At 43.6% G+C, this 72,089-nt stretch overlaps 1 protein-coding gene across 1 annotated transcript; it reads left to right on the plus strand.

The window, feature by feature from the left end:
- Window positions 1–9,766: 9,766 nt before the first annotated feature.
- SIKE1 (suppressor of IKBKE 1) lies at window positions 9,767–51,035 on the plus strand. Its single transcript, XM_073615694.1, has 6 exons — window positions 9,767–9,851; window positions 13,100–13,260; window positions 23,811–23,916; window positions 26,252–26,394; window positions 28,877–28,990; window positions 50,584–51,035. The coding sequence occupies exons 2-6, from the start codon at window positions 13,102–13,104 to the stop codon at window positions 50,683–50,685; spliced, it is 624 nt and encodes a 207-aa protein (XP_073471795.1). The 5' UTR covers window positions 9,767–9,851; window positions 13,100–13,101; the 3' UTR covers window positions 50,686–51,035.
- The last annotated feature ends 21,054 nt before the right edge of the window (window positions 51,036–72,089 follow it).

Consider the following 72,089-nt stretch of genomic DNA (forward strand, 5'->3'; position numbering starts at 1 on the left):
ACTATGGCACCAGGACAGGGTCAGCAGAGCTTGGTTTTTTTCCCCGCGCCAGTGGGCAATGATCAGGGATGCATGCACTGTCCTGTCACCATTTGAGGCCACGAGGATGGTGAGCAGTGACAGTGCATGCATCAGTGACACTGTCCCCCTTGTCCACCTGTTGGAGCACACGCTGCGTGGAATAATGGACAGGGCACTTGAGGCAGAACAGAGGCAGTAAGAGGAGGACTTCCTTAGCTGTCAAGGCCCCCTTTATCCAGACAGTGTTCCTGCGTGCCTGCCGATCACACAGGAAGAGAACGAGGAGGAGGAGGATTGTGTCAGCATGGAGGTGGAGCCTGGCACTCAGCATCAGCAGCAGTCTTTAAGGGTTCATTTAGAGTCCCAAGAAACCCATGGACTTGTACGTGGCTGGGAGGAGTTGGCTGCGTATCATGTCATCCTTAGTGACCCAGAGGACTCTGGACCGAATGCTTCAGCAAACCTACGCTGCATGGCCTCCCTGATCCTGCAAAGCCTGCGGAAGGATCCTCGTATTCGTGGTATCAAGGAGAGAGATCAATACTGGCTGGCAACCCTCCTTGATCCACGTTACAAGGGTAAGGTTGCGGACCTTATCTTGCCGTCGCAGAGGGAGCAGAGGAAGAAAAATCTTCAGGAGGCCTTGCAGAAAGGTCTGTGCAACGCATTCCCAGAGACTGGGAGGTTACAAACTCCTGTTCCTGGACAACGTGTTGCTGAGGCTTCGGTCAGTCAAAGAAGGAGCGGTGGAGAAGGTGGCCGTCTGACCGATGCGTTCAGACAATTTTTTAGTCCGCAGCCACAAGGTATGATCGGTTCCAGCAACCATCGCCAGCGTCTGTTTTACATGGTGCAGGAATACCTAGGGGCAAGATCTGACTTGGACACCTTTCCCACCGAAAATTCTCTGGGTTACTGGGTCTTGAGGATGGATCACTGGCAGAGCTTGCACAGTATGCAATTGAGCTACTGGCCTGTCCTGCATCCAGCGTTCTTTCGGAACGCACATTCAGTGCTGCTGGAGGCTTTGTAACACATCACAGGGTGCGCCTGTCCACCGACTCGGTCAATCGACTGACCTTCATAAAAATGAATCAGTCTTGGATCACCACCAGCTACCAAGCATCTGATGCTGATGTAACCGAATAATTTTTTTTGAAATGTCAGATCCCTTCAAGACTGCCTATGCTGATGCTGAGTGACTATCCTGTTATGCTGAGTGACTATCCTCTTCCTCCTCAATGATCATGCTGATAGCTTGTAAGAATATTTTTGGTTCTGGGCGCCGCCACCAGTGGCTAAGGCCCAATTTTTCAGCCCCTGTTTAACAGGGGCGTGTAATTACAATTTTTGATGCAATATTTTGCAAGGAGGGTTCGTTGCTGCGCTCAACTAGAGTATTTGTGAGGGGTTGCAGTGTTGTGGCACCAGCACCAGTGCCTAAGGCCCAATTTTTCAGCCCCTGTTTAACAGGGGCATGTAATTACAATTTTTGATGCAATACTTTGCAGCAGGGCTCGTTCCTGCGCTCCAAATAGAGTATCTGTGAGGGGTTGCAGTATTGTGGCACCAGCACCAGTGCCTAAGGCCCAATTTTTCAGCTCCTGTTTAACAGGGGCATGTAATTACAATTTTTGATGCAATACTTTACAGCAGGGCTCGTTCCTGCACTCCAACTAGAGTATCTGTGAGGGGTTGCAGTGTTGTGGCACCAGTACCTAAGGCCCAATTTTTCTGCCCCTGTTCAACAGGGACATGTAATTACAATTCTTGATCTAATATTTCATATTTTTTAAATAATAGCTGAGCAACTTTTTCATTACCAAATGACTTTTCATTGTGAAAAACAAATGATTGATAAGACATATTTACAGAGTACTGGCTGTACACTCCTGTGGCCATAATGGCCTTCTAGCTGAATTGTTGGCATGCTGACTTATCAGCATATGTAAACACAGACAATTCTACATAAAATGGAAGACGTACAAAAGACAAATATGACTTCAACATGGCTGAACTACTTTTCAAATATATATATATATATATCCCTTACAATTAAAGTAATTGAATCAAAAAGTACCCTAGACTGTGATCACAAGAGGGAAACAAATCAAACACAGAGATTTCATTAATTTAATCATTTTTGCAGTGTCTGGTGTGGATCCAGGTGACTTTTCCTTCAAGTTTTGCAAAAACTATACATTAAATAGATGCTGTATTGAGTCTCCAAACATTTCCTTATATATAAATGTCTCTTAACAATCCACAAGTCACCTGGCTTTAGTTTTAGATCCTTCCAAACTTTTAGGATCTGGAATTGGGGAGAAAACACATAAATGAGTTTGTCAAAAAACCTTAAAAGATCAGCAACATTCTCTGTGAGATCCGAATGGAGGACTTCAGCTGCTGAGACAAAATATAAGCAAGTGAGTAACACACTCCCAAACCAAATCCCATAGGGAGAGAGTCCAACATCCCCCTTAGGGGCTTCATAAAATATAAGAAAACATTCAGGCAAAAGTTTTCTAGTTTCTTACTCTACTTTGTCCACTACATTGTAGACAGTAGGGGGTGTAAAAATAAAACCTCAAAACTTCTAGTAAGGACTCTCCTATAAAAAATGATTTCCTCTGTTACTCTCTGTACTTTCTGGCACTCTGTACTTACAAACTACTTCTGATAACACTTTTTACTGTGGCCCTTGCAGTAGCATTTGCCACTGGACATCCACAAAACATGTCCATACAGACAAAATGCATACTCGTAAGAACCTGACTTGGGCATCTGGATATATCTTTTTGTAATCTCTGGGAGGGATGTTCAGCTTTTGGTAACACCTTTGGTAACAGGTAAAACAAGAAGTGGTATGTTATAAAAACAACTGTGGGGAACCCTGGCTCTATCCCACGCTCATTTACTAAGGCAGCCATAACTGCTTGTGACTGATGACACGGTCCAAGTGTCAAGCTGGAGGGAAAAGAGTAGCTGGCAGACATAAATGATCACCTTTTCCAAAGTCCTGTTTCATAAGAAGTTGCTCCCTGTGGACCACTTGTTCTTCTCGTTCTGGGGTCCTTAAAGTTGAATTATTAATCCCAGCTATACTGGGCCAGAACTAGGGTGGAATCTGTGAGTTGCACAGACCCATCAAGTGTCCGGGGCTGTAAATGCAGCATCCTTAGTCACCTGGTCTGCTTCCATGTGTGAGTTTTAAAGTTAATATGACTACCTCAGCAAGAACCTGGAAGGCTGAAAACAGCCGATCAAATTAACTTGGCATGCTTTATTGGTTTACCTGCCGAAGTAAAAACAAACTTCTGGCCCTTTAAATGGAACCAAAAGCTCTCTATATCTTGACTATCTATATAAATATACACTCTTTTTATAGCTCACAGGCTTTGCTAAAACATGGAGCTCTGTTTCTTGAGCTGGGGAAAAAGGATCCAATGACTTTGAATACAGAGTATCCTTCTGGGTGATAAACTGCATACTCAAATCTACAAAAAATTTAATATCTGGGTCTTCAGGGAGTGTGTCCTGCACTGGGCTCACAGCAGCTGATTCCCACATCAATTTAACACACATGTCTTCCTTTGTCCCCAGCCTCCTCCAATAGAGGCAATAAGGTGGCTGGATTCAAATGTACACATTTTTCATTGTTAGATTTGTACATAAATAAACTCATATTTTAAACCTTTCATTAGACAAACATTTAGTTAGCTGTATATTTGCTGCACAGAATGTCAGACCATTAAAAATTAAATGTTTGACCAAAACAATATCTAACTTTGTCTAATAGCACCTTTGCATAAAAGCTACAGCTCTGATATATCGGGGTGAACCATTTATTACTGGGTCCAGCTTGCATAAATATATAACAATGGTTTGTTTTCTATCACGCTGTTTGTGTAAGAACTCCAGTTTCATGTTTCAAAAGACAACTTTTTCCTGGCAATATTATAATAAATGATAATACCCTGCGGTCATGCAGAGATGCCCATAAATCCAAAATATTCTTCTGCTTATACCACTGTACTTACAAGGAAAAGGGGCACATCATTTCACAATCCACACATTCTGCTTTGGATTTCAAAAATAAAAATAAATAAAAACAAAAGGACCAAGAATTTGTATGATGGACCAGAAAGCATCAAAAACTATAAAACAACTGGCTGCAGGCGGCATCTATCCTAACAGGGTGTGTGGACTTGATGTGATGGGTCTGTTATATTTAAATTTATTTATTATTACTCTCACATCATGGACTGCACATCAAGTTATTATCAAGAACCTTGAAATTTCATTTTTGTAGAAAAACTTCTTATGTACCCCATTCATCTTGGCTTTGTTAAATATTATGGCAGCTTTATTCTAAATAACAACCTCATCTTAATCGTTTTCTCTCAAAAAGGGGTTATTGAATAAATGTAAAATTACAAAATTGTTATCTTATTCTAAACTAATCTCATTCATTACAAATTTCCCCAATAACCTGGATTTCATTTCCAACCAAAGGTTGTCTAAACCAGTTTCAATATATCTATATTATTAATAAAATTGTTAAACTCATATTAGAAATTATTACTCATTATTACTTAATTTTACTTAATTTCCCTTTTTTAAATGCAGTGTTTCCACTATCAAAGGATATTCAATTTGTGTAATACATGGTTAAATGTAACCTTCACTTTACCATGTTTGGAAAACAGATTCAAAATAATTGTGATCACATTGTTTACCATTAGATTCGTTAACCCGGCACATGTTTTGTCTAAAAAACTGAAATTGGCATGGTGTCCTTCCAGCTTATCACTGACCTCTCAGGGACATTCTTTCAGGAGAGCACAAAGGAGGGGGTCACATCTGCGTACATGACACACACAAGCAATAGAACTAAAGGTCCCAGCATTCGCACACACATACACCAATATCTCTCTAAAATCGCTTACATTTTCCCATTTGTACACAACACATGCATATCATTCTCTCACTTTCTTTTAACTCTTTAATATTTCCCTGCATAAATTCTGCATTCCTTATTTTGTTCAGATATCTTTTATATCTAGCTTCTATGATCAGATGGGCAGCCAGAGTGCTCATCCCATCTTCTCTCTCTGACAACATATAAAGTATTCTGTTTTAATTCTCATTTCTCTGTTTCTGACTTTTACTAGTTGTAGTGCCTGACCCCAAATTCATCCCACAACTTAACATGAAAATGTCCCTTTCTGTCTAGTGTTAATGTTACCCTTGATCCATCCTGCTCACATAGATAGCTGTTTCTCTAGTTGTTTACTCTGCATGATTCTTAGTCCCTATGGCCTTTGGTAACCCAGTTACCCATTGTGGATCCATGTCCACTCTAACCATTAATCTAGGGGCTCAGTATAGGCGAAACCGCACCTTAGGTTCATATATAGCGCTCTTCTTGCGCTGGGCATTTTTTGAGGGTCTCTTACCCTTCATTCCCTTACTTAATTCGATGCCCATAATGACTGGCCAGTCTTCTCGCTTTTCTACGTGTGCCTATACCCTCTTGCCTCTAAACTACTTTATCTAGCAGATTTACTACATATACCTGTGAACAGCACTATTCTTCCCTTTCTTATCTATAACACTCCAATGGACAATAGACAGGGACAACATAACATATAACCACCAATCAATACAGTTCGATTAAGGGGAGTAAAATAGGTACCCTTTGTCCCGAAAATGCCTTACCGATCAAGGAAGTCTGATAACTCAAATGTAAGCAAAAGGCTTACCTCAGCTGGCTGATTATCAGAAATTCCCGGATCGTCTCAAGCTCCTCGTTTCGGATACTCAGGGTCACCTGGAATCCCCTTCTAAGGCAAAACTCGCCATGCTGACTCGGTTAAATTGATGATAGGCAACTCCTATCCTCATATTGATTAGTGGTTCCAAATTAATAATAACTACTGCAGTAGGGAACAGACACAAAAAATACACTCAGCATCTTTCCAAATTACTGTTCTGCTTTATTATGACGCAATTGAAGGTTTTTATGAACATGATTACGTAGGTATCACATTAATATTACAATTGTAGGTTTATGGTAACAAGGGGCGTTACATAGGCAGGCTAATTCTAATCAGGACTCAAAAGAATGTAAACATGTACTGAAAACATTATTAGTGCTGTGTGCACAGTGAGGGCAGTGTGCGATACATACAAAATACAATACAATTATATACAGAACTTACAAATTTCCATTACACAGGTTCAGATTAAATACGCTATAATTGAGTAAACACTGCTTGCGTCATTAGGCGCTAACTGCAGGTAATGGCTCCCTGTTTGATTACTTCTTAATAAAATGGTAAACAGCAGTGAACTCTATTGTTATGTCATTGCTTTGTACAAGCTTCCCGAGTCCCGGTTATCCGCACAGACCTGGGCTCCCAGACGCAGTTTTCCGCTTGTTACTCCCGATGCAACAGCTGATTTAGTCATGTGAATGAGGCCTTATACTTCTCAGAACCATGTGTCCTGCATTTAATATACTACTGTTTCCACACATTTAGCCAGTGGCGGCTGGTGCTCAAAATTGGGGGACGCAAACAAACTGAAGAATACTGAACCCCCCCATCAATTGCAGCCATTGTGCCTATCAAATGCAGCCACTGTGTCCATCAAATGCAGCCACTGAGCCCATCAAATGCAGCCACTTGTGCCCATCAAATGCAACCACTTGTGCCCAGTATATGCAGCCACTTGTGCCCATCAAATGCAACCACTTGTGCCCAGTATATGCAGCCACTTGTGCCCATCAAATGCAGCCAGGCGCGTCCCCCGGCTCTGCTGTCACTTCACTAACCCCTCCCCCTCGCGGCCAGCCCGGCGGCACTTACCGAGTGACGGGGCTTCCTCCTCCTCTTCTGTAGTGGCAGGAAATGGCAGCTGCGGCTCCTGTGTCCGCTCGGCTCCTCAGGCTTCCTCTGCCATGTCTCCTCTTCTGCCGAAGCGTTAGGCATCCAATAGGATCGCCTAATGCTTTGGCCAATCGGGAGACAGGTCTCACTGACCTGCCTGCTGATTGGCAGGGAGGAACAATAGTGTGAAAATAGCAAAAATGAATTCGCTATGTCACACAACAGGGTGGGATCAGGACGCAGTGCTCTACGCCCCGAGCCCACCTTATTTTGAAGCCTATTAGAGCCTCTGGCTCTAATCACGTACTTCAAAATACACACCCCCCGCTTATCCTCTCCATAGTATTTCATGTGTCCGGCGTCCTGAAAGGGGCCAGGCACATGAATAGGGAGGGTGGCGGAGGTGTCACTGGGGGCGGCACCCATGCGCCCACAATCCATAAAACCCACTGGAATGGATGGAGTTAATCCTGAAGAATTAACGCTGACAGTCTCTGCAATGACTCCTACAAGGCTTGAGAAAGGGGTGTACCCACCCTGAAACGTGTTGCCATGCCCCTTCACTGTGTCTATAGCGTGTGACGTCATCTTGTCAGCCCTGCTTGCATGCTGTCCCTCTGTGAATAACGGTCTTTACATACCGGCTTACACTGCTCATCATTCATCCACTGCAACCGAAAGCTGGAGGAAGACCAAGGCTGACTATCATTCTGTTCACATCATATTTTACACAAGTAAAATATTTTCTGCTGTATTATCATTAAATTACTACACTGAATCATTGGCGCTCTCTCTCCCTTTTTTTTTATTTACATGTTTAGTCAATGTGCACATTGTGGCACTTATATTTGTATTTTAAAGCAGCGTTTAGGGGCATAAAAAGAATGCCCCAAACCAGCATTCAGAGAGAAATGCACTGGCATAATGCACACAAAAGCATACATAAACATGCACGTATGTGTGTCATATCCGCCTAGCGGCTGGAACAAATAAATATCTTAGCTAACAAAATGAAGTTACATGCATATGGCTTACACACATGAACACGCGTACATATGAGCATCAACATGCACCAGACTGACCATTTTTTACGATGGATTTTTCTGCTAGCTACTGGCTGAGGCCTCATGCACACTGGGCATAAAATGCTGCTTATAATGGTGATTGGCATTTTTTTGCAGCCTGTAGAAGCAACTAGACATGTGCAATTTATTTTGTTCCGAATTCATTTTTCGACAAATATTCCAATTAACAAAAACCCGTTTAAATCATTTTTCCGAAATTCAAAAATCCGAAAATTCGGAAATTTGAAAATCCGAAAATTGAAAATTCTAAAATTCAGAAATTCGAAGAAATTCGAAGATTCGGAAATTCCAAAAATCGGAAATTTGAAAATGCAGAAATCTGAAAATTCTGAAATTCGAAAATCCGAAATTAAGAACGAAAACCCGAAAATTCGAAAACTCGAAAATTCGAAAATATGAAATAATAACTAACTAACTAACTGATAATAACTATTACTAACTTTTAAATCATAGGTATTGGAATTTCCTTTTAAATTTGGCTGTTAGTGAACGTCATGAATACAAATTTATCCAAAGTTACGAATTATCCGAAATAATGAATGCCGCATCTATACAAATGTAATGTAATGAATTAATAATAATAAATAATATTCTTAATAATAATAATAATAATAACGTTTTATTATTATTATTATTATTATTATTATTATTAATTAATGAATTAATGAAGATAACAAATATGAATTTGACAGGGGGAAAGGGATGGATTTTGTGTCCCTGCAAAGGGAATACATTCCATCTCTTCCCCTAGTAAAAGCACCTCACTCAGTTTAGATAAACACTGGTTAGGCACACAGTTAACCCTTTGATCGCCCCTGATGGTAACCCCTTCCCAGCCAATGTCATTAGTACAGTGACAGTGCATATTTTTAGCACTGATCACTTTTTTAGTGTCACTGGTTCCCACAAAGTGTCAAAAGTGTCAGTGTCAGAATGTCTGCCACAGTCCCGCTATAAGTCGATGATCACCACCATTACTAGTAAAAAAAATACATAAATAAAAAAAATATATCCCCTGGTATGTACACACTATAACTTTTGCACATACCAATCAATATACGCTTATTGGGATTTTTTTTACAAAAAATATGTAGCAGACTACATATTGGACTAAATGTATGTTTGATTTTTTTTTTTAATTGGATATGTTTTATAGCAGTATGTAAAAAATATTGTTTTTTTTTTCAAAATTGTTGGTCTTTTTTTGTTCATAGCACAAAAAATAAAAAACGCAGAGGTGATCACATACCACCAAAAGGAAGCTCTATTTGTGGGGGAAAAGGGCCATCAATTTTATTTGGGTACAGCATCGCACGGCCACGCAATTGTCAGTTAAATTAACGCAGTGCCGAATCGCAAAAAATAGCCTGGTCAGGAAGGGGGGTAAATCTTTCAGAGGTCAAGTGGTTAATATGCCCGTGTGTGTGTGTGTATATAGCCTTTTCATGTAAATACAGCTGGACCGAATGCTAGCTTATGGACAACATCCAGTGTGCATTCAGACTTAGAAAAGCATGACATGAAGTTCTGGACGCTATACCGCTACTGACCGCTAGGCGGCACACAACATCTACCACAATATACAGAAAACTGCTCCAGCTCCCCACTTCTATCGCTGTATAAAACACATAAGTGCATTGATTGTTCTACTTTGATGTCAATTGGCCTGAACTCTTTAGGCTTCTATCCCTTCCTTCGCGGAAAGTTTCAAGGGAAAATGCCATTAAGAAATATGGCCGCATGTGTCAGATACGTCATTAAAATGCTACCAATCAGGACTCTGGGTTGTGATTTCCGGTCAATGGCAGCGGAAGTTGGCGGCAGTGTTGGAGCGCAGACAAGGGTTTGACAGGTAACGGCTGTAAATGGGTTTTCAGTTTGTTTTCATGCGGAAAGTGCTGTGTATGGTCAGGTAATGATGAGAGGTGAGGAGGGGTGTGCGCGTTGCTCGGTCTGCTTTGTATGTAGGGGATCTCTAAAAGCATTGCTACCTGGTATATGGAATGGATCAGTGATCGCCATACATGTTCTCCAGGGTCCACATGGCATGTTAGGCAGACACATCATGAGCATGGCAGGGGAAAAATGGAGGGAGCAGATGGGAAAGTGCACACAAGATTGGTCAGGAACAAGGGGGAGCAGGTACAAGGTAGGGTACAGCAAACAGAACAGGTGCAGGATAATGGCTAACAGTAAGCAAAATACTGGAGCGACAGGCACTGACTAAGGGGGGGGGGGGGGGTCTTGACAGGCCCTCTACCTCCCTTGAGGAGTGGCCTCCACCGTACCGGGGAACCAGCAAAGTCCGTCCGGTCAGGGGCCGGGGGAACCAGTAAAGTCCGTCCGTCCGGTCAGGGGCCGGGGAACCAGCAAAGTCCGGTCAGGGGCCGGGGAACCAGCAAAGTCCGGACAGGGGCCGGGGAACCAGCAAAGTCCGGACAGGGGCCGGGGAACCAGCAAAGTCCGGACAGGGGCCGGGGAACCAGCAAAGTCCGGACAGGGGCCGGGGAACCAGCAAAGTCCGGACAGGGGCCGGGGAACCAGCAAAGTCCGGACAGGGGCCGGGGAACCAGCAAAGTCCGGACAGGGGCCGGGGAACCAGCAAAGTCCGGACAGGGGCCGGGGAACCAGCAAAGTCCGGACAGGGGCCGGGGAACCAGCAAAGTCCGGACAGGGGCCGGGGAACCAGCAAAGTCCGGACAGGGGCCGGGGAACCAGCAAAGTCCGGACAGGGGCCGGGGAACCAGCAAAGTCCGGACAGGGGCCGGGGAACCAGCAAAGTCCGGACAGGGGCCGGGGAACCAGCAAAGTCCGGACAGGGGCCGGGGAACCAGCAAAGTCCGTCTGTCTGTCCGGTCAGGGGCCGGGGAACCAGCAAAGTCCGTCCGGGTGCAACTGATTGACAGCTGGCAGCAGATCCTCTGAGGCCAACTTGACAGCAGACCACCATGGGCAGGCTTGGCAGCATGGCACAGGAGCGACTTGTCGCACTCCATTCTGTACAATGGAACCGTTCTACTCAAGTCGCTCCGACTTAGAAAAGGGTTCCTGTACTACTTTGGTGCAACTTCAGAGTGGCTTGCATTGACTTCTATACAGCAGTCGTTTTGCAAGTCACGCTGTACGGGGCGGCTTCAGAGTCGGGCGACTTTGAAGCCGTCCCTGTGTGAACCGGCTCTGAGGGAGGCTCATTTTTTCAGTCAGCATCTTGGAGCTTGGAACGATTTATCTTTCCCTTCTATTGTAAACAGACACACTCAAGGGTCGTCTGGTAGAATACAGCCCAACAAGGCCACAAAGTTGTGCAGCTCATAAGGAACCATATCTACTCTGCACATTCTGGGAGTGGAAAATTGGCAGTTGGAGTTTCTAGGTCACCAGTAACTGCTGCCAGGGAAATGGTTGCTCTGACATTGTTGGGGAACACTGTACATGGTCCTTCTGGCGTCCAGGTTCAACTAGAAACCTAAACAGATTTGTGTCCAGAACAAGGGATCCTTGAGAATTGGCAGTGGACGCCAAACTGACTCTATGGGATCAATTCCATCTGTTTTATGCGTTCCTCCACTTCAGTTTTTGCCACATCTGCTTTGAAGGATTGAGGTGGAGCGATTTTCTTGATTTTTGGACATTCTTCACGTTCGTGGAACCACCCTGATCTTCTTTCACAAGGTCTCTTTTAACATTCTTCTCAGTCGCTGGCTTTGTACTGGCATGGTTGTTGAGGCTTAGGTCCTAAGGGAAAGCTGCTTCTCAGAATCTCTGATTTCCATGCTTCGTAAGGCAAGAAAGGCTGCTTCCTGCAAAGTGTACCACTGTACTAGGAAAGCATATTTCCATTGGTGTGAACAGAAGAACTTCCAGCTCCACCATTATTTTATGGGTCACTTGCTTTCCTTTCTACAGTCAAAAAACAAAAATTGTCCTTGAGTACCCTGAAAGGGCAGGTTTCGGCCTTGGTCATTTTGTTCCAGAGACCTCTAGCCTCTAATGCATTGATAAAGGCCTTTGATCAAAGGGTTGCTCACATTGTCCTGTCTCGTCAGGCGCCAGTGACGCTGTGAGACCTGCCCATGATAGTTTCAGTCCTCCAAAAGCTGCATTTGAACCAATCCAGGAAATTCACTTGGTGTATTTTACCCATAAGGTGGCTTTTCTGGTAGCTGTTACCTCAGTTAGACAGGTTTCAGAGCTGGCAGCCCTGTCCTATAGGAAACTAGCATCCACAAATGAGGATATTAGATTGCCCTTCCTCTAAAAGTCCAAAGGAGACCGCTATCCACTGTTTGCATGTGGTGCCTAGCTGTGTGATTTTTTTTTTTTTTTTTTTATATAGTGGTTACGGCTTCCATCAGGAATTTGGACTCACTCTTCATTTTGCCAGATGGGGCCAAAGGGGTTTTCTGCCTCACGATCTAAGATTGCTAGGTGGATTTGCCAGACTATTTATTTCTTGGTCCTATTCTATCAAGGGTAACGAGCCTCCCTTCTCAACTAAGGCTTATTCTTCTAGATCTGTTGGCACACCTTGGGTGTTTTCAACATCAGGCTTCTGTTACTCAGCTTAGCAAGACAGCCTCATAGTCTTCTGTGCATACATTTGCTAAGTTTTACCATTTTGATGTTTTACAGGCCCTTGTTTTAAAGTTGGTTTGGCCTTTTTTAGACTTTTGTTTTCCTGGGGGCCTGCTGGATGAATCTTTGGTGCCTAACTTACCCTTCACTTATTACTGCTTTTAGGACGTCCCATCTGTTGTTATTACCAGCCTCTGTCCTGTACTAAAATAAGAGAAAACTGGAATTTTTTTTTTTTTATGTACCTGTAAAATATCTTCTATGTTTTTGGTACTTCATTGCTTGCTACAAAACTGTGGTTCACATGGTGAGAGAATTATATGAGGGAGTATTTCAAAGCTTTGTGTGGCTTTGCCAGTGTTCAATCACCTGAAGGTGGAGCATAGCCTACTCATGATTGCAAGCCTGTGTCCTGCGCTTTACTGCAAGAAAAATATTTTAGAGCTACATAAAAAAAATCCCAATTTTTTTTTTTTATAGCTACAGTGTTTTCTATCATGTTAATTTTCATATTGTCCTTTGCAGCTATGACGTGCACTATAGATAAGATCTTACAAGATGCCAAAACTTTGTTAGAGAGACTGAAAGATCACGACAATGCTGCAGAGTCCTTAATTGAGCAGTCAAGCTCTTTGCATAAGCGGATGGAATCCATGAAAGAGGTTGGGACAACTCTACCAGAAAAGGTAGGCATTTTTTTTTCTTTTACGGCTTAATAAATAGACTTTCTTTTTTTCAAATGTGCTTGTTTAAAAAGTCTGTTAGATGTAAATCTTTTTAGCGTGTATAAGGCCCGGCCATGCATGGTTTGAATCTCAGCCGTTTCAGCAGGAACTGGCTGAGATTCGAACCGATAATGGTCAGGCTGAATGTACCAAGTTGATTGATCAACTTGGGTAGAGCCAGCCTGCCGGATTCTCTTGTGTTTATCGCTAGCTGCTGCTATAACCACTAGCAATAATTGCTGTCTTCTCCCACCGGGGACAACTTCCCCTGCTCTCCCCCGCTGGGAGAAGACAATGGCCTGGCAGGAGGTATTGCTGCATCAACATTGTCTGTGTTGATGGGGGAATCAAGCGAAGATTGCAGGAAAGAAATTTGCTCTGTGTATGACCGGCCTTAGTCTTGATTCACAGTGCCGCGACTTGGGATTCGACTTGTGAGACCCCAAGTTGCATGACATATGAAATCACATATCAGTCAGTGAGAGCTGTCCTAATTAGCACTACTGAAGTCGCTCTGACTTTAGAAAAGGTTCCTGTAGCACTTCAAGATGACTGTTATATGGCTTGTGCCTATAGACTTTAATGGAAGTCGCCTCCAAATCAGATCCTCATCTATATTGATGTGGTTTGGATCCTAATTTACAGGAAGGCATTCCCTGAAGGTCAATTCAAAGTAGTACTCAAGTTGCAGTAGTGTGAACCAAGCCTTAAAGCGGTTGTAAATCTCTGGACATAATTTTTTTTTTGTACCTGCAAGGTAATGTCATAATGTGCTAGTATGCGCTAGCACATTATGTTAAACTTGCCTTAAAACGAAGCTCTTCCAGTGCCAAGATGTCAGTGGCGCAGGTGCTCTCATCTTCACCCATCTGCGGCCTCTGTGACTGGCCAGAGCCGAGATGACGTCACTCCTGCCCATGCGCAGGAGACGCCATTCACGGCACAGGGCTCTGAAGAAACGGCCCGGGTGGCCGTTTGACAGAGTGCATGCGCCAGTGATGTCACTGGCTGCATGTATAGATCTTTGCATTACCTATAGGTAAGCCTTATAATAGGCTTACCTGTAGGTAAAAGCAAGAGATGGAAGTTTACTTCCACTTTAATATTTAAAAAAAAATATTTCTAGATATACAAACTATATAGTTTGTAGTTGTATATGCTTATATGGTCAGTATTTTCTTATTTACATACACAGGGTATGCTTCCAACTTTGCAGTACTGCAAAGTAGTTCTGCTTTGCTGAATGATTAAAGCGGAGTTCCACCCAAAAATGGAACTTCCACTGATCGGATTTCCCCCCCCCCCCCCCCCCCCCCCCGGTGTCACTTTTGGCACCTTTCAGGAAGGAGGGGGAAGCAGATACCTGTATAATCCAGGTATTTGCTCCCACTTCCAGGCATAGATCACCGCAGTCTCTGCGGTGATCTACGCCAGTGTTACTCAACTTCAACTCCAGTCCTCAAGGCGCCCCAACAGGTCATGTTTTCAGGATTTCCATTATTTTGCGCAGGTGATTTGATCAGTTTCACTGCCTTAGTAATTACCACAGCCGTTTCATCTGAGGGAAATCCTGAAAACATGACCTGTTGAGGCGCCTTGAGGACTGAGTTGAGAAACACTGCTTTACATGTCCGGCCCCTCTAGCGCCCACCCCCCGCCCGCTGTCTTCTGGGAGACACAGGTCCTAGAATACAGCAGGGACCGGTTAGGACGCACAGCGTGACTCGCGCATGCGTAGTAGGGAACCAGGCTGTGAAGCCACAAGGCTGCACTTCCTGATTCCCTTACTGGAGATGGCGGCGCCTCCACCCAAGAGCCGAGGGACAGATCGGCTTCAAGTGAGGACATCGTGGGCACCCTGGACAGGTGAGTGTCCATATTTTAAAAGTCAGCAGCTGCAGTATTTTTAGCTGCTGACTTAAAAAAAAAAAAAAAAACATTCGGCTGAACTCCGCTTTGAGCACAAATCGTTTTGAAAAAAAGTTTTATTTGCAGATTGCACATAAAATATTTGGAACATAATTTGTAGAAATATATAATTTTCAATATTAGCTTGTGCTACGCTTATTTAAGGTATTTCATTTGGTTGATGTAGGAACACGTCATAGCTGACGGGAGATTTTTGTTTGTTGTTTTTTTGTATATAATTTCTTAACCACATGAAAACCAGGCCTATTCTGACACTTTTAGTTTTACATGTAAAAATTTTTTTTTTTTTTTTTTTGCTAGAAAGTTACTTGGAACCCCCAAACATTACATATATATATTCTTGGCAGAGGCCCTAGAGAATAAAATGGCGGTCATTGCAAATTTTTTATGTCGCACAGTATTTGCGCAGCGGTTTTTCAAGCTTATTTTGTCTGGGGAAATAATACACTTTAATGAATTTTAATGCAAAGAACACACTATATAGCTCGATTTTTGATAAAAGATGATGTTACGCCAAGTAAATAGATACCTAACAAGTCACGCTTTAAAATTGCGCATGCTTGTGGAATGACGACAAACCACGATACTTAAAAATCTCCATAGGAGACGCTTTAAACATTTTTACAGGTTACAAAGGAGGTCTATAGCACTAGAATAATCGCTCTCACTATAACATTTGCTAACGTGTGGTGTGAACGCCATTTTACGTATGCACGCAGGACCTACATATGTGTTCTCCCCTCTGTGAATGCGGCGACGGGTGCTTTAAAAAAAAATATTTATTTATTTCTCGAACATCACGGGACACAGAGCCACAGTAATTACTGATGGGTTATATAGGTATCACTGGTGATTGGACACTGGCACACCCTATCAGGAAGTTCAACCCCCTATATAATCCCTCCCCCTTGCAGGGATACCTCAGTTTTTACGCCAGTGTCTTAGGTGATGGACGTGTAAAGATGTCCTGTGCTGAGCTCCAAAGGGAATATCCTAAGATCCTATACTGGGGCAAGCCAGGCGAACCGGATCCATTCAAAGTGTCTTTTCATGGCCGAATTGAATGGTACCCGGGCCTCGTGTCCGAAGAAACGAGGTTTTACCCGTAATGCTTCTCTTTTTAGAGAGCTGGACCCCGCAGATCAGAAAATGGCTTTAAACTTCCTAATTTCTGGCGAGGTGCTTTACGGTCCCAGAACTGTTGGATCCCCCTACTGATGGGGGCCCCAGTCTCTGACGGTTTTTTCAAACGGAGCCCACCGTGAGAGGTGAAGATTGGGTCTGTGTAAACAGCACCCTGCGGCTGGATAAGGTAAGAGGAGATTCCACAGAATTTTTGAGTTCTAGTGGCTTTTCTCCTTTAAGGTAAATGCATGCTATGCCTATTGTGACCACCGGGGGCTGCCAAGAGCACAAACCTACACATGCTGAATGTCTGTCTCAGGTGTTGTAATCGCTGTGTATGTCCCAGCGTATCAAGCAGGCTGCAAGCAGGTAAGGTGGATGGGGGGATTTCTCATGTTTGAATGTCCCCCCCCCAGGCTAGAGAGGGGCCACAGGGGTCTAGAAAGTGGTTATACCACCCGGGCTCTGTGGCCTAATGGCCACCATCTCTGAAGATAGCCGTTCAGGCAAATCTTGTTACCAGTCTCCCTCCTCCCCCCCCCCCCCCCCCCATCCCCAGCCTTTTCTCCAGAGCATGACAGGAGAGTCGGCAGTGCGGGAAGCGCTCGTTTTTTTTCAAAACTCGAGGGGGGGGGGGGGCGGTAGAGGAGGGGGCGGGATGTCAGCACAGAGTGTTTAGACTCCCACTCAGGCCAGCTGCAGGCTATTAAAGGCACTCTGTACAGGTGCACTCAGCCTTCTGAGAGACACAGAGCTGACGGTCGCATGTAAGGTGGGACACAGGCATTCTCCTAGGCAGCATTTACTGAAGTAACACCAGACTGAGCATTGGGTAGCAAGGCTTTTAGCCAGACTACATCGCTCAGCGGACAGTGTTCATTTGTATACCTCACACCTTGTTGCTTTGCACTATGGGTAGAAGAGGTTCAAGCACCCCAGGAACCAGAGACACTAGGGGATCTCGTTCAGGTTCTGAGGGCCCCCTGTCGGCAGCATCCTTCCCCCCTAAAGATGGACCAGGGACGGCTAGCCAGGGAGAGCCATCGGGGTCAGGGGCTACACCTGCTTCTGGCACTTCAGCCCCTGTATATATTACACAAGAGGTTTTTTCCTCAACCATTAATGGTCTAGAGGAAAGATTAATGGCCGTGATTACGTCTTCACTCAGTGGAAGAAAACGCACTAGGCTTTCCTCTGTTCCCCAAGACCCTCAGACAGAGGAGCTCTGGGATAAAGGAGATGAATCCCTTTCAGAGGATCGGGATGGGATGGATGATTCCTCTTCGGAGGATTCAGGTGGAGAGGGAGCCTCTGCGACTTCCCAAGAGGAGAAAGTCTTAGTGCAGATCCTCACTGGATTGGTCCGCTCCACATTTAAGTTGCCCATACCTGAAACTGCTAAAGAATCCTCTTCTGCTTTGGGGTGACTGAAACCTTTCCAAGCAGCACATGCTTTTCCTGTTCATACTTTACTTGAAAAGCTTATTTATTCTGAGTGGGATCACCCAGACAAACATTTTTTTCCGCCGAGAAAGTTTTCAACACTTTATCCGATGGAAGAAAAGTTTATTTAAATGTGGGGAATTCCGGCTATTGATGCCGCCATTTCCTCAATAAATAATAGCCTGACTTGTCCTGTAGACAATGCTCAGATGCTCAGGGATCCTGTAGATAAAAGGATGGAATCCCTATTGAAGGATGTTTTCTCCTTAGCAGGATCAGTGGCCCAACCTGCAATAGCAGCGATTGGAGTCTGTCAATACTTAAGAGACCATGTTAAGCAGGTCATCAAAGTATTACCTGAACAGCAGGCCCAGGGGTTTGCTAACCTTCCAGCGGCCTTATGCTTTGTGGTTGACGCCATTAGAGATTCTATCGTGCAAACCTCCCGTCTTTCACTGGGGTTGGTGCATATACGTAGAATCCTATGGTTGAAAAATTGGTCAGCCGAAGCACCATGTAAGAAGCTACTGGCTGGGTTTCCATTTCGTGGTGCAAGGTTGTTTGGAGAGGACTTGGATAACTATATCAAGAGAATCTCTTGTGGGAAAAGCACTCTCTTACCTGTCAAGAAGAAGAGTAAGCGTCCCTCTTTCAAACGGACTCTTTCCCCAGCGCCGGGGGCTTCAGCCTCCAGGCAGTCTCGACGGCCGCCTCCATCGGGGTCCAGAGACAAGAGTCAACCCCAGGGACAAAAGAAGTCCTGGGGAAAGAAGCCTACTAGGCAAAACACTAAGACCTCTGCATGAGGGGGCGCCCCCGCTCATTCGAGTGGGGGGAAGACTGCGACAATTCTCAGAGCTCTGGCAGGAGGACTTCCAGGACAGATGGGTAGTCTCCACGGTAACCTTAGGGTACAAGCTGGAGTTTCAGGAATTCCCTTCTCCTCGGTTCCTCAGATCAAATGTTCCCAGAGACCCAGAGAAGAAGCAGTCGCTCCTTCTAGCGTTAGAGCGACTTTTGTCGCAGGAGGTCATTATGATAGTTCCCGCAAAGGACCAGGGATTGGGCTTCTATTCCAACCTTTTTACGGTCCAAAAGCCAAATGGGGATGTCAGGCCCATTTTGGACTTAAGGGATCTGAACCGATTCCTAAGGATTCAATCCTTCCGCATGGAATCAATTCGAACAGTAGTTCCCACCCTGCAGGGAGGAGAATTTCTGGCATCAATAGACATCAGAGATGCATATCTGCATGTGCCCATTTTTCCTGCTCATCAGAAGTTTCTGCGCTTCGAGGTAGGAGGGCGCCATTTCCAGTTTATGGCTCTGCCCTTTGGGATAGCCACTGCACCTCGAGTGTTCACAAAGATCTTGGCTCCTCCTCTGGCCAGATTAAGGGCTCAGGGTATAGCTGTCATAGCATACCTAGACGACCTGCTCTTGATAGACCGGTCGGTAGCCTCTTTGAATGGAAACTTGAGGACCACGGTCAGGTATATAGAACACCTGGGTTGGATCCTCAACTTAGAAAAGTCTTTCCTAAAACCAGTAAGAAGACTGGAATATTTAGGTCTGATTATACATACAAGCCAGGAGAAAATATTTCTACCCCAGAAAAGCCTGGACTATCAGGCTACAGGGTTGTCCGGTCAGGATCCAGTCCGACAATGCCACAGCAGTGGCTTATGTCAATCATCAGGAAGGCACCCGGAGCCGAGCTGCTCAAAAAGAGGTGAACCAGATCTTAGTCTGGGCAGAGATGCATGTGCCATGCATATCGGCAGTTTTCATCCCGGGAATAGAGAATTGGCAGGCGGACTATCTAAGTCGCCAGCAGTTACTTCCAGGGGAATGGTCTCTGCATCCCGACGTCTTTTGGGCCATATGCCAAAGATGGGGGGTTCCAGATGTAGATCTCTTTGCATCCCGATTCAACAAAAAGATAGACAGATTTGTGGCAAGGACAAAAGATCCTCTTGCATGCGGGACGGATGCGTTGGTGATTCCGTGGCATCGGTTCTCACTGATTTACGCATTCCCGCCTATTCTGCTACTACCACGACTCCTTCGCAGGATCAGGCAGGAAAGGAAGTCGGTACTTCTGGTGGCCCCCGCTTGGCCCAGAAGGACTTGGTATGCAGAAATAGTAAGGATGACGGTAGGTTCCCCGTGGACACTACCGGAACGCCCAGACCTGTTATCTCAAGGTCCAGTGTTCCATCCTGCCTTACAAACTATAAATTTGACGGTTTGGCTATTGAGACCCACGTTCTGAAGAGTCGTGGGCTCTCAGGTCCTGTCATATCTACCTTGATTAATGCAAGGAAGCCAGCTTCCAGGATGATTTATCATAGAGTCTGGAAAGCTTATATAACCTGGTGTGAATCCAGAGGTTGGCATCCCAGGAAATATGTCATAGGTAGAATCCTTGATTTTCTACAGATGGGATTAGAGATGAAGCTGGCCTTGAGTACCATCAAGGGCCAGGTCTCTGCTTTATCAGTATTATTTCAGCGGCCACTTGCTTCGCATTCTTTGGTCCGAAACTTTATGCAGGGGGTGATGCGTCTTAATCCTCCGGTTAAAGCGCCCCTAAACCCCTGGGACTTGAATTTGGTCCTGGCTGTGTTACAGAAACGGCCTTTTGAACCAATAAGTCAGATTCCTTTGGTCTTGTTGACAAGGAAATTAATTTTTCTGGTGGCCATCTCTTCTGCTAGAAGAGTATCAGAATTAGCAGCTCTTTCCTGTAAGGAGCCTTATTTGATTATACACAAGGATAGAGTGGTACTACGCCCTCATCCTAGTTTTTTACCGAAGGTGGTTTCTGATTTTCATTTAAACCAAGACATTGTTCTACCTTCCTTTTTTCCAGATCCCTGTTCTCCGGAAGAGAGATCTCTCTATTCGTTGGATGTAGTAAGAGCAGTTAAGGCCTATCTAGGGGCAACTACTCAGATCCGCAAGACGGATGTTTTGTTTGTGCTGCCAGAGGGTCCCAATAGAGGACAGGCAGCGTCAAAAGCTACCATTTCTAAATGGATTCGACAGTTGATCATTCAAGCTTACGGTTTGAAACAGAAGATTCCTCCGTTTCAGATCAGGGCACATTCCACAAGGGCTATTGGTGCTTCTTGGGCAGTGCATCACCGGGCCTCTATGGCTCAAATCTGCAAGGCCGCAACCTGGTCTTCAGTTCATACATTCACCAGATTCTATCAGGTGGATGTGAGAAGGCATGAGGATATCGCCTTTGGGCGTAGTGTGCTGCAGGCAGCAGTACAGGTTCCTCAGGTCTGATTGCACCCTACTTGGTCGTGGTTCCCCCCCCCTCAGGTAGCATTGCTCTGGGACATCCCATCAGTAATTACTGTGGCTTTGTGTCCCGTGATGTTCGAGAAAGAAAATAGGATTTTTTAAAACAGCTTACCTGTAAAATCCTTTTCTTTCGAAGGACATCACGGGACACAGAGGTCCCGCCCCTCTTCTAATACACTATATTGCTTGGCTACAAAACTGAGGTATCCCTGCAAGGGGGAGGGATTATATAGGGGGTTGAACTTCCTGATAGGGTGTGCCAGTGTCCAATCACCAGTGATGCCTATATAACCCATCAGTAATTACTGTGGCTCTGTGTCCCGTGATGTCCTTCGAAAGAAAAGGATTTTACAGGTAAGCTGTTTTAAAAAATCCTATTTTTATTTAAAAACATTTATTTTTACACTGTCCCTTTTTATTTATTTAGTTTTGTAATTTTGATTCCTATCACAGGAATGTAAACATCCCTTGTGATAGAAATAAAGCATGACAGGTTCTCTTTATGGAGAGATCTGGGCTCTCCACTACCCTTGAACGCATCAGATAAAAAAAAACCCATTGATCTCATGCTTTAAAAAGAAAACCGCGCTAAAGAGCTTTAAAACACCTTAAATTGCAGCTGCAACGAAAAAACATTAATATCGGTATACTAAGTGCGCTTGCAATCAAGTGAGCAAAATATAACTGAATAGATGATTAAATTAGTATAAGGTGAGTATATTAATTACCAATAATAAATATTGCCAGATACAAAAAGTGCTTGTAGATGAATTATAGAATCAAATATGAATAAATATACATTCAGTGATCTCACACAAAAATAATCAAATCCATAATTACTAAATAAAAAATTCAAAAGTTCATAAATCAGTAATAAATTGACAGATAGTGGTGATGAAGGTAAGTAGAGTCCATTCATAAAGAGTTTGGTCAAGATACACCAATCCCATAGAGGGAAATCACATATCCACAGTTCGTTGGAACAACAGCCCATATAGGTGAAGAGGGAGGAAGGGAGTGTGAAGAAGAATCCCAGCAACCGGTGACTCCAGAGGACAATGAAGATGGACCCTTACCAGACACGGCGGACCTCCTTAATAGCAAGGTCTTATGCGCATGCAGATACAGCCCTCTGCAGGGACAGATGGTTGGCAGCGTCTGAATCCTTGTTCCAGCATGTCAAGAGGAAGGCACTCGCTGATGATAACATTTTACTCCACTATTGGAGCTTGTTTCTTGCCCTCTTTTGTATCCACGGCTCTTGGGATCAGCGATATGTGATTTCCCTCTATGGGATTGGTGTATCTTCACTGAACTCTTTATGAATGGACTGAATTTACCTTCATCATCACTATCTGTCAATTTATTAGTGATTTATGAACTTTTGAATTTTTTATTTAGTAATTATGGATTTGATTATTTTTGTGCGAGATCACTGAATGTTTATTTATATTTGATTCTATAATTCATCTACAAGCACTTTTTGATCTCATGCTTTCCAAAAAAATGACAGTGTCTAAATCTGCCCTAACCACAAGTGAGGAAAATGCTCGTCGCTTTTGGTCTCCTAGACCAGGGATCTCCAAACTATGGCCCTCCAGCTGTTGTGGAACTACACATCCCATGAGGCATTGTAAAACTCTGACATTTACAGACATGACTAGGCATGATGGGAATTGTAGTTCCTCAACAACTGGAGGGCTGTAGTTTGGAGACACCTGTCCTAGACCATAGAGCTGATCCAGCCTCTGGTCGATTTTATTGTAAGCCGGCGCAACCGCCAGCTTGAATGCTGGGGTTTCCCACCGAGATGGGAGATGCCCAGAGAGGCACCGGAGTGGGGGGGGGACCCCCTTACGCTGCCTGTAAAAGCAATCCAGTGGCTAATTAGTCGCTAGGATTGCTTTTACTTTGTAGAGCATCGTTGGCTGTAAAAAAAAAAACAAGACCAGTGTTATGGGAGACAGTTACAGCCATAATCCTGGTATAAACATTAGCAGTCAATTGTGTACATGTAAGTGGTTAAATTAAAGGAAAATTTCTTTGCAAATTGAAGATCCTTTCTGCCTTTTAAAAATTGACTTCTGAGAGTCCTTGAACCTTAAAGGCCGTGAACACCCTGGGTGGTTTTACTCTATCAGCAGTCTGCAAAAACAAAAGTGGTGGGATCCCACTTTAGGCTGGGTTTACATATCTGCATCCAATTCACATAACATGTGAAAGTGACCAGCTCTCAATAGAGCCGATTCACACATGTATGGGGTGGCGTCAGTATGGTTTTAAAAAGGGTCCTGTGCATTTTTGGGTCCGGTACAGGTGCAAATTCAGGCAAAAATTTGTACCTGAACCCGATGAACAGAAATGCTCCGGACTACAAACCGCAGCCGGACATGTGTGAACCCAGTTTGATCCCTCTAGTAGTGCAAATATGTGTGTGGTTATATCTAAGCCAGAAGTGTAGGCAGATTTTATTTTTTATTTGTTTTTTTTCCATTTGAATAGTGTAGGTGTAGGATAAATATCTGTCAAGCTTGTATTGCTGTTACTTGCTCTGTGTCCAAGTTCACTTTCATTCCTGACATGGCTGACTTGGTCTCTTAACTAGTAATAAGCTAATTGATCTGTCTGAAAGTTTCTAGTGGATCAACGAGACAGCTAAAACTGGCAACGAGACAGCTAAAATTTTTTCCCTACAGTATCAAGAAGACGTGGCAGAGTTGAAGGATGCTTCAAAGTATAAACCACATGTGCTTTTATGTCAAGAAAATACTCAAATAAGAGATCTTCAACAAGAAAATAAAGGTAATATAAAGGTTTCCAAGTTCACGCTTCCCTGGTGTTCTTAATATGTCAATTCATAATCTCTAAAATCACCAATGGGTTTGCATGCTTTGAGTCTTAGGGATTGTTCACAGCATGTCTTGAGCTGTGTGGTTATATTTTTCTACATGTTTGGTGTGAACAGGGCAAACTGTTTTCTGTGTACCCTGTTTGCACCATACATGTGTGATGGTGTGTAGAAAAATAGTGTGTTTTGACACCGCACATTGCATGAACTGCTCATCATTTACAGAGAACTTTGTGTATTGGATTTCACTTTTGAAGAGATAGGTATATATCACAGATTTTTTTTAAATGTGTATTTTCACTTTATATTTTATTACAATCATTGTTATTGATATGGTATTGTATTTAATTGAGCTGTTTTTAAAGGGATAGCGCACCTATTGTTTGCACAATTATAAAGAATTATTTTTGGTTTATTGCCTAAAACAACTTTGAAACATTGTTTACTCATTTGAGAATGTGATAAATAAGCACATGACCTTTTAGATTTTCAAGTAACAATTAACCACTTCAGTACCAGGCACTTAGACACCTTCCCGCCCAGCCCAATTTTCACCTTTCAGCGCTGTTGCAATTTGAATGACAATTGCGCAATCATGCTACACTGTACCCAAACAAATTTTTTATCATTTTGTTCCCACAAATAGAGCTTTCTTTTGGTAGTATTTGATCACCTCTGTGGTTTTTTATTTTTTGCGCAACAAATAAAAAAAAAACTGAAAATTTCGAAAAAAAAACAAGTTTTTCTTTGTTTCTGTTAAATTTTTTTGTAAATAAGTACGCTTTTTCCTTCAATAATGGGCACTGATGGGCACTGATACGGCGGCACTGATGGGCACCGATGAGGTGGCACTGATAGGCGGCACTGATGGGCACTGATAGGTGGCACTGGTATGCGGCACTGATGGGCACTCATAGGTGGCACTGATGGGCACTCGTAGGTGGCATTTATTGGTATATATGGGTGGCACTGATGGGTACTTATGTGTGGCACTGATGTGTGGTACAGATGGGCACTGATAGGTGGGTACAGATGGGCACTGACAGGTGGCACTGATGGGCAATGACAGGTGGCACAGATGGGCAATGACAGGTGGCACTGATAGAGCATTGCTGGGCAGATCTGGGCATTGCTGGGCAGATCATGGACATAATAGTGCCAATCAGTGCCCATTTGTGGGCACTGATTGGCACAGATTGGGCACATGTGGATGGCCATGGGGTACATACCTGGCCATCCACGTTGCCCCTTCCCTGGTGGTCCTAGTGGCATCCCTGGTAGTCCAGTGGGGTGATCTGAGGGGGGGCTGCGCTGATAAACAATCAGCGCAGACCCCCCCTGCCAGGAGAGCCGCCGTTCGGCTCTCCTCTACTTGCGTCTGTCAGACGCGAGTGAGGAAGAGCCGATCAACGGCTCTTCCTATTGACAGCGTGATCAGCCGTGATTGGACACGGCTGATCACGTGGTAAAGAGCCTCCGCCGGAGGCTTTTTACCAAGATCAGTGTAGCGGTGTGTCAGACTGACACACCGCTCCACCGATCGCCGCGATGCGCGCCCCCGGGGGCGCGCTGCGGCATGTTATCCTGCTGGACGTCATATGACGTCCAGTCAGGATAACAGAACCACTTCCCGGACGTCAATCCGCTATAGGGCGGGCGGGAAGTGGTTAAGCATTTGAAAGTTTGTGTTTGTAAACAAGTTGAATTCCAGCTATCCCACCTACTACCCAGGACAGTGGGTTGATTTACTAAAGGCAAATAGACTGTGCAGTTGCATTCTGCAAGAGCAGTTGCGCCAGAGCTTAGTAAATGAGGTAAAGCTTCACTTTGCAAAGAATACCCAATCACGTGCAGGGAAAATTAAAAAAACAGCATTTTTGCTTGAACATGATTGGATGATGAAAGTCAGAGCTTCTGCTCATTTACTAAGCTCTGGAGCAACTTTGCAAAGTGCACAATCCTATTTGTCTTTAGTAAATCAACCCTACAGTGTTCCATGGTTTCATGACTGCCTTCTCTTTGAGTCCTTTGCACTGTGGCCCATACAATTTTGGAGCATGCAAAAAGAATTGGCACAACAAAGAACCATTTCACTGCAGTGTGAGAATCTGCAAGGTTTCATAAAACCCAAATAAATGAAAATTGGGTGATCTATTTGATTTAGTGGTAGTACTTTTTGTATAGTTTTAGCAAGTTGCTGATTGTACTCCCTTACCTTGGGTACTGATATTATTATTATTATTATTATTATTATATATTTTTTTTTTATCTACATTCTATGCATTGCAGAGTTATGGCTGTCTTTGGAGGAGCATCAGTATGCACTGGAGCTGATCATGAGCAAGTACAGGAGACAAATGCTGCAGCTAATAGCAAACAAAAAGCCTGCACCTACAGAGCCAGTTCTAGAAGCTCATGAAACATATTCTTCTGTAAGCTCTATGTATAAAGTAATGTATTGTTTTACTTGTATACAGAAGCATTCATTTAATATAGCCAATATTATGTGCTTACTCTATGTTCTCCAACTCTACTGATTACAATTATAGTATGTGTGCTATAATCTTTACTGATCACGCTTAAGTGTATGTACACTTATTCTTGAAATTACTCCATTTATGAACATACACACACTTGCCATGCTAAATACAATATATTTTAAAGTGGTTCTAAAGGCAGAAGGTTTTTTTACCTTAATGCATTCTCTGCATTAAAGGATATCTAAAGGTTCGTTTAAAAAACAAACGAAAAAAAAAAAACATGTCATACTTGCCTCCTCTGTGCAGTTGGCTTTGCACAGAGTGGCCCTGACCCTCCTCTTCTGGGGTCCCTCAGCGGCGCTCCTGGCTCCTTCTCTTCTCTAGTGCCCTGTTGGAGAGCCGCTCTCCCTCGGGGCACTCGTGCGGTCGCGTTCCCATGTTCTGCTGCGTCCATTGACACAGACAGCATGACTCAGCCCCCCCCCCCCGGCTCTCGTGTCATTGGATTTGATTGACCGCAGCAGGAGCCAATGACTGCGCTGCTATCAATCTATCCAATCAGGACCCGAGACACCGCCTGGAACTGGTGTGCTCCTCCCCATCGCTAGAAAGACCAGGTTCAGGTAAGTAAAAGGGGGCGGGCGCTCTGGGGGGTTGCTGTATCACAGGAGGTTTTTCACCTTAATGCATAGAATGCATTAAGGTGAAAAACCTCGAGGGTTTGCAACCCCTTTAAGGTAAAAAAGCGTTCTGTATGCAGCTCCCCGTTATTCTTACCTGAGCCCGATCTCAATCCAGCGATGTGCCCCGGAGCAGCTTCCGTCTCCCTCTCCCCCTCTTCCTCCCCTCGCTGGACAAAGAGGCGGGAGCCGTTGGCTCCTGCTTCAGTCAGTCACAGCCAGAGAGTGGGGGGTGAGACCAGGCCATACTCTGTGTATCAGTGGACACACAGATCGTAGATCAGGCTCGAACCCACACGAGTGCCCCCATAGCAAGCGGCTTGCTATGGGGGCACTCAACGAGAGGGAGGAGCCAGGTGCATGGGCGTGGTACCCGAGAAGAGGAGGATCTGGGCTGCTCTGTGCAAAACCATTACACAGAGCAGATAAGTATAACATGTTTGTTTATGTAAAAAAAAAAAAATAGGTTTACAATCACTTAAAGTGGAACTTCACTGAAAAGGGTAAGTTTCGCTTTAAAGCCTCCTCCGCTACTCTAATTTTTGGCAACCTTTTTCGGTAAGGGAAGAGTGGGTACTTGTTTTTGACGATTTGAACAAAAGTTCTCCTTACCTCCTCTCTTCCTGCAGTCTTCTGTGATACGTCCCAGAACACCACGGGACCATTCACAATGTGCAGCGTGCACCCGGCTGTGAAGCCGCAAGCTGTCACAGCTGGGTACCCACAGTTAAGTTGCTAGCGCTAGAGACTGTCTTTGGTCCCCGGTGCCCCCTCGGGTGAACACAGTGCTGGATCCTGGGTAAGTGTCTGTTTATTAAAAGTCGACAGCTGCAGTTTTTGTAACTGCTTAAATAGGAAGAAGGGTAGCAGCGCTCCCATCAGGGACCTAATAAATCCAAGTCTGGAGTCCTGCAGGTATTGGTGCTCAGGCTTTCAGTGTCTTCTTAAATCACTTACATCAAATGCAGATAAGATATAGGAAGCTGGGAACTAAAAACATTTGTGTTGAATCTTTATTTGCTGCGAGGTCATAACAGATGAAAACAGCTTACATGTTTCAGTGAACGGCCTTAGTCATAGCATAGTACTGACTTGACCTCGTGGGGGGGGGGTGGGCTTCTGGGCTGATTTCAAGATTGAGCCCTGCCAACTCTCTTTTGCCTGTCCCATGAGTCTACCTTAGTGGCCAGTAAGGGCATTTTTAATAATTGTAAAGGCATACATCAAAGAGGGGCACAGAAGAAGCTTTGTTGGTTTATAAAGGTAATAGTAGGAATTGTAGCGCCATCTTTTAGGCAGAACTTTTACTTTAAGGACTTTTTCACACAAGCAGTGCATCCAGGCGCATGTGCTTTTTTTCAGTGGGCTGCTCTATGCGCGAAGAAAGCTTAAAGATGCTGGCACGATTTTAGAAATTTCTTGCGCCAAAACGCATGGCACTGTGGTACTATGTGTTGTGGTGCATGCAAATGCGTGCCCATTTGCTGGATGAGTGGGGGTACCATTCTTAATAGAACCCGAGTGTGTCTGCGTGAATGAGCCCTAAAAGTTCACTTTAGATTTTAGTTAGGCTTATTGGTCATGTAACTAAAGAAGGGTTATGCAGCTATTGCAGAAGAAAGTTTCGCTTGATTTAATCTTTTCTCCAACTGAGCTGTGTGCTTTAATAAGTTGTATTTCCTTCGTTTTTATTTATTTTTATTTTTTTGCAACTGTGCAATATTCCTTCAAACTGTGTTCTTTTTCTGCTAAAGGAAATAGAGAGACACATTGACAGGATATGTACTATGGGAGAAGTCATGAGACAAGCCATCCAGATCGATGAGAATCAGGCATACAGTATTCAAGAAAGACTTGCCCAATTAGAGGTAAGAAGTGTTATGTGTTTTTTTTGTTTTTTTTTGTTTTTTTGTTTTGTCAAGGCAAAAAAAAATCTCTGTATATCTCTAACACATGCATATCTCTCTATGCTTTATCCCTTTTAAATGGATAGTAAACTACTGTCTTTTCTTTATCGTACATCACGGGACACAGAGCACCATAGTAATTACTATGTGGGTTATAGGCCACCTTCAGGTGATGGACACTGGCACACCCTAAACAGAAAGTTGCCTACCTATATAACCCCTGCCATACCGGGAACACCTCAGTTTTTCCGCCAGTGTCTAAGGTGTTGGTCACGAGTGAAGATGTGCTCTGAGGAACTCCAGGAGGGATCCTTGCTGGATTTAAATAGCCTCCACAGACCGGATCCATCCAAAGTGGCACTGAGGCCAAGGTGGACGGTACCCGGGCCTCGTATACAAAGTATGAGGTTTTGCCTGTAACACCTCTCTTTGCAGGGCTGGACCTCGGGACCCAGAGCTTTGGTCATGCTACATTACCTAAAGCTTTTTCTGGCGGTGTGCTATTACAGGTCCAAGGGAGTGGAACCCCGATAAAAAGGGACCCGGTCCTTGAAGGTTTGCTAAACGCAGCCCACCGTGATGGGTGAAGGTTGGATCTGTCTGTTAATTCAGCAGAATCCAGTGGCGGGGATAAGGTAAGGGAAGAAGCCTAGGAACTATAATAGTCCACCTAAGGTTTTCTTTAGGGAAAAATGTTGTCATGACTTAAATCTCCACTAGAGGGAGTATTTGCACATACCTTAATGGGTTATCTTCACTTCAGCTCACTGTCAGTCTGTGTGTGGCCGCAGCAGCTTGCACAGGGGGATTCCTCATGAGGTAAGAGATCTGCCATGCTTTTCTCCCCCCTGAAGGGACCAGGAGGGTTAGGGAATCAGCAAGTGATGTACCCCCCCGCGGGGGGGGTGGAAGTCCCGAGTTTCACTCCACATGTGTTTTTCTCTTCCTGCCTGTGTCATTGGGCTCTGCCTCTTCCCCCGCCCCCTGTTGGGTCTGCAGACTCAAAGGCCGCCCGCGGCATGCGTGGGAACGTTTTTTGAAAAACGAATCGAGGGGGGCGGCTAGACGGAGGGGGCGGGGCCTAGGCGCAATGCCGTGTGTAGGACACAGCGTCCACGAGGACGCACGGCACAGGCTTAAGAGTTTTACTGGAGCGGTCTCTCCTTGGCTGAAGCAAGCCTGGCTACACTCTGGACACAGGAGCTGTGGGGCACGTAAGGGCTGCAAAGGACATTCCTAAACGGAAAGGACATTTTTCTCAGCGCTAGCCTGAACTTGTATAGCGGCATTACACTGTCAGACTATGTTCAGCAAATAGTGCATTTAAACAGTGCCTCAGCTTTTGTGCTTAGGACTATGCGTACCAAAAAAGACACCACAATGTATCAAAGACTTCACCCCCAGGTGCTAGGAACTCCAGTCGTGTCTCCACACTGTCATCCTCGCCTGAAATAACAGATATGGCAAGCCAGGGTGAGTCATTGGAACAAATTGGTGGTGCAGCTGCTTCTCACATCTCAGCCCCTGTATACATGACTGAAGATGCCTTTTCCTCCACCCTGCAGGGCCTAGAGGGAAGATTAGCGGCTTTCATCGCATCCTCCATTCAAATGGATAGGAAGCGTGTTAGATCCCCCTCCCCCACCTTAGACCCTTTGCAGGGGGAACAGTGGGTACAGGATGAGGTCTTACCCTCAGGCAATCAGGAGGAAAGACAAACCGATGACTCCTCTGTGGAGGAAACAACGGTAGATTAACCCTTTTTCAGCCTCGCAATCTGAGAAGCTGCTGATACAATCTCTTACGGATATGGTCCGTTCTACTTTCATGCTACCCCTAATAGAGTCTGCCGAAAGTTTGGTTTCTTCCTTGGGTTCCTTAAAACCTTCGCAGCCTTTGCATGCGTTTCCTTTCCATGCCTTACTAAGAAAGCTTATTTATGATCACCCGGATAAGCATTTTTTCCCTCCAAAGAGATTCTCAGTTCTCTATCCCATGGAGGAGAAATTCACCAAAAAAATGGAATGTACTAGCAGTTGACCTTGCGATTTCCAGTGTGAATAAAACTCTAAATTGTCCAGTAGACAATACACAAATGCTTAAGGGTCCAACAGATAAAAGGTTGGAATTCCTGGTAAAGTCCTCTTTTTCTTTTGCAGGTGCCGTTACTCAGCCTGCAGTCGCTGCAATAGGCATCTGTCAGTCCCTAAAGGACCAATTTAGACAGGCCCTTAAAGAGGTTCCTGTACAGCAAGCCCGGGATTTGGCCGAGCTACCAAGAGCATTATGTTTTTCCATAGACTCTTACCAGGCGTCCCGCCTTGCGCTTGTGCTAGTACACATGCATAGAATCCTGTGGTTAAAAAAATGGTCAGCCGAAGCACCATGCAAAAAGCTCCTGATTGGTTCTCCTTTTCATGGGGATTGGCTATTTGGGGATGATTTGGACAAATACATCCAAACAATTTCCAGTGGGAAAAGTACTCTTTTGCCAGTCAAAAGAAAGAATAAAAGCCCTTCACTTAAGTGGACTCTTTCTCCTGCGCCAGGGGCATCTGCCACTAGGCAGTGGCAATGGCCTCCGCCGTCAGACTCTAGAGGAAGACCTCGGGGTCAGGCCCAGGCACAAAAGAAGTTCTGGGGCCAGAAACCTGCAAAACAGAATTCTAAAGCCTCATTATGAAGGGGTGCCCCCCCTTGCCAGGTTGGGGGGAAGACTTCTGCAGTTCTCAGAAGTCTGGCAAGAGGAAATTCAGGACAGATGGGTCATCTCCATGGTAATTCTAGGGTACAAACTGGAATTTTGGGACTTTCCACCGTCTCGTTTTCTGAGGTCAAACGTTCCCAAAGATCCAGGGAAAAGGCCATCTCTGTTTCGGGCATTAGCCCGATTTAATGGCTCGGGGGGATCATACAAATCCCCACAGAGGAGCAAGGTTTGGGGTTTTATTCAAACCTCTTTACAGTACTAAAACCGAATGGAGATGTCAGACCCATTCTAGATCTAAAAAATCTAAATCAGTTCCTGAAGATCCGCTCCTTTCGCATGGAGTCGATCAGGTCAGTGGTTTCTATCCTACGAGGAGGAGAACTTCTGGCATCTATTGACATCAGGGATGCTTATCTGCATGTTCCTATACTTCCGCTCACCAAAGGTTTCTGCAGGTCGAGGTAGAACAGCAGCATTTCCAGTTTGTAGCCTTGCCCTTCGGGCTAGCTACAGCATCCCTGGTGTTTTACAAAGGTCCTGGCCCCACCTCTAGCCAGGTTAAGGGCACAGGGCATAACAGTCTTGGCGTACCTAGATGATCTAATGCTAATAGACCAGTCGGTGGCTCGTTTCGAGCAAAGCATACGCATTACAACCAGTTACCTCTAAAAAGGCTGGAGTACTTGGGTCTGATCATAGACACAGCCCAGAAAAAGGTGTTCTTGCCTCAGGCAAAGATCAGTTCCATAAGAGAGCTGGTGCGGATGGTCAGGTCGAAAGGAGATCCCTCCATTCACCTTTGCATGAGGTTGTTCGGAACAATGGTGGCTTCATTCAAAGCGGTTCCCTATGCCCAGTTCCATTCGAGACTGTTGCAAAATAGTATCCTGTCTGCTTGGAACAAAACAATTCAAGCTTTTGACTTGCCAATGTGGCTGTCCACAAAGGTGTTCCAGAGCCTCAGTTGGTGCTTGGTATCCAGGAATCTGCAGAAGGAAAAAAACCTTCATACCAGTTACATGCAAAGTGGTAATGACAGATGCCAACCTTTCAGGTTGGGAAGCAGTACTGGAAAAGACAACTGTCCAGGGACAGTGGTCCAGAATGGAAAAAGCCTTTCCCATCAACATCCTAGAGATTTGGGCAGTGCGTCTGGCTCTGAAGCCCTGAACATTCAGGCTACGGGATTGTCCTGTCATGATCCAATCCGATAATGCCACAGCTGTGGCCTATATCAATCGCCAAATGGGCACTAAGGGTCACACAGCACACAGAGTGGTGGACCATATTCTAGCTTGGGTGGAAAAGGATGTTCCTTGCCTATTGGCAGGCTTCATTCTAGGAATCGAGAATTGGCAGGCGGACTAAGTGAGTCGCCAGCAGTTGTTCCTGGGGGAGTGGTCCCTTCACCCCGAAATCTTTCTGGCTATAGCCAAAGATGAGGGATCCCGGACGTAGATCTTTTGGCGTCCAGGTTCAACATATGTAGTTGGTCAACTTTATGTCAAGGACAAGGGATCCACTCGCATGCGAGACAGATGCGTGGTGACCCCATGGGGTCAGTTTTCACTGAGTTAGGCTTTTTTCCCTATTCAGTTGCTGCCACGGCTTCTTCGCAGGATCAAGCTGGAAAGAAAGCTGGTAATTATTGTAGCCCCAGCATGGCCCAGAAGGTCCTGGTTTGCAGAAATCGTAAAGATGGCGGTGGGGTATCCATGGTCCCTTCCACTACAGCCAGACCTACTCTTACAGGGGCCGATATTCCATCCTACCTTACAAACTCTAAGTTTGACAGTTTGGCTATTGAAGACAACATCCTGAAGAGACATAGTCTCTCCGGGTCAGTGATTTCTACCTTCATTAATGAAACCGGCTTCCAGAGTTGAATATTATAGACTCTGGAGGGCTTATGTTTCCTAGTGTGAATCCAAGGGTTGCCACCCTCGGAAATATAACATTGGTAGAATTCTTGTTTTTTCTACAAGTACAAATTAAGCTGGCTTTGAGTACTATTAAGGGCCAAGTCTCGGCTTTATCGGTCTTATTTCAAAGACTGCTTGCTTCGCATTCTTTGGTCCGGGGTTTTTTATACAAGGGGTAATACGGCTTATTCCGCCAGTTAGACCACCCTTGAACCCTTGGGAACTTAGTTTTTTGTCGGTATTGCAAAAACAGCCCTTTGAACCCTTACAACATACTCCCTTGGTCCTTCTGACAAGGGAAATAGTGTTTCGGGTTGCTGTACCCTCTGCAAAAGCGTATCGGAGTTGGCTGCTCTTTCCTGTAAAGAAGCCATATTTATTTATTTTCACCTAAACCAAGATATATTGTCCTACCGTCGTTTTTTTCCAAAACCAGGTTCTAGGGTAGAGAACTCACTACATTGTCTTGATGTAGTGAGAGCGGTCAGGGTCTATTTAAAGATGCATGCTCAGGTCTGAAAGACTGATGTTTTATTATGCTGCCAGAGGGTCCTAGGAAGGGACAGGCAGCGTCGAAATCCACTATTGCTAAGTGTATTCGGCAAGTTATAATTCAGGCCTAATGGTTCAAAGGTAAGATTTCACCTTTCATGTCAAAGTGCACTCTACTAGAGCGGTTAGTGCTTCCAGGGCAGTGCATCACAAGCCTCCATGGCTCAGATCTGCAAGGCCACAACTTGGTCTGCAGTCCATACATTCACCAGATTTTATCAAGTGGATGTAAAAAAGGGCATGAGGATATCGCCTTTGGGTGCAGTGTGCTGCAGGCAACAGTATAGGTCCTCAAGTCTGTTGGCGCCCTACGGGTTGTGTCTCCCTCCCCTCAAATAGCATTGCTGTGGGACGTCCCACATAGTAATTACTATGGTGTTCTGTGCCCCATGATGTATGATAAAGAAAATTGGATTTTTATAACAGCATACCTGTAAAATCCTTTTCTTGGAGTATATCACAGGACACAGAGGTCCCGCCCCTCTTCTTCTGGGGTATATGTATATTGCTTTGCTACAAAAACTGAGGTGTTCCTGGTATGGGAGGGGTTATATAGGGAGGCAACTTCCTCTTGAGGTTGTACCAGTGTCCATCACCTGAAGGTGGCCTATAACCCACGTAGTAATTACTATGGTGCTCTGTGTCCCGTGATGTACTCCAAGAAAAGGATTTTACAGGTAAGCTGTTATAAAAATCCCTTTTTTTTTTTCTCCCTTCGCCTTTCAGGACCGCACCTTGGAGATAGCGCAGCTCCACCTCTTAGACAGGAAACACTGCGTGACAACGCCCCTTTAAAAAGAAGCTGCTTCCACCATGCCGTCAGTTTTAGTGTTTCCTCCGCCATGGTGGAAGCACTGCTTGGGGAACCAGAGGGGCTGCGCTCTCTCCAAGGAGAGGGTTTTGGCAGGACCTCCATGATTGGGTACTCAGACCAGCCCAGCTCCTTCCCACACATGAGGGGGGTGCTCCGGTGTCCCTTCCTTCTCCGGCTCACAGGAGTAATGGTCTGCCAGAAGTTTTTCCACCCGGGGTGTTCGGGGGGCCACGGTTGTGCTCAGTAAGAGCGTCCATGGCGGCGCCGAATCCCAGACAGCGGATGATGCCAGTTCCGGTGGGCGGAGACTTCCGGCGGGGCATAGCAGCGATTGGTTCCTGCTGCTGGAACGCAGGAGGAAGGGGCGGGTCCTCTGGCCGGGACTTCCTTTTGTTTGGCACATGGAGCCTTGTACACAGTGCAGCAGCTGCGGATTTCACTATGGAGACAGCGGAATCGTCAGCAGCAATGGCGGATGCGGGCGCCCAGGTTCCCGGCCAGGCCCAGGTAGGAGAGGTGCGGTGGCACCTCCTTTCCTTTTATATCACTGGGTGTTTTTATCTTTATATGGTTCAAAGACTGCTGCTGTCTGCTATGGGGTAAAATTTTTCCATTAGCAGTTTAGCAAAGGAGTGAGACTCTGGGCACTTAGGGTGTTGGCTGGAGGTACTACTTTTCTCTGAAGCCTTAGTTCTAAGGACCTGGCTTTTTCTTGTTTCTCTATTTCAGAAAGCTACTGCCAAATCAGAGAGAACAGGGAGAAAGTGCCCCTCATGCAAAAATCCTTTAAGGGACTGTTGGCCCAAACCACTGTGCAAATCCTGCATTGTGGATTTAGTAAAAGAAGAATCCTCACAAGAGTGCAAAGAACTCTTATCTTCTGTGAGGAAGGAATTAGCAGAGGCCCTAGGGACAGTGCGTTCCCTTGTGAAACGCGGCCAGAGTTCCAGCCAAGAACAGAGTTCTCACTCCAGTTTCCCTCAGTCCACTTCCAGACAGGTGGAAAGTGAGTCGGGGGAGGAAAGGGAAAGCATTCCACCCTCAACCATTGATTCTGAGGAGGAGGAGGTGGAAGAAGAGTCAAGATCATCTAGATATAAGCTTTCACTTGAGGAGGTGGATGAATTACTCAAGGCAATTTATACTACCCTGGAGATCCAGGAAGAAAAAGCTCAGCTGTCCGTGCATGACAAGATGTACCTGGGGCTGGAGGAAATTAAACACAGGGTGTTCCCTGTGCATAAAGTGTTAACAGACACTATTAAAAAGGAATGGAAGGATCCAGAGAAAGGACAGTTTTTTTCTAAAGCCCTCAAAAGGAGGTTTCCTTTTGAGGAGAATGAGGAACTGTTGTGGAATAAAAAAACCAAAGATAGACGCTGCTTTTTCTCAAGTATCTAGGAAAACTGATTTAGCTTTTGAGGACATGGGTATTCTCAAAGATGCTATGGATAAGAGGGCAGATGGGCTACTGAAGAAAGCCTGGGACTCATCTCTAGCTAATCTTAAGCCAGCAATGGCGGCTACAGTTGTGGCTAGGAATCTGGAGTGTTGGTTAGATCAACTTAAAAATCATGTAGTTGCAGGTACCTCCAGAAAAGACTTATTGGAGTCCTTCCCTACCCTGCTTAAGGCAGTAAAATATATGGCAGATGCCTCTGCAGAATCTATCAGGATGTCAGCCAGGTCCTCTGCGCTTGTTAACTCAGCAAGAAGAGCACTCTGGCTAAAGACCTGGTCAGGGGATTCAGCTTCTAAAGTAAAACTGAATTCCCTTTTCAGGAGACCTAATGTTTGGGCCAGAACTGGAGACTGTCCTTGACAGGACAGCAGATAAGAAGAAAGCTTTCCCACAGTAGAAGAAAACGGTACAGCAGAGGAAAAATTTTCGTCCTTTTCGACAAGCCGATAAGGAAAAGGACCACACACAGAAGAGACCCTGGTCTTCTCAAAGAGGTAGAGGTGGGGTACTCTTTAGAACCCCAGAACAAACCCCTAAAAAACAATGACCATCTAGTAGGGGGGAGACTACAGGACTTCTTACCAATTTGGGAAAAAACAACAAAGAGTCCTTTTTGTTCTGGGGTTAATCAAAAAGGGTTATCAATTGGAATTCTCACAAAGCCCCCCAAATCAGTTTTACATCACAAACCTGCCAAAGGATCGGGAAAAGGCTCTGGCCATGAAGTCTCTGTTACAGGAGCTGATGCAACAGAAGGTCATTTCCCAGGTTCCGAAAGATCAAGAGGGGAAGGGGTTTTACTCCCACATTTTTCTGGTCAAAAAGCCATCAGGAAAGTTCCGCCTGATTCTCAATTTGAAGGTTCTAAATCGATCTATAAAATACAAAAAATTCAGGATGGTTACGATTTTCTCAGTGAGGAACTTGCTAACCCCCAAATGTTATATGGCTTCCATCGATTTGAGAGATGCCTATCTCCATATACCAATAGCGCCCCCATCACAAAGGTTCCTGCGCCTCGCAGTCAATCTGGGGGGGGGGGGATTTGGCACCTGCAGTTTCGGGCTCTGCCTTTCGGTCTTTCCTCCTCTCCCAGGGTATTCACAAAGGTGATGGCGGAATCTTTGGAGCCCATGAGGCTGAAGGGGATTTCAATAGTACCCTATTTGGACGACCTGCTACTGTTTGCAGACTCAAAGGGTCAAGTAGAGGTCAACCTACAGACAGTTCAAACACATCTAAGAAGTTTGGGATGGCTTCTCAATCTTCAGAAGTCAAACTTAATACCATCTCAAAGGGTAAGGTTTCTGGGGTACGAAATAGACTCGATAGAACAGAAAATTTTTCTACCCCAGGAGAAAATAGAGAAGATGCAGTTGACCCTGAAAACACTTCAATCCAACGCAGAGATTTCTGTAAGACAAGCCATGTCCGCTCTGGGACTGTTGACAGCGGCAATTCCTTCGGTACAGTGGGCCAGGTTGAATGCCCGTCCTCTGCAATCAGATATTCTGATGAATTGGTCATACCAGGAACCTCTGGAGAAGAAATTCAACATGGGGGCAAGAGCAAAAAGATCGCTCTGGTGGTGAAGGAACCAAGGAAACATTTCAAAAGGGCTTCCTTGGGTCTTTTCGGTAACCAGAAGGCTGACTACAGATGCCAGCGCATGGGGATGGGGAGCTCATCTGGAAGAAAAAACGATTCAGGGAGTTTGGACCAAACCAGAAGCGAGAAGATCTTCAAATTGGAGAGAGTTAAAGGCTGTTCACCTAAGCCTCCTCTCCCTCCGGGAATTTCTAGTGAATCAACATCCAAATATTGTCAGACAATATGACGGCAGTATTATATTTAACAAAGCAAGGGGGCACAAAAAGCAGAACCCTAATGGGTCTAGCTCATCAGATCCTAAGATGGGCAGAGAACAATGTGGCCTCTCTATCAGCAGTCCATCTGAAGGGGACGGAAAACACCTTAGCAGATCTCCTTAGCAGGAAAGAAATAAGGGAACCAGAGTGGTCTCTCAATCAGGAATTATTCGAAACAATTTCCAGGAGTTGGGGTTATCCCCAGGTGCACCTCTTTGCAAAACAGGAAAATGCAAAAATACCAGTCTTCTTCTCTCTCCAGAGACAGGATCAAGCTCTCGGAGTAGATGCGTTAGCTCACAAGTGGGACTTCCATCTGTCCTACGCTTTTCCCCCGTTTCAACTGATACCAACGGTGTTAACCAAATTCAGATTGGAGTCCACGGAGCTAATATTAATAGCTCCTTATTGGCCAAAAAGACCCTGGTTTTCAACCTTGATGAACCTCTCAGTGAAACCTACTTGGAGATTACCAATCAGGGCAGATCTGTTGAGTCAGGGCCAAATTCTCCATCCAGATCCAGCTTATCTCAAACTAACAGCTTGGTTTCTGAAGAACAAATCTTAAGACAGAAGGGTTTATCAGAGAACCTTATTTCTACCCTTCTTGCAAGTAGAAAAAAAGTGACAAGAGACATTTACTTTAAAGTCTGGAAGATCTATAATTCTTAGAGTTCCAGTAAAAACTTTGATTTTCGTACCACATTTTCAGTTTTGGAATTTCTTCAAGAGGGATTGGAGAAGGGGTTAGCAGCAAGTACGCTCAAGACGCGGGTAGCTGCTTTTATCAGTTTTTTTGGAAAGAACCTTGTCAGGGGAACCTTTTAATAATCAGATTTTTTAGGGCAATGGCAAAAGTAAAGCCTAGACCTGTTGTTTTCCCAAATGGGATTAATCTTTAGTTCTTCAGGGACTAACTAAGGCACCGTTTGAACCCATAGAAGAAGCATCATTAAGTTTCTTGACGTTAAAGACTATTTTACTGGTAGCAGTAACTTCCGCACGTAGAATTATTGAGTTACAAGCCCTTTCAATTAAAGAGCCCTTTATGAGATGTCTACAGGATAGGGTAGTCTTAAGGATGGATCCAGCATTTCTACCAAAGGTGGCTTCGGTTTTTTCACCGTACACAGCAAATCATTCTCCCTACTTTTTGTCCTTTACCTTCGGGGCAGGAGAAGAAGCTTTCCATACTCTTGATGGCAGGAGGTGTCTGCTTAAATATCTGGAAAGAACAAAGGAAATCAGAAAGTCATCTTCACTCTTTGTTTTAATGGAAGGTACTCACAAAGGAGGTAAAGCTTCCAAGAGCACCCTCGGAAGATGGTTAAAGCAAGCCATTAAAGAGGCATACAAATCTTTGGGTCTGGAACCTCCGGAAGGGGTATTACCTCATTCTACTCGACCAGTGGCGGCATCATGGGCAGAAAGGGCCGGGGCATCTCCTGAGCAAATCTGCAAGGCTGCCACATGGTCCAGTTTTTCGACCTTCATAAGGCACTACCGCTTGGATCTACTATCAGCCTCGGACCAATCATTTGGTAGGAAGGTTTTGCAGGTAGTAGTCCCACCCTGAAGTAAGTTTCTCGGTTATCCTCTCCAAGGTGCTGTCCTGAAAGGCGAAGGGAGAAAACCTTAGTTAGACTTACCGGTGACGGTATTTCTACGAGCCTTTCAGGACAGCAGCCTACTTCCCTCCCTTAGTTATCATATGTAAAGTATAATTATAGAACCTGGTAATTGTCTGATTATATTTTCCAGCATGTCTGAGGATTTCTCGGTAACAACTGACGGCATGGTAGAAGCAGCTGCTTTTTAAAGGAGCGTTGTCACGCAGTGTTTCCTGTCTAAGAGGTGGAGCTGCGCTCTCTCCAAGGTGCTGTCCTGAAAGGCTTGTAGAAATACCGTCACCGGTAAGTCTAACTAAGGTTTTTTTTTTTGTTTTTTTTTTCTTCTAAAACCCTGCAAGACAATATTATAATGTGCATCGCATACTAGCACATTATGTGAAACTTACCTTAGAACGAATCCCTCCAGCGGCACGCTGTCACTGCTGAAGGGGCTTGCATCTTCACCCGGTCTTTCTTCCAGCATTGCGGACTCCGGCTGTGTGAGTGGCTGGAGCTGCAGTGATGTCACTCCCGCTCATGGGAGCTGCCCTTTATGGCACAGGACTCTGAAGGAGCGGCACGTGTATGCCGTTCCTTCAGCGCGCATGCGCCGGTGACGTCACTGGTTGCATGTACAGTAAATATCTCCTAACCAGTGCATGTTTAGGAGATATTTACAGTACCTATAGGTAAGCTTTATTATAGGCTTACCTATAGGTAAAAATCATGCATGGGAGTTTACTTCCACTTTGAAGCCATGAGAAGAAGTAGGAGGGCTAAATCTCCTTTCTGAGATGAAGTGAGTAGTGGAAGAGGCAGCTTTGAATTTCTGACAAGATCAACAGGCTTTGTTTAATTTCTCTTATCAAAGAGATACTACAAAATGCTTCCAGTTGTATATTTAAAAGCCCAAAAGAGCACAAACAAGAGGAGTTCTTTGTTTAGCATTTACATTTGCTTTTAAAGCAGACTTTCACCTTAAAACTTATCTCCTCTTGCCCTAACCTCCCTGCATAATGACGGAGGGGAGGGTGGTCAGGGGGGATCAGAGCTATAGAGAACATTTAACATTATGATAAAATAAAAATAAACGCTCTGGAAATGATTATTTGCACATTTAGTATAAAAGACTGGTAAATGTACAGTTTTTTTCTGTTTGTGGAGGGGGCAGAAAGAGCTTTGAGGGTGGTTGCATTGTGCTAGAAATGACAGCTGTTGATTAAGGAACCAGCTGGTGTTTTGTTACAAGCCTCCTTACTTGTAGCTTTTTAGCAGCTGTATCAGATGTTGGTTAGTGCTAGAGACAACTGTATACAGCAATCTTCACTAATGAGCAAGTAGCATAGTTTATTGTATAGCTATAGAAAAGAGTTACTCCTTCCAGCAACAAGACTGTCTTGCTTCACTCTGAAATTTTTCATGAAGTTGGTATATCCATTGAAAACTATGCAGCACTATCAGGCCACCTCTTGATGATAACCCATTCATTCGCATACCTGTTGCATATCAAAAAAAGCAAACTTGTTTCATAACTGTATAGCATGCATGCTTAGGTTCCACATCTTGCCTTTGCGGTGCCTGAGTGCCCCTAACCCCATGCACAACTTCCTGAATTCAGACTTCCTAAATAGTCTCTATAGTCGTTTTTGACATATGGCTGAGCACAAAATCCTCCCAATATACTCTACCAAAAAAAAATTTGGCTAAAGATACACTTTAACTCTTTTCTAAGCAAAATTCACAGATGCTTAGATGCTCAGGCAAAATTTAGCAGCATGAGCTTGTGTTGATTAGCAATAATAGTATTGTCTTTTTAAGAATATAGAAGGCTTTTATTTGGTAAATTGTTTAAATAAAAATCTGTTTTGTGGTTTTTTTTCTAGTATATTAATATAAATAAATATAAAAATATATAATTTTTTTTTCCATGTTTTGGTGCTTTTATTTTTAACCACTTAACCTCCGAAAGCTTTTACCCCTTCATAACCAGAGCATTTTTTGCTATTCAGCACTGCGCTGCTTTAACTTTCAATTGCTTGGTCATGTAACACTGTACACAAATGAAATTTTATATCATTTTTTTTCACACAAATAGAGCTTTCTTTTGGTGGTATTTGATTACCACTGGGTTTTATTTTAAATATTTTTTATTCTTTAAGTGAAAAAACACAGAAGATTTTGCAAAAAAATACCCTCTACTTTGTCAAACATATCCAATAAAATATAAATCCAATTTCTTCATGAATTTAGGCCAAAATCTATTCTGCTTAATGTCTTTGGAAAAAAATGAATAAGTGCATATTACAAATAAACACCAATTATATGCTAAATAGCGCTTACAACATAAAACAATTAGTGAATATAATGAATGCTACTACAAATAATTACAAATTTGTAGTATTAAAGTGCTCAGTCCATAATGAGGTAATATCTGTGTACAATATTCCACAAATAAAGTTGACAGTCCATAAATAAGTGAAGATGACACTTGTATCTTGACACCAGAAGTCACCCCTTGACGTGTTGTATCACCAGGTGCTCATATAAATCAATCCACACTCCCCAGATAGTAATAACCTCCTTGTTCTACAACAAGAGAAGTCAGCCATGCTTTGGTCACTCAAGAACCAGATCATACCACTGGATGGATGCCTGAGGTGGGTGTCCTCTCCTCGTTGACAAACTGATCAGTATTCCATTGACTCAAGTGACGGGGACCAAAAAAATAAAGAGACAAGAGGGATCCTCCCAGTTTGTAAAAAAACATTGATTTATTTGTAAAAAAAAACAATAGCATGCAGAGGCTGACTCCAAAAATCAATCATACATAGTAACACATACCCAATCTACTCAGTCTATTGGGAAGCTGAATAGCAATTCACATGCGTTATACTAAGACCGGAAATGATGCAGCGGGAGTTCCACTTGACACATTTCGTCATCACGTAACGTCCTCAGAAACAGGAATTCATGGGGTGCACTTCCGTCTTAAATAACAAAGTAAGACCGCCCACTTCACCCAAACATACAGCAGGTAAAATAAGTATTGAACATGTCACCCTTTTTCTAGGTAAATATATTTCTAAAAGGTGCTATTGACATTAAATTTTCACGACGTCAGTAACCACAAAATGCAATCCATACATACAAAGAAACCAAAACAAATAAGTTCAGAAATTAAGTTATGTGTAATAAAATGGAATGACATAGGGGAAAAAAATATTGAACACACATGAAGAAAGAGGTGCAAAAAGTCATGGAAAGCCAAGACACCAGCCTAAATCTATCAGTAATTTAGAAAGCAATCCTGCCCCTTGTCAGTGCAAATTAATATCAGCTTGTTCGGTCAGTGAGCACTGTTGGGGCCATAATCTGGAAGTGGAAAGAACATAATTTCACCATAAACCAGCCACAGCCAGGTGCACCTCACAAGATTTCTGACAGAGGAGTGAAAAGAATTATCAGAAGAGTTGTCCAGGAGCCAAAGACCACTTGTGGAGCACTTCAGAAAGACCTGAAATTACCAGGTACAATTGTTTAAAAAAAAAAAAAAAAACATAAGTAATGCACTCAACCGCCATTGCTTGTATGCACGCTCACCACGCAAGACTCCTTTTGTGACGGAAAAGAATGTTGAAGCAAGTTTAAAGCTTCCTGCACAACATTTAGACAAGCCTGTGAAATACTGGGAGTCTGGTCAGATGAGACCAAAATTTAACTCTTTGGATGCCATATTACCCACCATTTTTGGAGGTCAAATGGCACTGCGCATCACCCCAAAAACACCCCCATACCAACAGTGAAGTTTGGAGGTGGGAACAGCATGGTGTGGGGGGTTTTTCAGCATACTGTACTGGCAAACTTCATATCATTGAAGGAAGGATGGAGAGAGGGAAAAAATGTACCAAGACATTCTTGATAAAAATCTGCTGCTCTCTACAAGGATGGTGATGAAACGAGGGTGGACATTTCAGCAAGACAATTCCAAACACAAAGCCAAGGAAACTCAATTGGTTTCAAAGAAAGAGAAAATAAAGCTTCTAGAATGGCCCAGCCAATCACCTGACTTGAATCCAATAGAAAATCTATGGAAAGAACTAAAGATCAGAGTTCATAGAAGAGGCCCACTGAACCTTCAAAATTTGAAGACTGTGGGACAAAATCACACTGGAGCAATGCATGCTACTAGTTTCTCCATGCGGGAGTCGTCTTAAAGCTGTTGTTACCAACAAAGGAATTTGTATGAAGTATTAAATAAATTTCAGTTAGCGTGTTTAATACTTTTTTTCCCTGTGTCATTCCATTTAATTACACATAACAATAACCTAATTTCTGAACTTATTTGTTTGGGTTTCTTTGTATAGATTGCATGGGTTGTTACCGACGTAGTGAAAATTTCATGTCAATAGCACCTTTTAAAACTCTATTTACCTAGAAAAATGGTGACGTGTTCAATGCTTATTTTACATTGTAAAATGTACAATAACAAGACAATTGGGGAGTACAACTTATCACTACTACAACCTTGCAGCTAACCCTAAATGGATTACGCCTTGATGAAATAAAAAAATGGAATGCCGTGAGGTTACAAATTCCACCTATATTGCCATCTTGTGGGCAAAGGACTGAATGCAAGTCCAAAAATTATGCCGTGGCAAAACTAATACTGATATATATTTTATTTATGATTCAATGCCAGTTAGAACTAATAATACATTTTTATATAAAAATGTATATATTAAAAGAAATTGGAAAGTTAAAAAAAAAAAAAAAAGATGACTCCATAGTTATCACCTCCATATATTCGAAAACGCCACATTTAAAAATGAGCAATAAAGCAGTTTGTCTATATCAACCCTTCCAGATTTACAGAGCATAAATCATATATCCAGCGTGTTTCATTTTTTGACACTGCCTTACTCATGTTTGTGCCCTCCAATATCTTCTCTACACAGAAGGTTAGGAGGCTAGGATCTTTTATTATGGTATAGCCTAAAATGGTTGGAGAGATTGTATTCTCTAAATCTCTTTTTTATATTTATTATTCTATTATATTTTATTATTAGATGTTCCCCTAATCTAGTGGCTAGTTTGCATGTAGTCCGGCCTACATACAGTATTGTTGGCCACAAGGGCACGAAAATAGGTAACATGAGTACTTTGGCATATAATTAATTGCTTCACCTGATAAGTCCTTTGAGTAACATTAGATTTAAACGATATGATCTTTCTTGGCTCATTTTATACCGTCCTACTGGGTTTGCATCTACCACAGGAATCAAACCCCTTCTGGTCCCAGAATGTGCCCAGTTTAATGGGGCGATCCAGCACATTATGGACCAATTTGTCCCTCCCAAGTTATAATATTCGCTAGTATCTTATGTTTGTGTTTTTTTTTTTTTTTTTTTTTTTTTTTGTTTAGTAAATGTTTTAGTACCACCTGTTCAAACTTTTTATAGGTTGTTGAAATCTATAATGAAATTTGTACCAAAATCTCCATCTTCCCTAAGTTTATCCATAAGCCGTGCATTCCTATCTAGGAACACTACTTGTTGTTTGGTATCCCTAAGTTGCTTTTGCTTATACCCCTTGGCTACAAATTTATCAGTAAGTAGTTCGGCTTGATTATTGAACTCATCCACATGCTTACAATTTAAGGCAGAGCCGCATAAATTGACCTTTGGGTATACCCCGCCCCCCACCTACTTACCTCCAGATGCTGGCAACTGTGTGTGGAGATATACCCATTATGGTCCATCTCCTTAAAGAATGTCCATATGCACAACTGATTGCAGTTTTTTATATATCACCAAGTCCAAAAAATTGATTTGTTGTCAGTTCCAACCTCCCGAGAAAGAGCATATGAAACAAAACAAAAAAGAGCGCACAACCGCCCTATTGTAATCCAATTTATTGTAAAGGTAAACTGTAGAAGAATGCATTCACATGGTAGCAGATAAATTGGGCATGACTCATAACCACAACTCTCCCCCCGATGGCACTTGTAAGGTCCGGGTGTACTGAAGCTCCTCAGTAGAGCCTGCAGACAGCAGGATACCACAAACCATGGTCCTTGGCGTGCCGATGTCACTGTGAAACAGGACATGCCTCTGCATCCCCTCCCTCCCCTTTGTGTATGGTCTCCTGGCTACATAGTGTGACGCAGGCTGGTCCGGTCTCACGCGCAGTGGCATCGGCATGCTAGGCACCATGGTTTGTGGTATCCAGCTGTCTGCAGTCTTTATTGAAGAGCTCCAGTACACCCAGACCTTACAGCAGCCATTGAGGTGAGTTGTGGTCATGAGACATGCCTGTTGTATCTGCTACCATGCGAGTGCATTGTTCTACAGATTTTATCTTTACAATAAATTGTATTACGCTAGGGTGGTCATGCGCTCTTTTTGTTTTGTTTCAGTGTCTTTCCATTGCCCTGGGGATTACTGGAGAGCAGCAAAGCCATCTAGTGTTACCATTTCCAAGTATAAAAAACTTTTCCTCCCTTGTTGATGTCTAAGCCTTGATGTCTAGCCCAGCATGAGAGACTTCATTGTTTTTGTCTTAATTATTTATGTTTGAAGGTGTATGTAAACCTGCACAGTGGCTAGTTTTTTGTTTTGTTTTTTTCTCATTATGTGGACAAGAGATGCATTAGTATTAATCTCTTCCAAAAATTCCATCAAGCTATTCTGTGAGCCCCTCCACATGATGATTACGTCATCGCTATATCTTTTGTAGAGTGTTAACTTCAGTCTAGGTTTCCCAAATATCTCCCTTATGTTCCCATCTGCTAAGGAAAATATTCACCATACTTGGCATATATGTAGCACCCATGGCAACTCCTTTATACTGGCGATTTAATGATCTGCTTATGCCAAAAATAATTACTGTTTATAGGGAGTTCCAGGGCCTCCAAAACGAAGGCTTGTTAGTCCTGCTCTAAGCTTCTTTTACTAACAGAAATGGCCCCATCACAGATCTGTGCACAGAGCCCTGTGTGTATGCAAACACAGGACTCTGTGCTGGGATTAGCTACAGCTGATCAGCAGTTCTCAGCCATAAATCATGACCTGTTGACAATATCACGCTGTAGCCAGTGGCATCGTAGGTTAGCAGGGGGCGCGCGCACCCCTAATCCGAAACACGCTAGATGACGTACATGTATGTGATCCATCCTGCCCATTCCGCCCACCCACAGTAAATGTACTGTGGGCAGGCAGGAGCTGGCTAATAATGTACTCTTATAATTGCAATACAGAACTACACTTAAAGAGGATCTTCACCCTAGAGAGAGAAAATTAGGTCAGCAGCTAAAAATACTTTTAATAAAATGACACTTGCGTGTCTATGGATCCAGTGCTGTTCTCACCTGGCCGGTTTGTCGCTGGTCTTTGGGTCCCCAGCGCCGGCATGTTTACTGTGGGAAGCCAACTGTGACTCCTTGTGGCTTCATAACCGGCTTCCCACTGAGCATGTGTGAGCCACACTGTGCTTTGTGAATGGTCCCACAGGCTTCTGGGATCTGTGATGTGTCCCAGAAGGCTACAGGGAAAGAGAGGGTGGGTGGAAGAGGGTACTAATCAAAACTAGGTACCCACTGCCCACAAAATGTTTTAATGTGCCTAGTATATTAGAGGAGGAGGATATAAATTAAATTTAAATGTGAAGTTGCTACTTTAAGGTACTGCAGATAAGCACTGTGACATTCAAGCTGCAATGCTAATCAATGCAATGCTAATCTGCAGCACTTTAGGTATAATGCTCAGTCCCCTCTAATGATCAGGAACTATTCCGCTTGCTTGGGAACCTGGCTGATTATTTCCTGATCATTAGTGGGGACCCCCAGCTGCACTAAGTGTTGGCTGGTTGCTCTCACCGGAAAAAGATTTTATAAGTATTTGCCTGTGCTGAGGAACGTTTATATACCACTGGTGGGCAGGAAGGGGTTAAAGCGCCATAATGTATAGCAAAGAGGGAAGACACATTAAGGAGAGATATCAATGCTGCTCACCCCAATATGGACAAGAAAAATGGGAAAAAGTCCCCCAAGCAGGGTTTTTAGGCAGCTAGCTATAGATATGAGCAAGGCATTAAGTAAAATATTCAAATTCTTTATTGAAGGGTAATGAATAAATGTAACATATAAATTGGGAGCTCAAGTGGGAAAATACCCATACCAAATACATATAATAGCAAACATAGGTTATACACAGCATGTGATAAGGCTATTGCATAACAATTCTGATGCGTTTCGACCCATGAATTTTAAGGTCTCTTCAGAGGATGTTTGCTAAAGAAAAAAGAAAAATTTATAATAGTATGTCCAGCTTATTTAAAAGAATTACAGCATAGGCAAGTTTGTTTAGCAACATGTTTAGTAACACTTTGCACATAATTACCACTGAGTTTGGATGTACCCTTCGATCAGAGCCTCCCCACATAGCAGCCAGACCATCCAGTGTGCCCGCACATAGCAGCACCCCGGAAGAAGGGGGAACAGGAATCCACTTGATATGGCTTGCAAGGAGTCACACGTATAATTGCCCCCCCCCCCCCCCCCCCCACCAACACGCCACGGGGGAGGTGGGGCCGGAACCTACGAAAATTGTCAGAGCGTTAGCTCATGAATATACCCATATAGGCTAGTGGTTAGATTTAACTGTTGGGCGGTCAGAAAGTGTTGTAATAATCTATTACAGCTTGAATTGATCATATGAAGGATAATAAAATGAGTGAAATGACTATATTGGTATAACTAATATAAAATATGTCAGGGATGACCTTGTCTTTAAATGCTGACAATGGCAGTGATAGGAAGAGAAGTGAGGGATGTGCACAGTGAATAATGACATGTAAAATATATGTGAAAAAAGGAATGTGCATGAAAATGATGCTATTATATGTATTTGGTATGGGTATTTTCCCACTTGAGCTCCCAATTTATATTTATATGTTACATTTATTCATTACCCTTCAATAAAGAATTTTAATATTTTACTTAATGCCTTGCTCATATCTATAGCTAGCTGCCTAAAAACCCCGCTTAGGGGACTTTTTCCCTTTTGTAAAGCGCTATAATGTAAAATCTGTCCTGCCTTTCTGACATTTTTTCAATTTTTACTTATTTTTTTCAGATTGCTTTGCTTTTAATTGGCTTTCTTTCTGCTGTTCTGCAAGGCAAACTAAAAGTGTTCAACCAACCTGATTTTAGCCAGTATTACTAGACAGTGAAAGAGAACAAATTAAAGTTGCGTTTTACACTCTCAATAAACATTGACTATTTTTAATCCTTATGCTGATCACATTAGTAAATAGGAAACTACCTCATTTACTTGTTTTAAAACTTTTTTGCATTTCTTCATATACTTCCTGGTTTCCAGGCCTAGGCAAATGATGTCATATATCCCAAGAGTCTTCAGGAGGGGAGGAAGGGTTTTCTCAGCTAAGCCTACCCTCTTGCATGTATGCCTGAGCTAAGGGCTGATGGATTCCAGGAAGTAAATGCTACATGATTATGATCATTTACTTCCTGGAATCCATCAGCCCTTAGCTCAGGCATGCATGCAAGGGGGTAGGCTTAGCTGAGAAAACCCTTCCTCCCTATTACTTAAGATGGCCACGGGCCAAAAAATGTTAGGGGGTGTTTTTCAAAGCGGTTTGAAATTTATTAAATTGCATTTTTGGTTTGTGGTGCTCAGATTCAGTGTAGTTCCACTTTAAACTAGACATGCACTGTTCAGATTGGTAAAGTACTAAAACAGCTATTCTGGAGAAGAATACTAGAAATGAGAAAATGTATTTAAATAAAATGTTAAATCCTCTTTCAAACATTTAGGCCCCTTTCACACTAGCAAACTGATTGTGTCCGCCTGTCAGTTTTTCAGGCAGACCCATTCGGACCCTCCATTCTCCTCTATGGAATGGCGGGTGTCAACGGACATGTGCTTGTTGACACTCGTCAAAATCCAATCCTATCCACTAAAAACAGACAGATTGGGAATCTGTTCCCCATCCGTCTAGCGGATTAGATGCCAGTTGGGTGTGAACGGACAGGCAGTCCATTTACATCTGACCACCCATAGAGGAGAGCAAGCTGTGTCTTTGTCCGCTTTGCCATCTTGCCTGCTCAATGGGGATCAGCAGACAGATTCTCAGCTGAACTGGTGGACTCCAATGGAGCCCCGCCCTATGTGGAAGAAGCCTTAATCATAACTGGTGTGGTGATCTTTGTGAAGTGATTTTTATAATCAAAATGCCTATAAAATCATAACTTATGTTCCAGTGACAACCCAAGATGTTGTACTTTTAATTTCAGTCCCTGCTAAAATGGCCACGTACAAAGGGTGAGTGAATCTCCTTAGCAGGGACGGCAATAAAAACCTTGCAGGGTTTCTAAACCTTAACCACACTAATCAAAACTGAACAACTAATAAATTGACCCCCAAAAAAATGCATTTTCTGAATCCAATTGTGTATAAAATAGTTTCCTTGCATTTGTTTTTCTAAGTAAATTATATTTTGCTAAACAAATTCAAATTTGCATTGCTTTAAATAGTTTTGTATAATGTTTTTTCTTTTTTTTTTTTTTTTTTTTAATTAAAATTTTGTTACCATAATAGTTGGAAAACAAGGAACTTCGGGAAATCTTATCTGTTAGCAAGGAGTCACTGCATTCAGGAAAAAAGGAATCCGACTGGAATTCATTAGAAAAAACTCAGTGATACCCTTCAGACCACATCCTTTGCAAAATACATTCACTGGACATACAACAGTAATATGAACCATTTCTATTATCCTCTAAACCCCAGCCTATACTGTCCTGTGTACTGCAGTGAAAGTGAATATTTTCAGTGGAAAGTATGAAGATGTTAATGGTGATTCGCTGGCTTCAGTGTATCTGTCTTCGTTTCAGAATTGCAGTACTTCAAGAGAAAAAAATCCACAACCTGCCCTGAAATCACTTGGACTTTGCTTTCAGTTTTGTCTTATGGGAAAATTATAAAATGTAGATGTATTATTTAAATAAGTTAAATAGAAATATATGTATGAATAAAAAATCCTTAAATGATCACGTGTAATTCTTTTCATGTTCACAACTTGGCAACCCTCTCCTTTTATGTTTTAGTATATACAACATGTGGTCTGCAATATGACGTCCTGTAAAGGTTTGTAACTTACCCACTCATGTTGCCTGACAGCACATTTTAAATATTGTAAGAATTATTACAGCACACCTTTTCAGTACAATTCTAGGACAGGGAAACATATGCAAGTCAACATGAAACTGCACACACATTTGATCTTTGAAAATAGTAACATAAGGGATTGATTTACTAAAGGCAAATCCACTTTGCACTACAAGTGCACTTGGAAGTGCAGTTGCTTTAGATCTGAGGGGAAGATCTGAAATGAGGGGAAGCTTCTGATTTTATCATCCAGTCATGTACAAGCTAAAGTGCTGTTTTTTTTTTTTTTTTTAATTTTCCTTGCATGTCCCCCTCATATCTACAGCGACTGCACTTCCAAGTGCACTTGTAGTGCAAAGTGGATTTGCCTTTAGTAAATAAACCCCATAGTCTCCGTTCCCAGGGTACAGTACATCAAACGTAGCACAGGTTTTCAGCCTTCTAGTTAGTAGTTTAAAATCTTTGGTAGCTCTTCATCAAAAGTCCTCTGACAGGCAAAGTTGGCCTCAGGGTCTATTCACACTATTGCAGTTTAATGCAAGCTAAGATGCATGTTCCCCAGGTTTCCCAAAATAGGTAGTCAAAAAAAAAAAAAAAAAAGTGTAGCTTCAAAAAACTAACATTACCCATACACCCCCCCCCCAATATAAATATTATTATTAATCCATATATCTATATAACTGTTGATGTTATGCAAATATAACCATGCCTGAATATAATATGTCCTTTTAAAGCACTGTTAATAGTGTCCACACAGTCGCATCAATCTCCATGTGAACAACAGTACATAAAATAAGTTCATTCCTGTAGAGACCACACTCTTCTGTGCAATCCAAAACCGTGATCCACCACCTTCTTGAATACCACAGCATTTGTGCTTAAAAAGGATGTATGCTCACCCTCACTGGTGGACCTCAAAATCAGTTTCTCAACTCCAGACCTCAAGGCACCCCAACAGGTCATGTTTTCAGGATTTCCCTCAGATGAAACGGCTGTGGTAATTACTAAGGCAGTGAAACTGATCAAATCACCTGCGCAAAATAATGGAAATCCTGAAAACATGACCTATTGGGGTGCCTTGAGGACTAGAGTTGAGAAACACTGCTCTAAATAATAGTAGGTCTGAAACAGCCTGCACTGGCCCCATATAGAATTTCCAAATCAGCACCTTCAAATACAGGCAGTCCCCGGGTTACAAACCAGATCGATTCTGTATGTTTGTTCTTAAGTTGAATTTGTTTGTAAGTTGGAATAGGTAATTTTTTTTTGTAAGTGTAACTCCAGCCAAAAAAATTATTTTTGCGTTTTTTGGATAGCATAGTGAAGGGTTAACACCCCTGTAATGTTTGTGAATATACATATACAATATTCTCACATACGTGTTAAAATCAGCATTTTTTTTTTCTTTTTTTTTTAGCATTAAAATAACTTGGAACCCCCAAACATATATTTTTTAAAAGCAAAGGCCCTAGAGAATAAATGGTGGCTGATGAAAATGTTTACATCACATATTTGTGCAGCTTTTTATTAAACACATTTTCAGAAAGAAATACACTTAAATTAATTTTAGTGTACACAAATATAAAATACCCATTTGTTTTTAATCTAAAATATAGTTGCGTAAATGGTTACCAAACAAGTGCAGTTTTAAAATTGAACATACCTGTGAAATCATGACCAACTACAGTACCTAAAATTTTTCCATAGGCGACACTTTAAAAACCTTTACCAGATTAGAGTTAAACGTGAGCTCTGATGCTAGAAGTATTGCTCTCACTCACTGATGTTGGTGGCAATACCACATGTGTGGTGCAAGCACCGTTTACATATTTGCCCAGGACCTACCTGTCTGTTTGCATGTGATTACAGGGGATGCTTTCATTTTTTATATTTTTTTATGTATTTTTTTTTTACACTTTTTTTATTTTAATTATTTTTTTTTCTATTCAACTTTACGATCACAAGGGGTGAATGCCACCCCTTATAATAGCTTTGTGACAGTGACAAGTACTCTTTATGGGACAGATCAGAGGATTTCCCAGATGTTACAGCCAAGGAAATACAACTGAAACTAACGAAATCCTTGTCGCCTCTGGCTTCACTCATCACACAGGAGATGAGAGAACAGATGTTCCTCAATTTTCTCTGTGGGCAGATAGCCCGGGGCTCTCTGGTGTAATGGGAGACCCAGGAACTGGAGGGGGCACCCTGCCGAGCCCTGTTTAAAGTGATCAGGTGGCTGTAGAGCTGCTCAGATCACTTTTACCTAAAAGCTGTGTGTGTGTATATATGTGTATATATATACATATATATATATATATATATATATATATATATATATAAATAATCTCCTAAGGATGGAAGTAGTTAAAAGAACTCAGGTTAAAATCACTCACATGTACACTAGAGACAGCTCCATATAGCGCAATGCAGTCACAGGATAACCCTGCGCCTTACTCCTTGCATCCCAAACTGACTTTAAAGCAGTTACAGCAATAGTGTTTTGTGTTCCTTTTAGGAAAAACATTTTACATGAATAAATAAAAGCTGAATATTTTAAGCATCCCTGTCAGTGGGTAAATGGTTTTTCCTGGTGCCTCCCATGTCGGCATACCCATGTTGGTTGCTCCGCCCTCTATCAACCCACAGGACCATTTTAACTCTATAAAAAAAGAAGATAGAGGAGAAAAGTGGGACTTTGCGTGAGGCATGTTGGTGAAGAAATAAACTGAGTAGTGTATGCTGGAATATGTTATCTAGGGTACGTCCTATGCCTAGTTGTGTCCACAAAGAGTAAACCAGGTATAAATGGTATAAAAATGTTTTAATTACATAGGTCCTAGACCCAGATACAATCATGAAACAACATCATAAGCAACATTTCCGCATAAAATTGACAGTATGTTTGAAAGGCATAATATAGACACTGGTTGTACAATTTACAGTAGAGAATACAATGTATACTGGATGAATATATGCATCGATAGTTATTAACTCAACGCGTTTCTTGGCTTATATTATATATTATATGTTGGTGCATATTTTATATAATTCAGTGGACAGGTCACACCCTCATTTTTTGATCTATAAAAAAAGAGTTCCTCCCCTTAGCCAGTATTTTATTTACTTTGTCCTCATGCCTGCAGGATCATTATCAGCCTTACCTCACCACTTTTTGGTGTAACCGTTGCAGGTTCATGCTCTCCTGCAGTATGGAGTCCCATCGCTTGGGCTGCTAAAGGCGCCAGATAAGTATGGGAGGCCGTTTTTTTCTGTGGATCTTTTTTTGGGCCATATTGGAAGATTAACAGGAGCTTAGCCTCTCCTCTATGCTCTTCCCTGATGGTATGTCTCCTATCTGTATGTGAGCAGGCTGTTACTTGCACATGTGACAGTACGGTGCATGCCCAGTAGCAAACTGAAACTAATCTTGGTACTCCCAAAGTGCTCTCAGCATAAATGGAGAGCCTGGGATTCATTACAGGGCCAGCTATCAAGGTTAAGACATCTCCCTTAAGTGTCTTCCCTATTTTTTGCAATGGAGCCTGGCCAAGGTATTTAGGGGCTTGCAAATGGGTACTTTTGTTTAATGTTATGTATATGTATTGTGTAGATATGTGTGTATGTATATATGTGTATATATATATATATATATATATATGTATATATATATATATATATGTATGTATATGGTTAAAAAGGAAAGCAGACAGAAATCTATCCTTTTTTTGTTTTTCTCTTGCCCAGCTGCCCCTAGTAATGTGATACCGCAACAAAAAGATCCTCATCATACCGCTAGGTAAGGGCTGCAACAATCAGGTAAGTTTTAAAGGAAAATAAAAAAGAGCACTACGGGCAAATTAGAACATATTTTTTGTTTCTACAGCCCGCACCAGGGATCATCCCGCAGATCATCTCACCGTAGCTCCTCAGATAGGAGATCCAAAGGTCATAGGAGCTCAGGACACTCTCGCTCATCCTCAGGTCATGCCTCCCGCAGTGGCCAGAGGTCACCCCGACATACCCCTAGCAGACACGAATCCCACAGACCGGTGTATCCAAAAGAGAAGACCTGTTGGGTATGTGGAAGACAAGCGCTGCTGGAAAAATTGGTATGCGAGAAGTGTCTACTAGAGACTACAGGGGATAAAGAGAAAGATAAGCAGCAGTCTCTGGAATCAATTAAGAGCTTGATCAAGGATTCAATCAGGGAGTTGGCCCTCTCCCAAGACCAAATTAACCCACCCTCGCCTGAAGCAGCAGTAAGCGCGTCCACTCCTCATTCGGACGCAGAGGTGGATTCTGAAGACGAGGCGGAAGGGGTGGATAGCAATATTTCAGCTTTTGACTTCGCTCTAGTTGAGCCTTTCATAACCGCGGTCAAGGATGCAATCCAGTGGGAGGAAAATCCGGAGCCACCTTCTAAAACAAAGAAATATTTCCCACATCTGAAAAAGAAGGTATCAACTTTTCCCTTGATGATAGAAATCAAGGAGGTGGTAACAGATGAATGGCAGAAGGTAGACAGAAGACCTATGGCGTATAATCGTTTCCTTAAGTTATATCCACTGGCAGAAGCAGATGCGCAACTTTTTGATGCTGTACCAACTGTGGACGCCTCAGTTATAAGGTTGGCTAGAAACTCGACCTTGCCACTAGAAGACGCAGTCTCCTTTAAAGATGTCCTTGACCGAAGGATTGACTCAGACCTGAAAAAAACATATCAGGCGGCTGGGGGAGCATGCAAGCCGGCGGTAGCTCTGACTTCGATCTCAAGGGCCACCAGAGTATGGTCAGACAACGTGGAAACGGCCCTCAAACAAGGGGTAGGTTCAGAAGAAATCATTAAGGCACTGGATGAATTAAAGCTGGCCTCAGATTTCATAGCAGAAGTGGCTATTGACGTCCTAAAATGCTCTTTCAGGGCTATGCTGTATTCCATAATGGCCAGAAGAGCGTTGTGGCTAAAACCATGGTCGGTCGGCTGACCCAACGTCTAAGCAATCATGGTGTCGTATTCCATACGATGGGAAAGCCCTGTTTGGCGAAAAAATGGATACGGCAATTACCAGAGTCACAGGGGAGAAAAGTGGGCTAATTCCCCAGGACAGAAGCAGGAGGAAGAGATTTGCAAACCGCCCAGCGGGTCAGTTAAGAGGGAAGGGCTCCAGATCCTACCGTCCGGGAAGGGAGTATAGAAGGGGCTGGAAAGGTTCACAAGCTACCTTTCTGAGGTCGGCTAAACCAAAAGCCTCTATATCCACAGTTGATGGCCAGAAGTCCTTTTGACGCCCTCTCCACCCAAACCGGTCCGGTAGGAGCCCGTCTAAAGGCGTTTGGGTGGAAGGTTGCGTAGACCAGTGGGCAGTGTCCACGGTCTGTCAAGGTCATTTCTGGGGATTCAAAAGGCAGCCTCCCCTCTATTGCTTTCAGGCCACCAAGATTCCAACCTCCAGACAGAAGAAGGAAGCCCTTCTTCAATATGTCAAAATGATGGTTCTCCAGCAGGCAGTAGTACCAGTTCCAGACTTGGAGAAGCACTTAGGCTTTTATTCTCCAGTCTTCTTGGTCCCCAAAAAATCGGGGGGTTGGAGGCCGGTGCTAGACCTGAAGAGGCTGAACAGGTATATCTGGGTGGAACATTTCAAGATGGAGTCCTTAAACACGGTCATTCTATCGGTTCAGCCAGGAGATTGGATGGCGTCCATTGACCTTCAGGATGCGTATCTGCACATACCTATCCACCCTCAGTTTCAACCTTTTCTTCGGTTCAGAATAGGCGACTTACATCTTCAATTCCAATGCCTTCCCTTCGGGATTTCAACAGCGCCCAGAACTTTCACCAAAGTACTAGTAGCGATCTTGGCTCCTCTTTGAGAGAAGGGGATTCGAGTACTACACTATTTGGACGATATTCTAGTTCTTTCTCAGCACAGGCAGACCTTGGTGATACATGTACAGTTGGTCCTAGACACACTGATAAAGTTTGGTTGGCTAATCAACTACGCCAAAAGTCAACTTACGCCCACACAGGAGATAATTTACCTAGGGGCATTCTTCAACACTCCAGGAAGAGCAGTTTCACTCCCGGCAGAAAAAATCCCTTAATTGATAGGGAAAGTGAAAAGGGCGCTAGCGAGCAGCATAAGACTGTCTAAGCCTGCTAGGTTCCCTCTCTTCATCCATACCTATGGTGAAATGGGCCAGTTGGCATCTACGGACTTTCCAGGTGGGCTTCTTATCACAGTGGAAGAAAGATCGCCTAGAGCAGAGGATATTGATTACACCTACAATGAAATCCAGCCTTTGGTGGTGGACAAGACCATCCAACCTTCTGCTTCACTGTCCCCTTGGCCCCATCCCATGGACTGTTCTGATGACAGACGCAAGTCAGTTAGGATGGGGGGCACATTACCAAGACCAGTTGGTACAGGGCAGATGGCTATTCAATGCGACAGAGTTAGTATCAAACACCTTGGAGCTAAGGGCGGCTTGGTTAGCAATCCTGTCTCTGGCCACCTTCCTCAGGGGAAATTCCATCCTTCTCCAGATGGACAACAAAGCGGCAGTAGCTTATGTTCAGAATCAAGAAGGAACGCACAGCAGGTCCCTTCTGAACGAAGTGACACCCATTCTGACATGGGCCAAGAGGAATTTAGTCAACCTACGAGCCTCATATATCCCAGGGCCAGAGAACCAGTTAGCCGATCAGCTTTCAAGATCTTTCAGCCACAACGAGTGGTCTCTGAATCCGAGGGTCTTCCCCTGGATATGCCAACAATGAGGCACTCCCCAAATAGACCTATTTGCCTCCCCGCTCAATGCGAAGACACCGCTTTTCTTTTCAAGGTTCCCATCTCCGAAATCAGCAGGGGTGGATGCCCTAACCCAGCCATGAAACTTTCAGATGGCATACGCATACCCACCAACTCCACTGATACTGAGGTTTCTCCAACGTCTAACCACAGAAGTGATCATAGTTTTAGCAGTGATTCCATACTGGCCCAAGAGACCGTGGTTCACGTTGCTAATCAAGATGACCTTGTGCAAACCGCTTCACCTTCCACGCATAGACAACCTTCTGTCTCAAGGCAAGTTCTGTCACCCGCACCCGGAGATCCTAGACTTGAGGGTTTGGAAGTTGAGCGGAAAAGGTTGGGTGAGTTAGGATGTTCGCATAATGTCATTCAAACACTACTACAGGCCAGAAAAGCATCTACGAATTCCACATACTATAGAGTTTGGAGAAAGTTTACGGAATTGGCAGAAACTAACCATTTCGATCCTCTAAACCCCGGAATCCAGAACATACTCCTCTTTTTACAGAGTGGATTGGACTTAGGTTTGGGCCTGAATACGCTTAAGGTCCAGGTTTCAGCCCTTTCAGCTCTAACAGACACCCGGTGGGCGCTAGATCCTCTGGTGGAACGTTTCTTGAAAGCAGTTCGAAGATTGAGACTAGAAAAGCCTAGAAAGACGCTATACCCCAAATGGGATTTGACTATCGTGCTTAATATCCTTTCAAAACCTCCGTTTGCTCCCACAGAAGAAAGCACCTTGGAGGATATTTCTCTGAAGGCAGTCTTTCTAGTCGCCATCACTTCGGGTCCCAGGGTATCAGAGATCCAAGCATTAGGGGTCACAATAACCCTACATTACCTTCTTCCCGGACAGGGTGGTGTTGCAACCTATTTATCAGTTCATCCCTAAAGTACCTTCAGTCTTCCATCTGAACCAAGAGTGGGTTCTTCCAGCATTCGGGGAGGATCCAGCCTCCTCAAAACTGCATGAGTTGGATATAGCCAGATCCCTAAGTCACTACCTAAATTTGACGCAGCAGTTCAGGAAAGATCAACGGCTATTTGTCATCCCCAAGGGTGCAGAAAGGGAATGGCAGCATCTAAGACGACCTTGGCAAGCTGGATTGTAAGGTTAATCCAAAGAGCATATCGGGCTAGTGGTCTCCCAGTTCCAGATGTGGTCAATGCGCACTCAACGCGTGGAATAGCCTCCTCCTGGGCAGCTTTGGCGCGAGTCTCCCCTGAGACAATTTGTCGAGCGGCCAGCTGGTCGTCCTTCAGCACGTTCATGTCCCACTATAGTGTGGACCCAGCAGTCCTTACTTCACGAGAGTTTGGGGAAAGGACTTTGCAGTCATCTGTACTGTAGCTTTTTTGTTTAATTAAATTGCTTTATTGCAGTACCCTCCCTGTAAGCGAGTTATTTACCATGGGTATGCTGACATGGGAGGCACCAGGAAAACGGAAAATTGAATACTTACCTTTCCGTAATTTTCCTTTCCTGGTGCCTGCCCATGGCAGCATACACCCTCCCTTCAATGATCCTTAGCCTTATGAGATCTAGTTACAAGAATACTGGCTAAGGGGAGGAACTCTTTTTTTATAGAGTTAAAATGGTCCTGTGGGTTGGTAGAGGGCGGAGCAACCAACCATGGGTATGCTGCCAGGGGCAGGCACCAGGAAAGGAAAATTACGGAAAGGTAAGTATTCAATTTTCCGTTGTCTCAACAATAAATGCTACATCTGCTGGGCAGTTTGTTCTGTTGAAAACCAGACTTACTGGTAAGATCAACAGGTGAAAATGAAGGAAAGAAAGCCTAAAAAAGAAAACTAATTCAGTCATCACAACTAAGAATTGGTAATCTACAATATAGCTTTCAAAAGTTTATTGAAGTGATCACATCACAACATAAGATTGCGACCTTTCAGGGTTGTGCACAACACCTTCATGATGCTTGTGACAAGTGCAGGCAATGACATTTAAATTACCATCCACCAATCATAGGATAAAAGGACTGACCTCTGCCGGCTTAGAGACGTCAAAAACATGCCAAAATACCACCTAGAATAAGCCAGAGAAAGATGCAAAAATTACCAATCAATTGGAAAATGACCACAGATTTTAACATTGCTATAGAAAAACACATTTAGTGAGTGCCCAAACAGTTACAATTTAAATATGGATGTCGTGGCATAGGTTTGATATGCCCACTGAGTGGGGCAGGTCTCTCTGTAAAGCTAGTGTGCCCATCGTCTGGCAACCAAGCAGGCGCTGTCCCAGATCCACCAATGGGAACCAGGCCTGCCCACACCATTATAGCCTGTGAAATTATGTGGCCTGGCAGCTGGCGTCATGGGAACCCATGATGCTGGAGTGTCCTTCCGCCCAGCCACTATTGAAGGCATGAAATGTGTCAGGGAAAGCAGTGTTCCAAAATGAGAACAATGGCCCAGAGGAAGCAGAGAGGGAAAGAACAAGAAGGTGTTAAAGAGGAGCTCCACCTTAAAAAAATTATTAAAAGCCAGCAGCATCAAATACTGCAGCTGCTGACTTTTAATAAATGTACACTTACCTGTCCCAGGCTCCAGCGATGTCGGCAGCCTAAGCCGATCAATCACTCGGCTCTCGGCTGCCCCCGCCGCCATCCTCGGTCAGGGAATCGGGAAGTGAAGCACTGTGGCTTCACTGCCCAGTTCCCTACTGCGCATGCGCGAGTCGCGCTGCGTCTCTGCACTGGTCCCCGTTGTGTTCTGGGAACTGTGTGTTTCCCAGAACACAAAGGGGGGGGCATTTGCGGATATTCTGCGGCTGTCTAAGCCCAGAAGAGGTTGCAGATACCTGTATTAGACAGGTATCTGCACCCCCCTCCCCCCTGAAAGGTGCCAACTGTGGCACCGGAGGGGGGGAGGAATCCGATGTGCAGAAGTTCCACTTTAGGGTGGACCTCCGCTTTAAGGAATGTGAAAAGAATGTGGTGTTCAGGAGATGAAGAAGAGAACAAAAAGAAAGAGGAATGGGGAAGAAGAAATAAAAATAAAGTACAAAATAATGATAAAAACAAATAGGGAAGAAAAAAATTGATTAAAACAAAAAAAAAAATAAGATAAAAAAATGGAATGGAAATAAAACAAAAATTAAAACCAAAAATATAAGAGATAAAAAGCAAAAAAACACAAAATAGGAGTCGAGTGGGGAAAGGTGAAGAGGTTGGAGAGAGTGCAGGTTTACTGAAATCAGAGGAGGAAAAAGGGGGTGATGGAGAAAAAATAAACATAGAAAAAAACAAAACAAAAAGAGCCCCCCCAAAAAAGGGAAAAAAAAAGAGTACGTACATAAATCCAATCAAGATAAAGGCATTACTAACCATTTCATCTGTCACAGAGTTAATGTACTCTATGTAAATGTAAAATTAGTGGTCAGGCTACCCAGTTGTACAGTGACAAGTGTATAAATACTGAAAGCCTTGCGAAATAGAAAGAGGCAACCACAGTCTTCATCCCTCGAAGGTTGGACGACATGTTCGATTACCATGCTCATATGCTCATGCACTTGATGTTATTATGTAACGAAGTGAATTGCTTCTGGTTTGTTCAAGTCAATCTGTTCACCCTTTGAAACGTTGGCTAAAGCCCTTCTAATGTCACTACTGTGTCATTTGAAGCGATATTTGAATGGGCCAATCATCTTCACTACATATGTTATGGGCACTTTCAGGATGTAAACACAATGCTCCATGTTACAATTCAAGTAGCCCCATATGCACTATTAGTTTCCTTTATGTGGATGCATAAAATGTTCATTATATATCAATGATTTGCATACTGTATGTTGCATTTATAGCACCAAACAATAAGTTGGTCACTGGAGCCCCCCACAACATCAGGACATCATCGATGTACCTTATCCACAGAAGACTTTGCCTAAGGCGTAAACAATCTCCTCCTCCCATAATCCAAGGTGGATGCATATGCTGGGACCCCCATGGAGGTCCCTCTGAATTGTTGATAACTGGTGCCCAAAAATTGGAAGAAGTTGGTTAAACATAAATTCTAATGTCTCCACCACAAATTCATTTTGGGCCCCAAGGAGTGGGAACTTCTTACGCAGAAGTGTACGCCACCCCCCTGAGGCCTCACTCATGGGGTGTCGATGTGTACAACGATTCCACGCCAATTCCGACAAGTAGTGCCCCCCGTGGGGACCGCAACATCCATAAGTCTGCGCAAGACGTCCCTCGTATCCTGTACAAAGGATGGGAGCTCCACAACCAGCTCCTTGATTAAAACATCAATAAACTTGTCATCTCTCTCGAGTGGGCCTTTAATTGCCAACACAATTGGTCTTCTGGGTGGGTTTGTAAGGTTTTTGCTGAGTTTGGGAATAACATAGAAGGTCGGAGTGTTAAATTCCCTAACCTTCAGAAATTCTAATTCATTTTTGGAAATTAAACCCTCCCCGGAAGCCAAATGCAATAGTCGATTACGTTTATCCACTACAGCTGGAAAGGGATTAGAGAGAAGTTTTCGGTATGTGTGGGGGTCTTTCAATTGGCACATCACCTCTTTTTCGTATAGATCTGCTGACATTAGAACTATGTTTCCCTCTTATCACTACCTCAAATCACCAAATTTGGGGCTTCTTCCAATTCTTGTAATGCCTGACTATCCTGTCTAGTCAAATTATCCAGTCCTTTTCAACCCCAATTGATATCGTTGAGATCCTGGCTTATTAGATCTAAGAAGAGGCCAATCCACTTATGCTTAGATAGTGGAGGCCTCCTTGTAGATCAAATACTGATACCAGATGGTCTACTGGAGGTTACACTTGGCGTCTCATCTTCCGAATCACTAGATTGATTTTCTTTAAAGTAAGGAGACAAGGGTATCCAAGGCTTCCTTTTCATCTTTATCTATCTCCACATGTGTTGGAATGGTAAATTGGACTGTCTACTTCTAGAAAGCCACTTTCCTCAAAAACAAGTTGAGGTCTTTGAAGACCTCAAATTCGTTCATAGAAACGGTGGAAGAGTAAGATAAGACCTTTTGTAATAATGAGAGATGATGTGTATTGAGGGGGAACTCAGATAGGTTAACTATTTTTAAGTCCTGAGTAGTTTCTCTATTGGGGTCAGTCAGTGGAAATTAACTCTTGCGATTCCCTGCTCTGGTCTGTCTCGGATATTTGTTTGGTTCGGTTCTTTTTCCCTTTTTTATTTTTGCTGGTTGTAGTTTTTGACAGACCTGGGTCGTTTTGTATAATTTGGGCGTTGTCTAAAAAAGTCACTGATTTGTCTATATGTTCTGATTCACTCTCAGATGATGAGGCCCCACTCATCTACCCCTGCCACATCTAGATCTACTTCTACCGCGAGGTACAGAGAGGTCAAAGATTAAATCACTCTCCTAGTCCTGTATATTTTGGGTCCTCAGATTTTTTTTGTACTCTCTCAACCTCCCTGTTTAAAAACTCATTATGTTTTTCAAAATCCTGATCCTGTTTGAATGGTTCCAGTAGTGCAACACTCTCATCAATCTCAATCTGAATCTCATCCAGTTGAGCTTTCTCCTCCACAATCAATCGCGTTATATCAAGTCCTCTATCCACACAGCTCTTCTTCAATTTCTCAATTAACCTTGGGGTTTGCAGGTGTTCTGCAGGGATTATCTTCTCCCTGAGTCCCCTAGGAATAACCCCCTGGGCAATATGGGAACTTCCTATTATGCTTAATAATACATTTTTTTGTGATTCTTAAACAACTTTTTGAGAGATTCATGAGATGGATCTGATGCTGTTGGATCTGGGTTAAATGCTGCTGCTATTTCCTGGTTAATCTTACCGTTCAATCTATATGGGCCTCAGCATAGGGATACAGTTCTGATTTTGTACTACCCTGTGCACTAACTAATTATTGGTCTGCCTGGGTGTCTTTTTATACATGTTTTTGAGTGCTTTGACTTTCAGCATGCCTCGCACCCTGTATACTTGTTATCCTGTATCCTGATTCCAGTTGCTGACCCGGCTTGTCTGACCACTGCTTTGACCAGTACCAGCCTGCTTCAGCCTGCCATCCTCCAGTTGTCTACCACCCCCTCTGCTTCACCGAAGACTACTGACGACCTCTCCTGCTTGGCGTGGATACCCACTTTGCTACTAGCAAGACCTACAGGCCCTCTGCACTCCTGTGCCTCCTGTTCACACTACCAGAGGTCCCGAGTCAGAGGTGTAAGAGAGGCCTTCCTCATCATTTCAGGCTCTGCTACCTTGTACATGATACATACCCATTGTGGAACACTCCAGCGAACGCAAGTGAAGATAGTCGGACCCATGGATGATATTTGTAGTCAGCACCTTCCTGAAGGGCCTAACACCTGCAAGATCTGGCTGGGCCAGGCTTTGCTGGATTCCAACGTTAGTAATGGTCTGTTACCTGTGGGAAAGGCATATATAAACACCAAAACTAAAATGTAATAGATTGCAGCTTGGCAGTCCTTTTTTGTGGCTGCACTCCTTTACTTTTTCACCATAGGTTCACCTAGTAATCCTGGAAACAACACACTTCTGTCCTAGAGTGGCTTTTACATAAAGTCCACAGCCAGTGTACTCCCAGGTCCCTTGTAATCAGACAGTGAGTTAACCCCCTTCTCTTCCCTTGAAAGAGTGTTGCCCTCTCAGCAAGGTCGACACCATTTTATCTTGGCCCATTTCAGCCCCCTTTGCTGCTGTTATGAGTCCGGTTTCTGAGCAGGCTAATCAGACTGTCTCTATGGACAAGTTAGTCCCTGGTGTGATCCCTCCGCTTCTTCAGGTGGCTGGGTTGTTTCTTCTCCCCATATCTGGGAGGCATTACTCATTGGTGAACTATCTCCTGGACTACTGTCCACAGAACAGTTGGTTCCTTCTATGTCAAGGAATCCTGCCTTGGGCAGATTTTCTGGTTTGGACTCTGTTGGATGCCCTGTATATGTTGCTGTGCCCTTAAGCGACAGGGGTGGTAATTTGATACCTACATTGGACCACACAGAGATCCACAACCTCACTTGCACTGTTTCCCTTAAGGATAATGCCTTGGGTACTGGTTCTTCTTAATCTGTGGCCTCTGCACTGGAAGGAGATGTTCACACACCTGGATACACCTCAGATCGTGAATGGCAAGTACAGATAGTCTCTGTATGGCCCTGTGTCTCCCTGGATTGTCAGTAAGTGGAACACAGTTTTCCTGCTGCAGGTACACTTTGCCGAGGAAAAAGTGACTTTGTGTGACCTCTCTGCCTGTGGTTGGGTCTCCTTTCCATAGCAGATCTGCAGCTTTTTTCTTTAGATACCTAAACTTGTTCTGTCCTTAATAAGGTGAATGCTCTTAGCTGTACTTTGCTCCATAGCAATTGATGCTTAAATCTGGGGAATAAGGAGTTTTCTTAGCCCTATAGCTCCAGGTCAGGGATAGGCAGAGTGGTTCTTTTGCTGGATCCTTCACCTATTTCACCAGTCTGAGGCTAGGGTCTCACCTACATTCCTGCCTGGATTTTTTCCCTATCCATGTTGTCACATTTAATTAAGCCTGGTACACATTATCACACTACCAGCGGGCTGAACGAAAAATTAAAAAAAACGAGGAGCCCAGGAAGCACTCACTGTACTAACTATCCGATGTTAGTATAGTAATCTTCCCGCTGAGCTGTTGTGTTCTGACAGGTGGACGGCCCCCCACCAGAACACACCGATCAGTGCTCGCCGTTGTTGGCTGAGATCGCTGATCGGATGCCGATCGGCAGATTTTCTTTGGAATGTCCCTTCAACAGAAGCCGGATGGGCTGCCTTACACACGGGAATGTCGAACGGTTTCTGTTGAACCAGCCGATATTCGGACCGGCTTTAGAGGGATTGAACCCCTGAGTCCTCTAGGAGAGTCAGAGTCAGTTCACACCCATTATGGGCTGCGATGCTTGTGGATAAGAGCACTAGGGTTTTTAGGTTGAGGGACCAGGATACTTTGCTTGCTTGGGTTGCCTCTGGGTTTTCCGATTTCCTCTCACATGCCAAATATGTGCTGGTAGTTTAACTGTCTCCTATCTAAATTGGCCCCAATATGTACAGTAAAAGTATTCACACCCCTTGAAATTTCCCACATTTTGTCATGTTACAACCAAAAACGTAAATGTATTTTACTGGGATGTTATGTGATAGACCAACACAAGGTGGCACATAATTGTGAAGTAAAAGGAAAATGATAAATGGATTTTCAAGTTTTTTTACAAATAAATATGTGAAAAGTGTGGCGTGCATTTGTATTCAGCCCCCCTGAGTCAATACTTTATAGAACCACATTTCCCTGAAATTACAGCTGCAAGTCTTTTTGGGTATGTCTCTACCAGCTTTGCACATCTAGAGAGTGACATTTTTGCCCATTCTTCTTTGCAAAATACCTCAAGCTCTGTCAGATGGGATGGAGAGCGTCTGTGAACAGCAATTTTCAAGTCTGGCACCAGAGGCTCAATTGGATTTAGGTCTGGACTGGGCCATTCTAACACATGATTATGCTTTGATCTAAACCATTCCATTGTAGCTTCCGCTGTATGTTTAGGGTCGTTGTCCTGCTGGAAGGTGAACCTCCGCCCAAGTCTCAAGTCTTTTGCAGACTCTAATGCCACATACACACGAGCGGACTTTCCATCAGAGCAAACTCTGACGGTCTTTCTGATGGAGTTCCGCTGAAACGAACTTGCCTCCACACGATCACACCAAAGTCCGATCATTTATAACGCGATGATGTACGACAGGACTAGAAAATGGTTCAATAAGTTCAATAGCCAGTAGCCAATAGCTGCCCTTGCGTCGTTTTTGGTCCGTCTGACTCGCATACAGACGAATGGTTTTCTCGATAGGGATTTAGTCCGTCGAAAAGATTTGAAACATGTTCTATTTCTAGCTCCATCAGAATTTTCAAAAGAGAAGGTCCAATGAAGCCCACACACGATCGGAATGTCCGACGGAATGATTCCGTTGGACCTTTTCTGCCGGAAAATCCGCTCGTGTGTACGTGGCATAACAGGTTACCTTCTAAGATTGCCCTGTATTTGGCTCCATCCAAATACACTCTGACCAGCTTCCCTGTCCCTGCTGAAGAAAAGCATCCCCACAACATGATGCTGCCACCACCATGTTTCACGGTGGGGATGGTGTGTTCAGGGCGACGCGGAGTGTTAGTTTTCTGCCACACATAGCATTTTGCGTTTAGGCCAAAAAGCTCAATTTTGGTCTCATCTAACCCGAGCACCCTCTTCCACATGTTTGCTGTGTCCCCCACATGGCTTCTCGCAAACTGCAAAAGGCACTTCTTTTGGCTTTCTTTCAACAATAGATTTCTTCTTGCCACTCTTCCATAAAGGCTAGATTTGTGAAGTGCACGGCTAATAGTTGTCCTGTGCACAGATTTTCCCACCTGAGCTGTGGATCTCTGCAGCTCCTCCAGAGTTACCATGGGCCTCTTGGCTGCTTCTCTGATTAATACTGTCCTTGCCCAGCCTGTCAGATTAGGTGGACAGCCATGTCTTGGTAGTTTTGCCATACTCTTTCCATTTTCGGACGATGGATTGAACAGTGCTCCGTGAGATGTTCAAAGCCTGGGAGTATTTTTTATAACCTAACCCTGCTTTAAACTTCTCCATGACTTTATCCCTGACCTGTCCTTGGCCTTCATGATGCTGTTTGTTCACTAAGGTTCTCTAAAAAACCTCTGAGGGCTTCGCAGAACAGCTGTATTTATACAACTAAGATTCAGAGATTAAATTACACACAGGCGGACTCTATTTACTATTTAGGTGACTTCTGAAGGCAACTGGTTCCACTAGATTTTAGTAAGGGGGATCAAAGTAAAGGGGGCTGAATACAAATGCCCCCCACACTTTTCACATATTTATTTGTAAATATTTCTGAAAACCATTGATCATTTTCCTTCCACTTTACAATTATGTGCCATTTTGTGTTGGTCTATCACATAAAATCCCAATAAAATACATTTATGTTTTTGGTTGTAATATGACAAAATGTGGAAAATTTCAAGGGGTGTGAAAACTTTTTCGAGGCACTGTATATGTGTGTGACATAGGGATCTAATGCCGCGTACACACGATCGGACTTACCGACGGGAAATGTTCAATGTGAGCTTGTTGTCGGAAAGTCCGACTGTGTGTATGCTCCATCGAACATTTGCTGTCGGAATTTCCGCGCACAAATGTTTGAGGGCAGCTTCTCAAATTTTACGACAACAAAGGAAAGTTTGATCATGTGTACACAAGTCCGACGCACAAAAGTCCACGCATGCTCAGAATCAAGTACGAGACGGAAGCACTCGGTCTTGTAAAACTAACGTTAGTAAATGAGATTTGTCACGCAGCAAATTTTTTAATCTTTCAATGCAGTGCATTCTCTTCTTCTTTATAAAGCTAGAATAATGAAGTTGCTTTGCTGCTGATATTCACACAGAGTTCTGATAAACTGATTTTTTAGTATTTCTCGTGATCTCATGAATAATCTTTGTTTTTGTTGTTTTTTTTTTTTTTTTATCAAGATCTCCAGAATAATCTTTTTGTATTTTTTATAGTGATCAACCTTTTTTTGAAAAAATGTCTCCAGATCTCCAAAATAAAATTTTAATTTTTTTTTTCTATTGATCTCCATAATATTTTTTTGTCGTTTTGTGTGTCAAGTTACCACAACACCATTATTGTCTTGTTTTTTTTTACCTCAAATAAGTTGGTTGGTGTTGGTGTCCCTTGTTAATTTGACATTGTATTTTTGAAATGTACCTGGCTACTCACAAACAAACTATCCTTTTTGAAGTAAAACATATAGCCAAGTATTTGTCAAAACAAAAAATTAAAATTTATTAGGGGTCCTAACAAAATAAAGAAGAAGGCAACGCTGGAGAAACAGTTGGGATTTGTTAAAGCCTTTGTACCCAAGGGCAGACATCAGTTATTTGACAGGCCAAATTGGTAACCTGAGGAGTCCATTTATTAGGGAGCACAATATGGTCCAGGATTCCGAGAGATCGGGAGCAGCAGCAGATGACATATGTCCCGAGGCTGTGGTCTTACAACAGCCTGCGTCTTTTGCCAGACCACACCAAACCCAGGCCATCACTCTCAACACTTCCTTCCACGCTTCCTTCCATGCTGTTGTCGTGGTTTGGGTGGCTGTGTTGTTGGAGGTGGTGGTGGTGTTGCTGGAGGTGGTGGAGGAGTAATATGGTCCAACTCACACACGTGGTTTTTAGCTGTGAGTTGGCCCCTCATCCCCTTGTTTAGGGCCTGAAGTATTACCTTGTCACAGATGAAATATTGGTCCTCTTCCATTTGTTCCAGTTTACTGGCTGTCAGACAGCCATACGACACCAGGGGTTGTTGTGGGGACCGCAGTAGCCTGCCGAATCAAAACAGTTGCTGACTCCTCCAGGTTCTTCGCCTTTGTTTGTCTTTGTCTTTTTGTTGGAAGGCGGAGGGGAGAAACCTGGGATTCGGTCAGGCTGCTGGGCATGGCCACCTCCTGGCTGCCACTTTCCATGGCCACCTTCTGGTTGAGACTTTCCTGTGTATGAAAATGGGACATAGTTTTAGTTTTTTGGTCATCAATCACACACAATTTTGAGCTCATGACTGTTGCAAATTGATTGTTAACAAATCGAAAAGACTATCCTTCTGACCCTAGTATTTTTCTTTCTTGTCCCAATCATTTTTGGCTACTATTGTCTATTGATATGTAAACCACACAATGCTATAACTGGCTCAAGCTGGGCTCCTCCACATCTTATTCCTGAGTGGAAGGCCCAGGTTGAACTTCTGAAGCCTCATCTGATGTGGAAGGAAGTGTGGAAGGAAGTGTAGATAGTGATGGCCTGGGTTCACTCTTGTCTGACAAAAACTGCAGTCTGTCGTAGTACCACAGCCTGGGGACATAAACGTCATCGGCTGCTGCTCCTGATCTCATGGAATTCTGGAACCTTTTTGTGCTCCATATTTTATGTGCTCCTCAGGTTTTGGCCTTCAAATAGTTGATGTCTGCCATGGGAATCACTGGCTTCCCTAATTCCAACAGTTGCTCCAGCGCTGCCTTCCTCTTTAGCTTGTTGGAGTATTCTCTGTTTTTGACTTGCCAGAGACATGGTAACTCCCTGTACATTTCTATGACGTTTGGCAGGAAGTCTGGGTCAGTAAATTTATCCATTTTCTCTGCAAGACACAACACAAGACAAACCCTAATGTCAGGCTAAACTCTCCTAATCGTGTCCCAATATAGGCCTCAATCTATAAGCAGTATAAGCCACTAACCACTGATACCCCAAGTTAAAATTGTACCTTCGTTTGCATGATCGGTGCTTACGCTACTCCGTCTTCTGCTCACAGATCGTAAATATGATGCACGCGTATAATGCTTTATACACTGCGCATGCGTGAAACTCTGCCCCTGACCTTCTTTCTAGTGTATTCCCCGCCCCTTCTCTTTCGGCGCAGTGGGAGAGCACATGGCGGAGAGACAGCAGGTACCCGCAGAGAGCAGTAACGAGGAGGATGGCAAAAGCCCGGAGCAAGGCAGTTCCTGATCCAGGAGGAGATATAAGGCCTCAAATATGTCCTTTGTAGAGATGGTGGACATCTTGAAGAGGGCCGACTATGATGGGAAGTATGAACCGTACAGCAACCCAAATGTCAAAACCCAAAAGGCCAAGATCATGACTAAAGTTGTGAGAAGTCTGCACAGGAATTTTGGGGTATGACGATCCAAGGAGCAACTGAGGAAACCCTGGTCAGACCTGAAATTGGAGCAAGATCAGTATAGAAGGATCAGGAAACTGCTGCAAAAAAAGTAAGCATTTGTCGTGTGTTCCTATTATTATTACTTTAGTGCTGCTCCATGTGCTTTTTTTTACTGTTGTACAGTTTAAAATGGCAAGTTTCAGGTTCGTGGGTACAGTAATCGTTCATAGAAAACATTGTTCGTTCGCCCACTAATACGATGTTTTTGACAGATGTAGGTTAACTACATATGTTCATGCCTATTTGTATTAAAAGAAGTTTAGTACATTGTTGTCTAGATGGGTTTGTAGCTAGAATGAAATGCAAACTTGATTCAGTGTAAGAAGAGGACACTCAGCAGCTGTGTACACATCTGGACACAGGAGCACTAGTGTGGGACACCAGAACAACCTTTTTAGGGTGTCCCACGCAGGTGCTCCAGTGGATACTAGGGGTCTCTCCATGTGTGAAACTTTAACAAAAAAGGTAAGTATTCTAGCTTTAGAAAGGGAAAAAAACATGTTTTCAGCTTGGAACTCTGTCAAAACAGACAATGGTACGACACTTCCAAGCTATGTTTCAGATTACTATTTCTTGCCTCAAATATCGGTGTGCTAAGTAGGGATGAGCTTCGTGTTCGAGTCGAACCCATGTTCGACTCGAACATCATCTGTTCGCCCGTTCGTCGAATTGCGAACGATATGGGCTGTTCGTGCCAAATTCGTGTGGCGCGTCACGGCCCATAATTCACTGCGGCATCGCAGTGCATTGCTGGCTGATGATTGGCCAAGCATGCACTATGACCTGCATGTTTGGCCAATCACAGCGCCGTCTGAACAGAGAGCCGTAATTGGCCAAAGCCAAGGAGGCTTTGGCCAATTATGGCTCAGGGGATTTAGTACACGCCCCACACTATATAAGGCCGCCTGCACGGCGGCCCTGTGTAGTGTGTGTTCCGGCGTTGAGAGAAAGATAGACAGAGAGACAGATTTCTTTGGTTTAAGTTAGATAGATTAGGCAGGACAGTCAGTGAGTTAGCTGCACTTACAGTGTATATATATGCATCCCAGGTGTTGTGTGTATATATATATATATATACACACTGTATTCAATTTAGCTAGATCTGTTCCTGTTATCTTGCTACTGACAGGCAGGCTTGTGTTGTTACAGTATTTACAGCTACCTGAAGAAAATTGCTGGTGTTATTTTGATCCTATTAGTACCACAGTCAGGCAGCTAGACTATTTACAGTTAGTGTAGTGCGTCCTCCTCACAGTGTTCAGTTAAAGCTACAAGTTAGTGTAGTGCGTCCTCTGAACAGTGTTCAGCTAAAGCTACAAGTTAGTG

Source organism: Aquarana catesbeiana, linkage group LG02 (assembly GCF_042186555.1).
Source record: "Aquarana catesbeiana isolate 2022-GZ linkage group LG02, ASM4218655v1, whole genome shotgun sequence".
In the NCBI taxonomy this organism is placed as follows: Eukaryota; Metazoa; Chordata; class Amphibia; order Anura; family Ranidae; genus Aquarana; species Aquarana catesbeiana.

Bases quoted from the DNA above. Each gene is read 5' to 3' on its own strand.
- SIKE1 (XM_073615694.1), top strand. From the start codon at position 13,102: ATGACGTGCACTATAGATAAGATCTTACAAGATGCCAAAACTTTGTTA. The intron at 13,261-23,810 runs GTAGGCATTTTT...TTTTCCCTACAG, and splicing joins GGACAACTCTACCAGAAAAG to TATCAAGAAGACGTGGCAGA. The intron at 23,917-26,251 runs GTAATATAAAGG...TATGCATTGCAG, and splicing joins TCTTCAACAAGAAAATAAAG to AGTTATGGCTGTCTTTGGAG.